Source organism: Ictidomys tridecemlineatus, chromosome 9 (genome assembly GCF_052094955.1).
Source record: "Ictidomys tridecemlineatus isolate mIctTri1 chromosome 9, mIctTri1.hap1, whole genome shotgun sequence".
Taxonomy (NCBI): Eukaryota; Metazoa; Chordata; class Mammalia; order Rodentia; family Sciuridae; genus Ictidomys; species Ictidomys tridecemlineatus.
In genome coordinates, this window is record NC_135485.1 from 3,100,288 (window position 1) to 3,165,850 (window position 65,563).

At 64.4% G+C, this 65,563-nt stretch overlaps 2 protein-coding genes across 13 annotated transcripts in view; both read right to left on the reverse strand.

Annotated features, from left to right (window-relative positions):
- Positions 1-538: 538 nt before the first annotated feature.
- On the reverse strand, positions 539-27,822 carry Htra3 (HtrA serine peptidase 3). 2 transcript variants are annotated; one of them, XM_078020939.1, is made up of 9 exons: positions 27,325-27,820; positions 16,777-16,876; positions 13,992-14,214; positions 11,329-11,523; positions 10,606-10,638; positions 9,699-9,813; positions 3,309-3,357; positions 1,923-2,018; positions 539-1,597 (listed from the first exon to the last, which is right to left on the reverse strand). In XM_078020939.1, exons 1-9 carry the CDS (start codon positions 27,707-27,709, stop codon positions 1,432-1,434), a joined length of 1,362 nt encoding a protein of 453 aa, XP_077877065.1. In that variant the 5' UTR covers positions 27,710-27,820; the 3' UTR covers positions 539-1,431. The 2 variants fall into 2 exon arrangements, with proteins under 2 accessions (XP_077877065.1, XP_077877066.1); XM_078020940.1 differs by lacking the exons at positions 539-1,597; positions 1,923-2,018; positions 3,309-3,357 and adding an exon at positions 7,704-8,412 and having other exon boundaries at positions 27,325-27,822.
- A 14,404-nt stretch (positions 27,823-42,226) lies between these two features.
- Positions 42,227-65,563, reverse strand: part of Sh3tc1 (SH3 domain and tetratricopeptide repeats 1) — a 42,301-nt gene continuing 18,964 nt past the window's right edge. For 7 of the 11 annotated variants that reach the window (XM_078020943.1, XM_078020941.1, XM_078020947.1 and 4 more), the window contains exons 3-17: positions 64,398-64,525; positions 63,508-63,613; positions 62,363-62,509; positions 61,506-61,713; positions 60,455-60,531; positions 59,465-59,720; positions 57,513-57,646; positions 55,779-55,820; positions 52,666-54,354; positions 50,693-50,873; positions 49,481-49,631; positions 46,917-47,039; positions 46,167-46,317; positions 45,207-45,403; positions 42,227-42,587 (exon numbers count right to left, since the gene is read on the reverse strand). In XM_078020943.1, coding sequence (XP_077877069.1) covers positions 42,330-42,587; positions 45,207-45,403; positions 46,167-46,317; positions 46,917-47,039; positions 49,481-49,631; positions 50,693-50,873; positions 52,666-54,354; positions 55,779-55,820; positions 57,513-57,646; positions 59,465-59,720; positions 60,455-60,531; positions 61,506-61,713; positions 62,363-62,509; positions 63,508-63,613; positions 64,398-64,525 — 3,848 coding nt within the window. In that variant the 3' untranslated portion in view covers positions 42,227-42,329. Of the gene's footprint in view, positions 42,588-45,206; positions 45,404-46,166; positions 46,318-46,916; positions 47,040-49,480; positions 49,632-49,958; positions 50,222-50,692; positions 50,874-52,553; positions 54,355-55,778; positions 55,821-57,512; positions 57,647-59,464; positions 59,721-60,454; positions 60,532-61,505; positions 61,714-62,362; positions 62,510-63,507; positions 63,614-64,397; positions 64,526-65,563 lie in introns of those variants that run through there. The other 4 variants (XM_078020942.1, XM_078020949.1, XR_013425649.1 and 1 more) reach the window with 4 other exon arrangements.

A 65,563-nucleotide genomic window follows, 5' to 3' on the forward strand; every position in this document is an offset into this window, starting at 1 on the left:
GAGCTCTGCCTCCCACCCCACAGCACTGCTTGGTCTCGGGAGGGAGGCCTGGAGGCTGGGTGGCCCCCAGCAGTGTGCCTGGTGGGCATGGGAGGAGACACTGCCCTCCGCCAGCTCGCTGCCCTCACCCACATGGCTGGGTGTCAGTGTCTGCCCCCTCGGGGGACAGTCTGAGGAGGGGCTCCTCCACACGGAAGGTACCGATGCAGGGCACCGGCAGGACCCCCGGCCGGCCCTGGTTCTGGAAACTGCTAGAGGCCAAGGCTGGGTGAGAGCTTTTCTTGCCCAAGTTCTGAGGCTGGAAGTCAGTGGAGGAGCTGGGCTTTGTACCTGTGGCCTGACTTGAGACCCTTGGCAAAACCAGAGGTCCTGGGGACAGGTATGTCCCGATCCTTAGCTGTTGTAGAAACCTGTCCTTATCACAGAGGCCACCGCCTCGGTCTAGGCTCCTACACCTAGCAAGGTGTGCCACACGGCGCCCCCAGGAAAGCGCCAACTGCTCGGCGTGGGCTGCCCCAACACCCCTCAGACGGACAGCTCTGTGCTTGTAAACTTTAATTTCCGTACAGTAGAGAAACACACAGGGGGCGGGCAGCTGTGCAGCGAAGCTCAAGACACACCCGGAGGGACACACGGGAGGAGGTGTCCACCAGAGCCCGCTGCTTCCAGCAGGCTCTGTGGGCAAGGCGGGGCCGGCTCAGTCCTGCACTCGGGCGGGCGGCTCTCCCCTGGGCCACCTGGGGCTGAACTTCTCCAGGCAGCAGCTGAGTGTGTGCATCACGCTCTGCTCCCTGCTGCTCCCTGTGCTCCTGGGAGGGTGCACCTCGTGGCCAGTGCAGGGCTCGGCTCAGCAGAGGGTTGTTCACTGGCACCTGCTCCAGGCCAGTCCCTGTTGGACCCTGACCCTGCCAGGGGTCATGGGCACAGCCTGCCCTTTGGGGAGTGGCAGGGCGGGCAGCCCCTGTCATACCATGGGGGGGCACTGCAGCAGAAGGAAACTGGACAACAGGGTGAGGGAGGTGCTCACGAGGGAGGAGCAGACGTGGGAGCTGGGACCTGAAGTGGGTGGTGAGTGGGACAAGGGGGACATTGCAGACAGAGGGATGGACAGGTGCAGAGGCAGGAAGCCGAGGAAGAGGGTAGACTTCAGGAACTGCAGGAGTTTTATAGGTTCCAGAGAACTTGGAAGGTGACCTTCAAGAGCAGGTGCACCAGGGGAGCATGGGACTTCCCATGTGGTGCTGGGATTTGGGATCAAGGCTGAGATCTGGTCCTCCAGCCAGGCCCAGCCTGGGACTCTGCCTCGGGACGCCGGGAGGCTGTGGCGTCCTCCCTGCTGAGGACCACAGGTCCTCCGTCCGGGTCCTGGAGAGGCTTTCTCCCTGTCATCTGCAGGGTCTGACCTGGCGCTTGATGCTGGAGGGTGGCCCCTCACACGACCACCTCGGGCACAATGCTGAACAGGAGGTCATCGTTGCCCCGCTGCACCTCCAGCAGGAGCGGAGACTCTTTCATGATGGCCTCCTGCAGCTCACTCGAGTCCACCAGCGGGCGCCCGTTGACCTTGACGATGATGTCGCCATCTTGGATTCCCCCTCTGCCAAAGGGAGAGACACAGGGGCACTCTTCTCAGGGGCCTGGGCTCAGCCAGGACACGGTGGAGTTCAACGGCAGCAGTTGAACAAAAACCATGTCAGTGAGAAAGAGCAGCAAGCAGACCACGAAGGCCCTTCCCCAGAAGGGAACCAGTGGGTGCGGAATAGCATTCTCCATGTGCCCCACCCCAGGCCATGTGGGCCATCTTTGCCAGGAAGCTCACAGCCACCTGAAGTCAGTGCAGGAGACCAGGCGCAGGCTCCACCCCCCACCAGGGCCTGCCGCCCGCCTCCCAGGCGGCCTCCCCGCCTCTTGGCGGAGCCTACCTCTGAGAAGGCGAATTTGGAACCACCTCCTGCACATAAATCCCACTGCTGACCGACGGGAAGTCGGGGTCGCCAGCCTTGAGTTCCTCCACCAAACTGAAAGGACAGCTCCCTGTGAAGCCTCTTCCGAGCCCTGGAACCAGCTCCTCGGCATGCAGCTGCCCCACCCTCTGCCCAGGCCAGACAAGGAGCCTCCTGGGGGCCACCACACTGCCCCGTCCTGCCACCTGAGCACTCCGTGTCCCCCACGAAAATCTCAATGCAAGGCCCCGTTAGAAATGTAGAGGGCAGAGCTGGAGGGGAGGAGGGAGGGTGCACAGGAGGAAGGAGGCGGAGGGAGGAGGGGACGATAGGTGATGGAAGGAGGAAGGTTAGTGGGGAGCAGAAAGGAAAGATGGACAGACACTCGGCACGTCCATTACAGAAGGCTCAGAGGAGACTGGAGAGATGGTAGGACGGGCAGGGGACAGAGGAACAGGAAGGACACATGAGCAGGCCCACCAGTGTGGTGGTCTCCATTACAGAGAGCCTCCAAATTGCACCACTGGAGTAACCCCCCAAAACAGGGAGAGTGTCCTCTGGGGACCGTGTGGTGGGGAGGGTATCCCAGTTCTTCCCAGAGCGCCTCGATGCCGGCACAGCCTCCGGCTTCAAACCCTCGGACCTGATTGGTGGACCCTGTCTCCCTCCTCTGCCCACTTCTCCATCCAGCCTGGGTATTTCTGGCGCTGATCACGTAGGCCTGCCATTAGGGGCAGAGTAGAGTGGGTGGAACACAGTCCTTGGCCCCAGGGGCTCATGGCCAAGGAGGTGGGGAGGGGTCCCCGAACAGCAGGAGGAAGGCAGAGCTGGGGCTCTGCAAGGAGGGGTGGCCTGTGAGGAGGCAGAAGCGCATCCCCCAAATCCATGCACTCCCAGGACCTCAGGGTGCGACCTTGTTGGCACAGGGTCTTTGCAGATGGGCTCAGTTAAGGATCCTGAGATGAGGTCATCCTGATGCAGGGTGAGTCCTAAGTCCAGGGACTGGGGGTTTTGTAAGAGAAACAGGGGGAGATTGGGACACAGACACACAGAGGAGGCCACATGGACACAGAGGAGGGATTGGCATGAGGTGGCCACAAGCCAAGGACACCCGGAGCCACCAGGAGTGGAAGAAGCGGGAAGTTACTCCCTGAGCCCCTCAGAGGGGCCCCACGGGCACCCTGACAGCAGACTTCGGGTCCCCAGACTGTGAGCTGCCACATTCGGCTGTGCTCAGCCACCCACTTTGTGGTGCCTTGTGTGGCAGCCCCAGGGAGGATCCAGAGCAGCACAGGAGGAGTCCGAGCCTTGGCCAGGCCAGGACCGGGGCAGCCCGAGCAGGGGCACGCAGGGGGCACCCCTCACCTGGGAGTGATGGTCCGCATCCGAATGCCGATGAACCGCTTCTTCCAGCCTGGAAATGAGTAGAGCAGGACTGGGTTACAGCTGCTGAAGAGCCACCACCCTCCCTGAAAGGACCAGCAGGGGACAGGAGGTGCCCCGTGGGACCAGGAAGCAGCAGGAGCCACCCTGCCTGAGGCAGCCGGCCCCATGTGGCCAGGCTCCTGCAGCTGTCCTCTCAAATACTCCCCAGAGCTAGGAGATGCCCAGCTGCAGTCCCCCATACCACTGCCTTCACGTCCACTCCATCTCTGTTCCACCCATCAGCTCCAACACCCGCTGCCCTTGCTGAGCTCCACACCCAACCCCAAGGGCCCTCCCGTGCCCCACACTGCCAGTCCCCAGTGTCCTTACTTGGAACTGAACCTACCTGCCCATACACAGTGACACCTGAAACGCCTGGTGAACACTAGCCAAGCCCACTGAGATGGCCCCACCACCCCACTGCTCCAGCCAGCGATTTAGCAGGCGTCACAGACCCAGAGACTACAGTGACAAGTTGTGGACTATTAAACAAGACGCAATTCATTTCACATTTTCAATTCAGAAAAGCTTTCTGACCACAATGGACTGAACTAGAAATCAATAATAGAAATAAACCCAGAAAGTTCTCAGCTAGTTTCAAAGGAGAAATCAAAAGGGAAATGAGAAAGTACTTTCAATTGCATAAAAGTGAAAATCTAACCCATGAAGCTTTGTGGGAATAAGGCAGCTCTTAGAGGGAACCAGCTTACTTAAGTGTGTGTGTCACAAAAGGGTGGCCTCAAGTCAGGGCCCAGATTCCACCCGAAAAACACGGAACGGAGGCCGACGAGACCTCAAGTGAGCACATGGAAAGAAATAGAGTCTGAATCAATGAAATAGAAACCACGGAGAAGATAGACGAAACCCAAATCTCAGTCTTTGCCACCAAAACCCTGATGGACCTTTAGCAGCATGACTGGGGGAAAGAAGAGACACCATTGTCACCGGGAGAGCTGGAGAGGCCACATGGCACAGACCCAGAGACAGCACCAGGGTGTCACCAACCACCCGAGGCCAATACGCCTGGAAACGCGCTGTCCTCCCCCAGGACGGGAACTGGACGACAGGGGACTGGACCAGGATGTCCACTCTCACCACTTCCCTTGAATATTTTACTAGAAATTCTTCCCGGGTAAGAAAAAGAGAGAAAGGACATTCAGACTGGACATGAAGAGGTCTGACTGTGACATTCGGGCTGTAAGGCCATCTTTGTAAATAATCTAGTAGACTCTACAAAAAGTGACAGTGAGCACCAGTGTCACGGCTGGACCCGACGCTCCCAGCGGCTCCTGGGTTGAAGGCGTGGTCCCCGGCAGCACTGTCCAGGGGCGGGGCTCCTGGGAAGGCGCACTCAGGGCTCTGACCTCAGTGGACTAACCCTCTGGTGCAGTCACCTGAATGGACTCTCAGAGGTGGTGGGAACGGCAGGGGCTGTGTCTGTCCCTGTGCCCTCCTCTCGCTCTGCTCCATGAGGAGGGCAGCTCTGCTTCCCCGTGAGCCCCCTGACCGTGCTCTGCCTCACCTCAGGCCCCGAAATGATGGCGCCAACTGACCACGGACTGACTCCTCCGGAGCCGACGCACAGTAAGCCTCTCCTCCTCTGGCTGATTTTCTCAGGCCCTCGACTCCGTGGCGGGAAGGTGACTGGCCATCAGGGAGGCAGCGGTCTCAGGACCAACACGCCAACAGCGTTTTATTTGTATATTCTTGTTACAGACCATCAGCGACTGACCTGGACACTGCGAACCATGGCCACTGCTGAGAAGGGCCAAAGAGGACCCAATCGACGGGGAGAGACTGGGATGGCAGGTCCGAAGACCCAACAATGAGGACAGCAAGCCAGTTCTCCCCAGCTCATCTCTAGGTCCAATGCAAGCCCGACCCAGACCCCAGCAGGGCACCAGAGTGAAAAGCTAACCCTGAAGGTTTGGGAGTGAGAGACTAGAAGAGCCAAAACAGCTGGAGGAAGAGCAAAGAGCAAGGGTCCGGGGGACAGGGGGCTCCACACCCAACCCGAAGCCTCTCTCTCTACTTTGCACCATATAAAAATTTATTTTGAAATGTGTTTTAGCCCCAAGTCTGAAACCTCAAAAAGCAGGACTTCTGGGGGAGAATCGTGGTCTTGGGCTGCAGAGATCCCTTAGCTACAACACTAGATGCGTGACCTAGTCCCCAAGAAGCTGGATTCATCCAATTGTACCAGTTTCTGCTCTTTAAAGACACTGTTAAGAGAAGGAAAAGGCCAGTCAGGCCAGCAGAGAGCCCCTGCAGCTCACGTGTCAGGCCCCTGTGCCGACCAGAGGGAACCTGCAGCCCCTCCAGGAGCACAAGCAACCTGGAGATTTTTTTTTTTTTTAAACGGGCAAAATATTTAAACAGACGCTTCACCCAAGATGGACGACTTTACAAGCCACGTGGTGGCTGGTGTCTGCAGGCTCTGGTTTTCAACTGGCTCACGGCACAGGGTCTGGGGTCAGCAGGGAGACAGTAAGGGCTCTGGTGGCCAGAGGCCAGGTGTGGGTAGTCCTGCAGGTAGGCCCCGAGGACTTGCTGGTGGAAGGGGCGAGGGCTGGAGGCTGGAGGGATAGGGCTGCCCTTCACTGAGGGGCAGCTGGGGGCTGGTGGGCAGGAGTCTCCTCCTACAGCTGGGGAGAAGTCCGTGGGGAGGTGAGTCTGTGGACTCAAGTCTAAGCCCAGGAGGCTGGACGGGGACGGGCCAAGCCCGAGTCTGAACACCTGGGCCACCCTAGCGGCTCCCTCCTGGCCACTGGCTGCAGGTCAGCGTGGTTCACAGCGCGAGGCCATGCGGAAAGAGGTAAGGTGCAGCCTCCCGCACACACGTGGGGACAGGGCCTGGTCCCTTGCAGGTGTAGGGTGCCTTCCCAGCAGAAGCCCAGCTTGGGATCACCTGGGAGGCCAGGGACAGTCACTGGGTAGGAGGACCCCTTGCTGCCCCTCCAGCAGGGCCAGCAGCCCAGGCACGGAGGCAGCTCTCTAGGGACACGGGGCCAGGGGCAGGGGTGTGCTCGTGACCCCAGGTTCCCGCAGCCTTTGCTGAGTGTTGTGACCAAGGGTGTCAGCCACTGGCCGGAGGAGCTGGGCGCCTGGCTGCGCTCCTTCCTCAGCCCATGGCTCTGCCGCCCCAGGGTGCCCTTCAGAGGGAGCCCAGAGCACCGGGAGGCCGCCGAATGGCAAGGAGATGGAGCCTGAAGGGGCCCCTGACCTGGGCACAGGAGCTTTAGAAGCAGCATGCGGTAAAGCCGCTGAGCGGGAGGGAATGTCACGGCCACAACCCAAAACACGTAGGGCGCACTCCACAGGAGGGCTCCGTGCACAGAGGCTGCTCCCCGGCTCCCTCCTGCCCGGCTCCCTCCTGTGGGGCTCTGCCCCAGCCCCTCCTGCTCCCACCCACATCCCACCTTTCTAGAAACCCTGCTGGCTCCACCTTCAAGCAGACCCCCCCGCCATCAGGTCTCCTGACTGCTGCCCCCCGGGCAGGGCACTGAGAGCGCCTGCTGTTCCGTGGCTCGCCTGGCCCCCCAGCCAGGGGAGCCCCTGCCGTTACCCCCACTCTCTCCTGGCCCCAGCTCCTGGGCACAGCCCTCAGCCCAGGGGCCCACCACTGCCAGGGTCTCCTCTCCAGCCCCCACGCTGGCCCACCCCAGGATGTCACACGTCCTGCTCATGGCCAGACAGGGCCTCCCCCATCTCTTGAGCAGGTGCCCCTCTGCCAGATGCCACCTCCCAGGGGTCTCCTGCTCCCTGTCCTCTGCAGCCTCCCACCTGCCTTCCTCCTGGTCTCTGAGACACCAGGTCACCTGTTGGCCCTTGGGGCATGCTCTTTGAGGGCTTGGCCCAGCCTGCAGGAGGGCCAGGCAGGGAGAGGCAGCTGACACCTGCCCTGGCTGCCCCCGCCTTGTGTGTGACCAAGCCAGAGTTCAGCTGGACCTTGTCCAGAGCTCAGGAGAGGCTGGCCTGGGCTCAGCTGCCCCCTCTCCCTGGAGAAGGAATGAGAGGCACAAGACCCCCTGCCCAGCCCTGGCCTCGGCTCTGCCCTGCCCTGCCCTCCTGCTCCAGCCCTGCTTCTGTGGGTGGGGGCTGCGTCTCCCACTCCCCGGTCTGCTTGGGAAGGACCTCCCCAAGTTCTGCCTGTCCCCCGCCCACTCCTGACCCTGCAGCTTTCCTGAGCTCTCACAGCCAAGGAGGCCCTGCCCCCCACAGTGCAGTGGTCACGTGACCTGAAACCCCCAGGGCATCTGCAACCTTGGACAAGAACAAGAGTGCACTTAGCATCCTGATTTAATAAAAAGATTGATCATTTTAAAGAACTTTAACTGGGTTTGGATCATTTCATACTTTTATTTAGAAAAAGAAAAAAAAACAAACTCTAACTTTGGAAGAATTTTAAAACAACAGATTCGCTTCTCAGCTAAGATATCTGAGGGGTCTTTGTGGGAGGGGGTGGTCTGCACTGTCCTTGGGTGAGGGATGAAGGTTTCTCAGGGGCCAGGTGAGGTCAGTGCTGACCAGGACAGTCCCCGTGACACAGAGAAGCAAAGCCAGGTGCTGGCGGGTCCTTTTCCAAGAAAGGAGAGAAAGAGGCCAGAAGAGAGAGACCACCACCCCACTCCAGCAAGACAGGCAGCCCACACCTCACCCACAGGCACAGCTACTGACCCCCGGGGTGGCCCAGTCCAGGGGACCCAGAGAGCTAGGACAGCTAAACTGGAAAGGCTCAGAGAAGGAAGACCCAGCTACCAAGGTACCAAGGTGCAGCCTGGTCTAGCTCTGAGGCTCCTGGCAGCCAAGAAGAAGAGGCCTGGGCTTAGATGGTGCCCACTGCCCAAGAGGAGGAGGCTGGGCTTCGTGGGAAAGAGCCCTGCCCAGCCCCAGACTGTCTTCACCTAAGGGCACTTAGGAACGAACGCAGGGTCCGGTGGCCATTCTTCCTTTGACCAGTCCTCAGGCTGTGCTGGGGTCCTTGTGCTTGGCGGGCAGGATGGTGGAGGAGGGGTGAGCAGAGAGGGCCCTGCTCAGTGGAGTGCTGGTGAGGGGTGGGGGAGACAGGGAGCAAGGTGAGGGTGAGGGTGCCGGGTGCCCAGGCCTGGGTGTCGGCCAGGAGGTGAGCGCAAGATGGAGAAGCTCAACTGGGCCACCAGGAAAGGGCCCAGGTCAGGAGTGTGCCTCCCCTGGAAGGTGGCACCACCACCAACCAAAGGTGACTGGGGTGATCTCACTGGGACAGCCACCTTGTGCCGTGGCAAGACCTTTCCCAGAGGGGTGCTCATGGCCACGTAGGAGTGGACAGGGTGGAGTGGGCAGCCCTGTTGGGACGGGGATGAGGAGAAGGAAGTTGGCCAGAGATGACTTCCAAGGACAAGGGTCATGTGCTCCCCTGGAACAGAGGGCACCCCACCAAGAGGTCTCCATGGCCCACAGATGGAAGAAATAGTTAGCAACGGGTGGAGGTATGGGTGAGGAAGGGAGGGGAGGAGGGACAGGTGAATGGGAAAATGGATGGGCACATGGACATGAGGATGGATAGACTAGGTAGTGGGTGGATGGTGAGTGAGTGGGGTGGGTGGATGAGTGGATGGATGGAAGCGCGGAAGGAAGGGAGAGATAGATGGATGGATAGATGAATAGAATCATAGCAGGTAAACGGCTGGAAGAAGGAAGGAAGGAAGGATGGGTTGGGGGGCAGGTGGGTGGGCAGGTGGATGGATGAGTGAGCTGGTGGGTGGAGGGGTGAATGTATGGATGGATGGGTGGCGGAGCAGGTGGGTGGGCAGGTGGATGAATGGATGGGTGGATGGGTGAATGGATGGATGGGTGGGTGGGCAGGTGGATGGATGAGTGAGCTGGTGGGTGGATGGGTAAATGGATGGGTGGGTGGGCTGATGACAAATAGGTGGGTGGAAAGGTGGGAGGATAAATGGACAGATGCATGGACAGGTCCACGGGAGAGTGGGTAGGTGAGTGGGCAGGTGGACTGGTGGATGGGTGGGTAATAGGAAGAAACCATCAAACTGTAAAAACGAATGAACAGCCCAGTCAAGAGGAACCAGAAGGTCTAAGCTGATGAAGAGAACTGAGGCCAGAGCTCCGGAGCCACCGGACGTATCTGGACGGCAGCAAGTGAGGAGGGGCAGGGAGGCCCCCGAGAGGCCACAGAGGAGCTGTCCTGGCGTCCCCTGGCTCTGGGAGGGTGAAGGGACTTGGTCTAGTGGTGAGCACTGCTCACAGCGCACCTGCTCCCACGCTGGCCCCAGAGCCGGGAGGCAGGGCCTGGCCCTGGGGGTGCCCCCGCCCCCCCCCAGGAGGCCGTACCTTTGATGTGCTTGTCCTGGAACTCTGACAGGAAGCGCGTGATGCGGTCCGAGGGGATGGCAAAGGAGATGCCAGCTGCCACCTTGAGCGTGTTGATGCCAATGACCTCACCATCCTGGCAGGGCCGTCAAAGCAGGGTGGTCACACGAGGGAGCCCAGGCAAACTGCTGCCCACGAGGCACGGTGCCCACAGCCTCCTCTCCAGGGGGGCCTCGATGCCCCCACCGGGACAGTCCTGGAGTAGCCCCAACTGGCCTGAGGGGTGGCTCCTGGGTCGTCCCCCTTCTGCTATCTCCAGAGAGACCTTCTCCGTCCCGGGAGCTCGAAGCCGAGGCCTGCCCCCTGCCCCACCCTCTGCCCTGGGCGGCAGTGCCCCTGGACCCAGGATGTCGAGAGAGAGGGAGGGCTGTGCCAGGGCGCTGTCTTCGTGTCCAGGAAGCAGGGGGCAGGGAGTGGGGCCAGGGCAGCCCCACCGCGTCCCTCTGTCCCTGAGCCCCCCCCCCCCGCCTCTTCCCCAGCCACCAGGACCTCACTCTTGAGAAGGACCTCACTCCCCTCAGCCTGGGCAGCACCCTGGCCTGCGCCCTGGCCAGGGGTGGGATGTACCTTGAATATAAACCCGAGGGCGGGAGGCCCAGGGTGACGATGGCCCAGACTGCCTCCTGCCCAACGCACTCAGGGCGCTGCTCTCGGGCAGTTCACTCTGGGGGCTGCCACGGCCCTTGAGGGCATGGGGCAGCGTGGCCTCAGGGCTCAGTCCCCTCCTGGGCCTCCGGCCCAGCCGTGCTCCTGTGGTTAGGTGTGCGGGTTCTGGGCCTCACTGTGGGTCCTGTCCCTGCCTTGAGGCTGTGCCCCCCTGTGAGCAAAGCCCTGGAAACCGGAGACGCTGGACCTAGGAGACACTCACCAGGTTCACCAGGGGTCCCCCGGAGTTCCCGTACTGCGGGGGAGGAAACAGGTGTTAGCTCTGCCTGAGCCCCAAGCGCCCCCTGCCCGGCCCTGGCTCAGGCGGTGGAGACACAACAGCGCTCCCCCCGCAGCCTGGGCTCAGCCCTGCCTCACCCACAGGAGAGCTGAGGCCACGGAGGCCACCCACAGCCCCTCTGAGGCCTACTCTGTCCACCAGCGCTCTCCGCACAGGCCCCCTGCTTTGGTGTCTGCACCACTGGCGGGCGGGGGCACCCAGCGGGCATGCAGTGCAGGGCACCTTCTCCGTCTGCTGACCTGGCCCGGGGTCCCTATAGAGACTAACGGTTCCAGCCCTGGGAGTCGCGCAGGCACAGCGGGCGTGTGCCACACTGTCTGGGCAGAGCCCTGAGAATGTAGGGGGAGGCACCACAGGGAGGCAGAGGGCCCAGCTGGGCACAGCCGGGCATGACCCAGCCTGGCAGAATGCAACGCTGCCTGGGGGACAAGGCATCTGGGTCATGGCCAGGCCTCCCCATTGCTGAAGGACCATTAGGGTCTGAACCCCCAGGGTGGCCGGTAGGCCTGGGCACAAGGCCCGGGTCAGCACTGCTTCTGGCAGCAGTCAGGAGCTGGAACCTGCTCCGGGGACAGGAGCAAGCCAGGTCTTGGGTGTGAACAGGGTGTGCCAGGGCCTGGCGGCCTCCCCTGCTCTGGGACTCACGTTGATGATGGCGTCTGTCTGGACGTAGTCCATGTCTGAGTCCCGGAGGCCCAGCTCCCTGCCGTCCCGCTGGGCAGTGCTGACGATGCCCGTCGTCACAGTGTTCTGTAGGGCGAAGGGACTGCCAATGGCCACCACAAACTCGCCAGGCCGCAGGTCTGCCGAGTGACCCAGCAGCAACACAGGGAGCTTTTTCTGGGGGGACGGGGAGAAGAGAGGGAGGCTCAGGTGGTCCCAGGGAAGCCGGGGACAGCTGTACAGGGAGGGCCCCATGAGGCCGAGCCAGGCCCCCGCATGGACCAGGGCCAGGACAGCGCCAGACCCAAGCTGGAGCCACGGAACAGAGACTCAGTGGGGCTGGCCACGTGGCCCACCACAGGGAGGCACAGAGGGCCCAGCTGGGCACAGCCTCTGAGCTCCTGAGCCTCCAGGCTTAATGGCCACAGGACCCTCTGGAAATCTGGAGGTGCCTGGGGTGGACAGCTCTGCAGGTGCCAGAGCCAGCTGAGGACCCCTCGACACCCCATCTCCTGACAGACGCACAGGGCACCCGAGTCCCGGGGTGAACTGACGTGGCCACCCACGCCAGCCCCAGTGCCCCTCTTAGCTTCACGTGGGGCTCAGAGCCTCTGTCTGACCCGTGACTGGGCTGGGAGCCGGCGGAGGGGCCAAGTCCAACTTGCTCTGCACTCAGGAGCTGCAGGGAGGCTCCGAGGGGTGCCCTCGAGTGCCCATGAGCAAGTGCCAAGGTGCACACACAGGGCAGGTGACTGGCAAGAGCCAGGCAGCCCTTCAGTGGCGTCCACGTCAATTCCAGGGTCTGGTCTGCCCGAGTAGCCTGAGACGTCACCGCTGGGGAGGCTGGGGAGGGCCACCTGGGACTGCCTGCCCACGGCCAGACCACATGGGCCTAGCTCTGGAGGGAGCAGGACGGCTTCTCACCTCTGGCCCTCTCCTCCTGGCCTCTGTCCTCCCCTTGCCCTTCTAGCCCTGTTGGGGGCCTCCATGTCGAGTGAGACACCTTCCTGGGGGGCAGTTTTCATAACAGCTGTCCGTGGAGAAGAGGGGGCATCCACAGAAGGAAGCCACGCGGAGAGACCCTGGTGGGCACGGGCACCGACCCCTGTGCTCTGGTACTGGCCATGAAGCTTCCATCCATGGCATGTAGGGACTCAGGAGGAGGAGCCAGGCCACCCACCCGAAGGCAGGGACCCAGAGAGCAGACCTCTGAGAGGCCAGAGGGCCAGGGTGGCTTGTGTGCAGGGAGGCCTGAGACCGGAGCTGGCCAGCTGGGAGGCAGAGCCTCCGCTGGGTTGGCGCCACGAGGCTGCCAGGCTCAAGGGGGCTTCCCCTGGGGACATGGCAGGAAGTGCTGGCCAGGGGTTCAGTGCTGGGTTTCACTGGCTCGGGCAGCACCTATGGGCACAGGTGTCCACCAGAGCATCTGCTCTGCCCACCTGGCGTCCACGCTGGCTGGTCCCTCAGGACAGTGCCATGAAACCAGGCGGAGAGACCCAGTGGGCACTGTCTGGCTCTCCCCTCCCCGCCTGGGCCTGGGGGCAGGGCCAGCTGTGGTCCTCAGGCCACGCCCCCTCTGCCTGCGCTCACTGCTGGGCACAGTGACCTCACCCTGGCCTGGCCGACGGCCCCTCTGGACATCAGCAAGTCGCCCAAGGGTGACAGAGACCACGGGCCCCAGCCCACAGCATGGCCACCAGGCGCGTCACAGGATGGGCCGGCTTCTGTCCTTGAGCCTGCTCCTGCCAGGACTCAGGCTCCCTGACTTTAAAGGGAGGTGATGCCCCAGACTCAGCAGCTGGGGGTGAGCAGGCTCAGGCGCAGGAACTGTCTGCACCGCTGCTCCAGCCTGCCTTGGCAGGGCCACAGGAGGTCTTGCCAGAGCCCTGTCACTACAAGTGCTGTCCACCTGTGTCCAGGGGAGGGGTCAGACCCCAACTCAGCACCAGGGAAGCCCCACGTGCAGGTGCCCACCAGAGGCTTAGTGACTGCGTGACAGTCGCGGAGGCGGCCATGGGAATCCCAAGGCGTCCTAACAACCACACTGGGCACCACGAACAAGCCCAGGGGAGGCCCAGCGTCTCAGCTCAGCAGGCTGACTCTGCCACACTTGGCCACGGTCCTGGGAGTTACCTGCCCTCCCCCAGCCTCAGTTTCCCCGTCTGAGATTCCAGGCAGGGACAACCTGAGTAAGCACGGCTTGTGCCCAGCACCAGAAACAGAGTCCCTGTGCCGGGGCAGCTGTGCTGGGCAGCCAGAGGCAGGGGCAGATGCTGTGGAGGGCAGGGTGGGTGTCTCCAAGGCTCTGGCCTCATTGGCCACAGGGACAGCTGCATCTGCAGGAGCAGGCCCCAGGTGCACCCATGGAGCCCCGTCCTGGGGAGTGACGGGGACCTGGTCCCGCTGCTCGCCACACACTCCCTGGCCAGTCACGCAGTCTTGCTCGGTCCTGCACCTGGGGCCGGGAAGGGCAGGGCTCCAAAGACCCAGGCTCCAGCTCTGACTTGGCCAGTGACCCTGGGAGGATTGCTGGTGGCCCTCAGGACTCAGTTCCCCAGCTGTCCTGGGGACGTTGGGCCGGGCATCCAGAGGCCTGGGGTCAGGAAGAGGCTGCCTCACGGTGCCCCTGCCGTCCCTGAGCTCACCTTGGGGTGGATCTTGATGGTGGCGATGTCAGACTTCTTGTCGATGTCCTTGATGGTGGCCTCGTAGGAGTCTCCGTTCTGCAGCTGCACCTTGAGCTGCTGCCGGCCTGAGGCCGAGTTGCTGCTGGACACCACGTGGGCGTTGGTGACGATCAGACCCGCCTCCGACATGATGAAGCCCGAACCGCTGGACAGGGGCACGTTGCGGCCAAACAGAGGGTGTCTGCAGAGCGCAGGCACAGGGGCTGCTCAGGCAGGCCTCCTCGGCCGGGGCAGGGGCAGGCAGCCGGGAGCGGAGCCCACGTGGGTGAGAGAGCACGGGCCTGGAGTCCCCGGGCTGCGCAGACGGTGGCTGTGTCACCTACAGGCCATGCCCTGGCCATGAAGCTGGGCCCGCCTCACAGCCATAAAGAAGGGACAGTCACCCCCAGCCTGCAATTTGCTGCCATGAGCACCATGCCCCTGGAGGCCTGCGAGGCCCACAGAGGCACTGTCTGCCCACACAGGGCCCTGGAGCCAGACAGACTGGACCCTGATGGCCAGGCCCGCTGATTAGCCGCAGCCCTCAGGCAGGTGTCTAAGCCTCGGGCCTCAGTCGCCCCATCTGGAAACAGCTGTCTGCGTCGGGGCCACACCCACCCAGAAGTGGGGGAGGGGCAGCAGAGGCAGCTGGGGGCAGGTGGGGCGTCCCGGGTCCCAGCACAGGGCTGGTGCAGGGCAGTGCACAGTCCCTGGGGCTGCTAAGTGGACGGGGGCAGGGGGACCAGGCCCTTGGGGTCTGGACCAGTCAGGAGAGGAAACACCAGGAGGAAGGCCTGGCACATCTCAGGGGCACAAGGGCTTCTGCAAGGTGCAGAAACTGCCCCTCAGACAACAGCAAGGCCACCGGGCGGCTCCAAGGTGGGCCAGGCCCGCACACTCGTGGCTGGGGTAGGCATGGGCACAAGCGTTAGTCCAGCACCTCATGCAAACAGGGTCTTTGCTGCTGTCATGAAGTTAAGATGAGGTCACGCTAGAGCAGGGCGGCCCCAAACATAGGAACCATCAGATGCAGGGACACAGGGGCACGGGCCAGTGGGTGGACTGGACAACACAGCACAGCCCAGGATGCCAAGGGCTGCTGCCCACCAGCAAGGAGAGAGGCCTGGAGCAGGCTCTCCCGAGGCCCAAGAGGGATGAGACGGACACAGCCTGATGTTGGGCTTCTGGCCTCCAGAGCGGTGACCAGCCCTTCTGTGGCCAGGCCACGTGGTCTTGATCCTTCTATCGGAAGCCAGGAAAACAACGCAGCTCTTGCCCAGGGAAGCCCAGCCCTGCCCGGGTCAGGCCCACGGCGACGGGCAGAGTGCGAGTTTGTGTCCAGCAGCTCAACCACCCTGCGCTCTGAGCCTGGCACTGTCCACTCCCGGCTGTGACAGCCCTGTCCTGCCCAGCTGCGTCACCTCCAGAAGCCCTGCACAGCCTCCGTGCCCAGCACGTGGGGTTTGCAGACAGGGCCCGAGGGGGTCCTGTGGTCTCTTCCCCGTGCCCACACCTGGGCCAGGGGTCACCATCCACTCAGATCACTGCCTCCAAGGCCAAGGAGGGACTGGCACTGCCACCCGCCCAGGCCACCTGCAGTCAGTGATCAGTGGCGTGGGGCTGGTGCCCCCGGCTCTGCAGAGAGCTGGTGTGGCTGTCCAGACACAGAGGGACAGCGAAGTGCCACTTAGTGCACCTGGTTGTAATTTCCTCAATGACTTGTCTCAGGGCCCCCAGGGAAGGGCAGCCGGGGGTCAGCCTCTGCACAGAGACCAGTTCCACCCTGGGGTCAGGAGCCCGGGTCAGCCGCAACGGGGCCTCCAGCTTCGAGGCAATCTCAGGCCTGGGCTTCGGCCTCCTGGAATGGGGACAGCAGAGGCCCCTCCTGGGGCTCATGGGGAGATGCCTTGGGGCCCCGTGGGCCTGGGACTGTCCACCAACGCAGGGCACTCTGCAGGCCGCTGGTCGCGTGGGCCACGGTCACATGTGCACTGAGTCCCGTGAGTGCCCATCTCCCTCCTGTAGGAGGTGGACACCCCCAGGGCTGCGCTGAGAAACTTGGGCCAAGCCTGGGCGCCGCGGGGAGCCTGAGAAGACCTGGCTCTGCCCCAGGACAGCCAGGGACAGCGGGTGTGGAGCCCGGCACCTGCACTCACTCCAGGCCAAACAGACGGCTCCAGAGGCCCCTCTCCTCCCATCCCTATGAGGACGAGGACGACGGGCTCCGCCAGACTCCTGGCCTCACCCAGGCCTCAGCCAGGGCCTCACCCAGGGCCCAGAGTTAAGCAGCGAGCGCTCTGAGCTCGAGAGACGTCGTGTGGGACCGCCTCCTCTTCCCCAGGGCTGCACTGGACGCAGTGGCCAGCGTGCTCTGAGGGCAGGGCTGGGGACCAGCTCTGAAGGCCCTGTAATGCTGGGGCGGGGAGGCTGGGGCGGGAGGCTCTGGCAGGGCCCCAGGGGACACCTGTGCTCCCTGACCCTCCCTCCTGCACCCCACCCTTCCCTCCCACTCATTCCTGCCCCTGCCACACTGGCCGGCCACCTTGGTTGGGGCCAGGCTGTCCTAGGCAAAGCCACTCTGCCAACCCCCTTGGGGACCCTGCTCGTAGCCTTGGTGTGGCCTCCGGGGCCCCAGGCAGCCCACCACCCTGATGCCCTGCTGCTTCACCCTGGCCACTGAATCCAGTCGAGTTTGGGCCCCAGCAGGCAGAAGGGACCCAGGGGACATCAGGAAGCCCCCCGGGTGCAGCAGGGCCCCACGCACCTCAGGAAGAGCTCGATGTGGACCACGGCTGGCGCGATCTTCTCCACCACGTCGGCGATGAAGTTGAACTTGTACCGCGGGCTGGTCAGCGGGTGGAGACCTGCACTGACAGAGGCAGCCCGTGGTCAGGAGCCCTGCGGCTCCCAGCAGCCCTGAGTGTCCCGGGGAGGAGGAGGCCCACCTGAGACCCCCTGTCGGGGCCAGCCTCTGCATGTGCAGAGCCTGGGGTACCTCACTGTATGATGTCCAGACACTTGGGACAGGTAAAGAAAGCTTCTGCAAGCTGAGCACCCTCAGATCGCCTCCCTGGACATTGCTGAGCTAGCCAGGAGGCCCAGAGAGGCTAAGACACTTGCCCGGGGTGACACAGCATTGATACTGGGGCCAGCCCTGGGCTCAGTACCCTGTGCCCTTCCTCTCTGATATGACAGCTGTGTGCTTGCAGGAAATGACCATTGCACCTCCTCGTGGGCTCTGCAGGTCCTCTAGCCTGGGAGCTGGTGAGGTACAGTGGGTGGGGAAGCTGCCCCCCAGCCCCAGTTTGGCCTTGCTGGAAGACGGTGACCGATTCCTGAGTGAACAGGGCCACACCTTCATCTCCCTTGGCCACAGCCCTGTCCTGCTGGCTGGGCAGCTGGTGAACTTCCCTGACCCTTCACCAGCTCGGGTCTCTGCTGCCCTTCACCATGGGCTGCTGCCCGCCAGGCCCACGCTGCAGGCAGGTGGGGCAGGGCACAGGCCACGGCTCTGGTCTCCTGCACTGGCCTTGCTGACAGCCCCAGGTCCTGGCCCCTGTGCTTCTAGGCAGGGCCCCTGCTCTGGCCTGGTCCTGGCTTGGCTGGGCAGGCCACTCCCAGCTCTGTGGCTTCAGGGCTTCCTTACACACCTGGCCTGAAGGTGCCCCTGGGCCTGCAGGGACAGGTGGGAGGGTGACTCGCAGACTGTGACCCTCCCTGCCAGGGGCCACCACCCCATGGCCATCCAGCCACCTCAGCTAAGGCCCAGCCCAGAAAGCACGGTGTGTAGCTGAGACCCAGGTCTCTGGAGGTGGGGACCACAGACAGAGGACACCTGGCCCACCTGGCCAGCCCGAACAGAAGGCCACCTGTCAGGGGTGGCCAGGGGAGACGCCAACCCCCCGGGCTCTCACAGATCAAGCTGGTCGGCGCGGTGGCCCTGGGCCCTGGACTGTCCTCCTGGGAGCTGCTCTGCATGGTCCCTGGTTCCCAGACCCCTTCACCCCTGCCTGGGTTGGGGCTGCCCAGGCACAGTACCCAGGGGACCCCTGGCCCTCCACACAGTGGGTGGCCAGGCCCACAGCTCCTCCTTATGCCCCCGGCTCTGGGCAGGGCAGGGACAGCGAGGAATCTGCTCTCCCGCAAGATGCCCACAGCAAGGAGGCCCTGACCGGGCTCTTGGGCACTGCGAGGGGTGCCCAAGCATCTGGCAGGGAGGGCCCCCTGTGGCCCCCGGCGTCTGGGCCTGTGCGTAGCAGGCTGTCTCGGGGACAGGCCCTCGTCACCCCGACACTGAGGCCGATGTCACCGCTCCCCAGGGCGTCCTGTCACCTCGCCCTGCAGCACCACCCCCACTTCTCCTGCCTCCCCAGGGACCCCCAGCCTTCTCCTGGTCGAGGCTCCCCCCAGGCCCCTGGCCACAGCCCCGGCCCCGGGGCTCCCTCCGCCCACCTGGCTCCACTTCCCCAAGCACCTGAGGACCAGGGCAGACCCGCCAGGGGAGGACCCGCCAGGGGAGGGCCCGCCAAAGACAGCGCAGTGTGACGGGAAGCTCAAGGGCGAGGCCCGGGAGGGTGGGCACAGCACACGCACCATCTGTGCCTGTGCCTGAAGACAGCCCTGGACGTGGGCTCTGGCAGCTGGGACGGCCCGTGAGACAGCACAGGGTGGGGCCGTCTGTCCACCTCGCAGGGGCGATCAGACGCTCAGGACCAGCGGCCTCCCCGCTGACTTTATCCTGGACGGCGGAGGAGCTGACCCGGGTCACAAGCCTCTGCAGGCCGCCCCGGCCCCTGGCTGACCCTGCAGGATCCCCACAGGAGCAGGGTGGGAGAGCGGGGCAGGGCCCGCTGGCTCTGCTCCGACTCAGCAGAGGCCTGGACGGCGTGGACAGTGGCCCTGCTCCTCCGTGCCTGGGGACCAGCACCTCTGCACCAGGCCACGGACGCAGGCCGACGGGGCTTCACCCAGCACGTTGCCCCCCAGCCCAGCCGTCCGCAGTGGGCCAGGGAGGGGCAGGGCGGACACAGAGCCCGTTTCCCGCTCGCCCCTTCTGCGCCCGGCGTGGACTCTCCAGAGAAGCCCTCGTCCACCTGGCCCCCCACATGAGCCCCTGGGGACAGAGACGGGTCTGGGTCACCTCACACCCCAGCAGTGACCAGCACAGGGCAAGGCAGCCCCCAAAATGCGCAGAAAGAGGGAAGGAGGACGGGGTGCTCTGCCTGGGGCTCCTCCAGGACAGGGAGACCACCCACCACACCAGGGAGGCCCAGCCGTGCCCCGGGAGCGCAGCCGGCCCACGTCATGGCCCAGGGCGGAGGCTGGGAGGCTGGGAGCACTGCGGCGCTGGCCAGCCCGAGACCCCGGCCGCCAGGCTGGCCCTTTAAGCCAGCCCCACACAGATGAGTCAGGATGAGTCAGTGGGAGGGAGGCAGCGCTGGGAAGAGGCTCTGTTTATTTGGGGTTTTGACAACCCCACCCCCACGCCCGCCTAGAGCCCGGGCCTCGCTGGTTCAGCTGCTGCTGCTTTTATTTTCAAAAATAAACTGAACTGGAATCTAGGGAAGGCCTGGAGGTTTGGTCGGGAGGAACTGGACAGAGTGAAGCCCAAGCCAGGTGTCTGTCTGGGCCTCTGGAGAGGAAGGGGCACAGCCAGGACCACAGGAGACTGGGAAAAGAGCCGCCAGGGACAGAAGCCCCGTCTCAGGGCTCCACCTCGACTATTCCTTCCTGGCAGGCTTCCAGGAGCACTGAGGGACAGTGGCAGCACCTGAACTGAAGATTTTGTGCTGGTTCAGGGCAATCAAAACTGCCAGAAACAGACGGGGAAACTAAGGCCCCGAGTGGGAAAGTGAACGAGCAAGACGCCCTACAGGACCACTTTGCCCTGCTGCACAGGTTCTGCACTGCACAATTCTGGAGCCATTAACAAAGATCATGTGGCCTGCTTCCCTGGGAGCTGTGCAGTGCAGAGCTGTGTGCATTAGCCCTCTAGCTCCTAAGGGACACGCCAGGACACAGACCCTGTGTCTGGCTGCCGAGGGGTGAGTCCCAGGGTTGCTGCTCCCCATGGCAAGACCCCAGAGTCTCCCGAGCCCCTCACACTCTATTCCTCATCTGTGAAGGGGATAACGGGCACCCTCCTTTCCTGGGTCGCTGGACATCCGCTAGCAGGCCCAACACCCGCCAGGGGGTTCCTTAGGTAGAGGGCGTGTGCTAGCACCTGGGAGGTTCCTGGTGAGGCGCGGCCCAGGGCCCGGGGAGCTAAGGCGGGAAGGCGGCAGGTTCAAGGTCGGCCTCCAACTCTGCAAGACCCAGAGTCAAACCAAACAGGAAAGGGCAGCCTGGGGGCGGGGAGGGAGCAGAGGAGGCGTCTGTGTGGGCACCCTGCGGTCCCTCCAGGGAGTTCCACTGACCCCTTTAGCCCCCAGGGTGGAGGCACTGGAGCCCAGAGGGTCATGACTGGACCCACCGGAGGCCGGAGGGCTTCCTGTAAGGGGAGGGCCCGGGGTGCTTGGCCTGAGTGGCCTGGGCCGTCCAGCACCCCGACTGGGCATGGAGGGGCCTGGCTCCATCTTGACACAGTGCAGGTCAGTGGGTAGGGCCCCATCCTCTGCAGGGGCAGCTCAGCATGGAAGTCCGCAGTCAGGAGTCGGGACGGCCCAAGCCAAGGCAGGCCAGGGTTGGACTCTCCTGGAGGCTGGACGCCATCTCATGAGCCAGGGACCACAGAGTGGAGGGTCAGGAGTTGAGGGGCCGGGCTGTGTGCCTTGGGTGGGTCCCCTGACTTCTCTGGTGGTTCCTTGTCTGTGAGATGGACTAGCGATTCCCGCCTCGAATCAGCAAGATCACCCGCCCCAGGAGCCTGCCTGGCGCCCGGGCCCCGCCGGGGCCGTCACAGTGGCTGTAGGAGATGCAGCCCTGGCCCTGGGTCTGGGCTGCAGCCCTCCCTGCCCTGTGTCCCCCGCTCTGGGGGAGCAGGCTGGACCCGAGGTTCTGGGGGTGGGGCAGGCGGGACAGAAGCACAGAGCCCCAGGGGGCTTCGAGGGGCTTCAAAGTCAGCCCCAGGGAGGGGGGCGGTGGCCCCCAGGGCGCTGGGACGCTGGCTGCTCCAGAGCACTCCCTCCCTCCCTGCTCACGGCTCTGGGCCAGCCCAGGGTGCAGGCCAGGCCTCAGAGACAGCTTTGGTGCTGGGCCCGAGGGCACAGTGGACACAGGCCTGTGAGGCTGAGCCCTGAGGAGGCACTGCTGGCCAGGTCTGGGGACGAAGGCTAGGTCACTCCTGGTGCAGGACACTGAACAGGCCTGGAGCTTACCACCCACAGACAGGGGCAGCTGGAGGGTGGACACCTGGTCCCTCAGTGCCCTGTGGAGAAGTTGCCACCGTGCACAGGCTGGGTGGGCGCTGGGCAGAGCGGGCAGAGCCTGGCACGGGCACGTCCTCTGGCTTCCTGCTGCACCAAGGACGAGGGTTAAGGTCTGATTCTGCTTCTCGCAGGAGGTCACTTCCTGGGGTGCTGGGGGCCAGCACCAGACGGCCAGGCGGGGGCCGAGGCTCGGGCAGATCTGCCCCTCCACAGAGGGGCGGCTCAGTGGGCTCCCGGGCCTTCCCCGAAACGGGCCGTGACGCCGGGCGCCCGTGTCCCCAGCACTCTGAGGTGGAGACGGGAGGACCACAAGTTTGAGGCCAGCCTCGGCCACTCAGTGAGTCCGGCCTCACGGAGGGCTGGGCTGCAGCCCGTGGGGGAGACCGGGGGTGCCCAGGACCAACACAGACAAACGAATGCACGCTCCCCACAAAGACGCCCCAGAGGTGCGTTTAGGGCTTCTCAAGCCGGTGCACAGTCCCTGCGTCACCCCGTCCCTCCCAAGCCCCAGTGGCCGGCTCCTCCAGTGGGAGCCTGCAGGAGGTCTTCCGCCTGGCAGAGGGACCAGCCATCTCCCGCTGCAGCTGGCATAGACCTCGGGCCCCGAAGCCAACACAGGCCTGACCTCACTGCCCACAGGGGCCCAGCAGCAGGCCACCAGCACCTTGCTCAGGTCCCTTAGAGTGGACTTGAAGGACGGCACCTGGGCAGGTGAGGGGGCTCCTGGGCAGGTGAGGGGGCTCCTGGTCTTGCAGTGAGCTCTCCCCACCCGCTGGCCGCCCTGCCCTCCAGGACACTACCATTGACACCCACGGCCACTGCACCGGGTCACCCGCCCTCCACAGGCTCCAGACGTGTGTCCCCTGGGCTCTTCCACCGCCACTCCAGGCCCCACCACCCGCCACCCTCCTGTCACCCCAGGGCCTCTGGAGCCCCCTCCCCCAGTTGTCACCCCTGCAGGGGGCCCATCCACTGTCCTGGCCACGCTGGCCACCGTGAATGGGCTGTCAGCCTCGTGGCCATTCTGTCTGCAAGGACCCAGCCTCCTGGGGCCTACCTGCCTCCCGGGCCTCCCTCGGGCCCCCTGTGCTGGCCTCTCCATGGCTGTTTCCATGCTGCCTCCTCCAGGAAGCACTCCCTGATCTCTCCCTCTCCCCGACCCCATCTGGCACATCACCAATTGTCACTAACAGCACAGGACTAGAGACTTCACAGGGGCAGGGTGATGGTGGGCAAAGAGCCGAGGCCAGATCACACAGGGCCTGCAAGCCGCCTCCGGGGTCTGTTTGGTGGGTGGAGCCATGGTCTGGTAGAGGGCGGGGGAAGACCCAGGGCAGGAACTCCTGACGCCCCCGACCCCAGGCTGGTGCAGGAGCAGCAGGGGCAGGGGGTTCCCGGGCCCCGTGCTCCTCCCTGGCTGGCTCCTGGCACCCGGACGCTGTGGCAGAGGCTCTCGGCTCTCCGTGGCCTGTGCAGCTCTGAGCCAGCCAGGCCCTGAGGCGGGGGCACCAGCTGCGGCAGCTCCTCTGCGGCCCCAGGAGGGAGGCGCACAGGAAGCAGGGGCTTCACCTCCTGAAGGGTCCCGCATGCGGGACTCCAAGGTCTGCAGCCCCGAAGCCGCAAAGAGGATCCAACTCCAAAGCCACCGGACGGGACGCGCTCCCACAGACACCCCCGGAGACGCTCGGCCCTCTGGGGCAGAGTGCCGCTGGCCCTGACACCGCGCCAAGCCACGGGACTCTGAGTCTGAACTCAGGGTGACCCAGCAGGTGTGTGTGGTCTGAGGAGGTGAGGAGGGGCCTCCCGCAGAGCCCTGGTCACACGTCACTCCGCTGACAGGTGTCCCCAGTATGGGAAAAACACCTTAGCAGGGAGAGGGAGGGTGCTCCCAGAGCAGGTGAGCCTCCGCACGGCGCTGTGGGGTGGACATCTCCTGGGGACCCTCTCGTTTCACGTCACCTACTGCAGGTGGCAGGGACCAGAGCTGGCCCTGCACTGTGAGGCTCAGAGTCCGCAGAGGAAGCAGAGGGTCAGTGCAGTCCCAACGCAGGTGATTCTGTGGCGCTAAGGGCGTGGTGGCAAGAGGGTGGCCCAGGGCCACGGACACCAGGCCACAGCAGGAAGAGGGACCAGCCACCTGCTGTCAGGGAGGGGAGCTTGGCACTGGGTACAGCAGGTACAAAGGTCCTGTGGCCCTGCAGAGGAAAGCCCAGGGCCCAGAGCACAGTCCTCATGCTAGGCAGACCCAGGCCAGGCCCAGCCCCTTCCTGGCCGCCACATCCCCCTTCCCAGCCTCCGTGGCACATCCGGGTGTCTGGCCCCAGCACCCTCCATACGGAAGGGCCTCTGTACGTGCAGCTCTGCTGAATCCTGAGGTCCGTGCCCTGGGAGACAGCAGCCGGCCACACACAGTCCCCCCGGAACAGTGGCCCTGGGGTGGGACCACAGCCCTGACAGCCACCAAAGCTGGGTGACACGCTGGTGTCAGTTTCAAGGTCCCAAGCAGCCCTGCCCCTCTGGCCCCAGCTCCCTGGGCTCCCTGGGCTCCCTGGACGGTGGGCTCTGGGGCAGCATGTGCTCCTGGGCCCCAGGCCCTCCTGTCCCTTCCAGGGAGCTGCCACTCATGCGCTGCTCAGCTCAGGAGCCCCCTCGGGGAGCCCTCCCGAACCCCCAGATGGAACAATGCCAGCAGCAGGAGGGCACAGGACAGAACACCTCCGTCCAGCAGTCGCGCGGAGCTGTGGGAGGCGCTGCCCACGGGGGCACAGCTGGCGCACGCCGGGCTCAGGACGCCGTCTCTGTGGGTTCCTCTGCAGGAGTGGTGACAGTCCACCCACAGGTGAGGACTGCAGGGTGAATAAGGGAGGTGACTCGGGGGAGAGGCGCTGGGGACCAGCGGTCAGCCCAGACCCCACATCCATAGCCTCCTGCCTCCCCGAGCAGCCTGCCCGGGTCCCCGATGGTCTGTGCCATGTCCTTGTCACCAGCCCGGGGCCAGGCAGCAGTAGGAGTGTTCCCAGCAGCAGGCACGTCTCTCCTCCTGCCCTCCCTGGCCCTGAGCCTCATCCTGATGGCGACTGCCCAGGCGCAGGCTGGAGGTGGCCCCGCCACACACGAGCTGCAGTGGGCAGACGTCGGGTCCCCGGGACCTCTGCCCCTCAGAGCGAGGTTCTGGAAGGACCAGTGCCAAGCCCCTGGGTGGGTGGCCCGCGAGGCGCAGGGGACCTTCCCAGGTGCACGTCCATCGCTGAGCTATGGCAGTGCTGCGCCCTATGCTCCGCGCCCCGGGCAGTCTACACACAGCCTGGCCATCACCTCTCCTGCCGGTGTGAAGAGTCTGCTCCAAGCCCAGGCCTGAACCCCACGGCCAGCGCGAGGCACGCGAGGGGCCTTGAGCGCCCAGGTCACGAGGGCCCCGCACCATGGTCTCCAGGCCCCGAGGGAAGAGGCACTGCACTCAACCCACTCCCCACTGGGCCAGCCGGCCCCCTGCCTGGGCCGCGTGGACCCAGGCTCTCCTGCCCTGCAGGGATCACGGCCCCCCCAGAACCCAGCCTGCCCATGCTCCGTGTTGGACTTCCAGCCCCCAGAAGCGTGAGAGGTTCTGTCCCCTGTAGGTAACCCAGCCTCGGGGACCTCACTGAACCACCACAAAACAGACCAGGCCCAACCTCACCCTGAGTGTTCCCCCACAGCATGTCCCAAGTCCCACCTGCTGCCCAAACCGTCTGCCCAGACCTGCAGCTGCAGGAGGAGGCCGGCCTGCATGAGGGCCCCTGTCAGCACCCCTGTGGGAGGACCCACCAGCACCCTGTGGGAGGACCCACCAGCACTCCTGTGGGAGGACCCACCAGCACCCCTGTGGGAGGACCCACCAGCACCCCTGTGGGAGGACCCACCTGCGCCCTGTGGGAGGACCCACCAGCACTCCTGTGGGAGGACCCACCAGCACCCCTGTGGGAGGACCCACCTGCGCCCTGTGGGGGGACCCACCTGCACCCCTGTGGGGGGACCCACCAGTATCCCTGTGGGGGCCCCTGTCAGCACCCCTGTGGGAGGACCCACCAGCACCCCTGTGGGAGGACCCACCAGCACCCCTGCGGGGGGACCCACCAGCACCCCTGCGGGAGGACCCACCTGCACCCCTGCGGGGGGACCCACCTGCACCCCTGCGGGGGGACCCACCAGCACCCCTGCGGGAGGACCCACCAGCACCCCTGTGGGGGGACCCACCTGCACCCCTGTGGGAGGACCCACCAGCACCCCTGTGGGAGGACCCACCAGCACCCCTGTGGGGGGACCCACCAGCACCCCTGTGGGAGGACCACCAGCACCCCTGTGGGGGGACCCACCAGCACCCCTGCGGGAGGACCCACCTGCACCCCTGCGGGGGGACCCACCAGCACCCCTGCGGGGGGACCCACCAGCACCCCTGTGGGGGGACCCACCTGCACCCCTGTGGGGGGACCCACCAGCACCCCTGTGGGAGGACCCACCAGCACCCCTGTGGGAGGACCACCAGCACCCCTGTGGGAGGACCCACCAGCACCCCTGTGGGGGGACCCACCTGCACCCCTGTGGGAGGACCCACCTGCACCCCTGTGGGGGGACCCACCAGCACCCCTGTGGGGGGACCCACCAGCACCCCTGTGGGAGGACCCACCAGCACCCCTGTGGGAGGACCCACCAGCACCCCTGTGGGGGGACCCACCTGCACCCCTGTGGGAGGACCCAGCAGCACCCCTGTGGGAGGGCCCATCACATCCCTGTGGGAGGACCCAGCAGCATCCCTGTGGGGGGACCCACCAGCACCCTGTGGGGGCCCCTGTCAGCACCCCTGTGGAGGGCCCACCAGCACCCCGTGGGAGGCCTGGGGTTACCCCAATGCAGCTCTCCTCAGGTTCTGCTCGACGCTGACGGACCCAAGCCTGGGGTGTTGTTTCCCAACCCCCCCGACCTACAGCACCCTAATTTCTAGAGTGCTGGACACAACTTGGGGAGCTCTGGCCTACAGGATGAAGACTCAGAACAGTGGCATGAGCCTAAGGGCCACTTGCCTCCTGCCCAGTCTCCAGTGTCACCCGCTAGTCCGCGGCTCCGTGCTATCTGCACCTTCCCGTGGGGCTCACGGTGCTGGCTCGGCAGAGCCCAGAGTGTCCCAAAGGTCTCTCCTGCCAGAGTGCCTCCCCAACGTGACCGCGAAGATCTGGCCCACAGGGCCCTCTGCAGGCTCCCTGAGCTCCGGGGGCCCCAGGCCATGCCCCAGCTGCACCCAGTGTCTGCCTGGCTGGCTGCGGGGCCCAGGGTCCCGCCCATTGCCACCTGCCCAGGCTCTGGCACGGGGCTTCAGCAAGCACCCCCCAAGCACGATCCCAGCCTGACGGCAGGGCTTTCTAGCTCTTCCTCATGCCCACAGCCATCTGGGGGGAAAGAAGCACTAGAGCCACTTGCAAGTCAGAAGGGGCTGTCTTGAGGACTCAGGGGACACCCCAGGTCCCCAGACAGCCAGCTAGAGAAATGCCTGGAGCCACCAACAGAAAGAAAGAAGTGCTGGTGTCACCCTCCAGGACACAGCCACCAGAGACTGAGGACCAGGAAGGCTGCGACAGCCAGCTCTCTGACAGCCAGACAGGAGGAGCAGGGGAGGTCAGTGTGCCAGGCCAAAACCTGGAGGAGCCCAACCCAGGGGCTGGGGACCAGGGGGTCTGGAGCACCCGGTTTCACTTTGGTGCATTGTGTGTGGCCTTGAGCACGCTGTGGCATCCTGGGCCTCAGCGTCTCCTCCTTTCTTCTGGAAGGCCAGGGGCTAGCTGACCGCTTCTAAAGGGCAGCCCCTCATGCGCAGGGAGTGGGGTCCTGCGGCTGGGCGGTCCTCTGCGCCTCGGTCCCGGCCGTCCACCCCATCCACCCGTCCACCCCATCCACCCGTCCACCCGCAGGCTTACCCGATGGGCAGGCGCCCTTCTGCAGCTGGCGCACCGGCGTCCCCGAGAGTTGCAGCGCGCGGCGGCTGGCCGCCAGCAGTGCGCACACGTTGGCGTAGGTGTGCCCGTCGGTGCCACACACGGCGTGCGACCCTCTGCAGCGGCACACGCTGCGCAAGCACTCCAGGCCCTCCCCGCACGGCGCGTCCAGGGGCCGCCCGCAGGGCTCGCCCTCGCTGGCCGCGCACACCAGGCAGCAGTTGCAGAGGTCGGGCACGTAGCCGCCTGGGCAGCGCGGGCTCGGGCAGCGCGACACGTCGCAGCGCGCGGGACACGGCGCCGCGGGGGGCTCCCGGGCCAGCGCCAGCGTGGCCAGCGAGGCCAGGAGCAGCGCGCGCGTCTGCATGGCGGGTCTGTGGCGACGGCGGGGACACCGAGGGCGGCGGCTCAGGCGGGCGCGTGCCCGGGGCGCTGGGCCGCTCCCTCGCGAGTCTGCCGGCCGCGGGCGCCTCCGCACTTAAGGCGGCCGCCCGACCCGCCCTCGCTGGACGGCCGCCCGCGCCCGCCGGCCCCGCCCCGCGACAGGCCCCGCCGGCCTGGGACTCTGCCTGCCTGTTCCGGAAACTCCTAGTGACAAACCCATGCGTGAGGACCTGGGGAGGGAACCCGCTGGGAGCACTCCAGGCCCAACCGCAGGCTACCCCCCAAAAGGGGCGAACAGGTCAAGATGTTCCCCGCCCCTCCCGGCCCTCCTTGGCCAGCACCACCAGGTCTGGGCAGACTGCTCTCCTGGCTCCCGCCGCCCCTGGGGACAAACACTGGGTCAGAGCTGCCGAAGCTTCCCCAGGTGTCCTGGACCGTGGTTTCCCTCCAGGCTTCCTGGTCTGTGTGTCAGTCTGCTCATTGGGAGGGGTGCCCGTCTCTGTCCCCGGCCACTCTGGAATGGCCTGGCAGCCCCAGGCCTCAGTTTCCCCTCTGTGAGGAGGATCTAGGAGCACTTCCCGCGTGGCAGAGGCGTTGAAGTCCCTGCTGACATTGCTGGCACTCAGTGCCGGGGTCTGGAAGCTGGCTCCTTTCTCACTGTCCCTCATGCATTCTCCAAAGGCCACCTCAGACCCAGGGCCTGCCACAGGGGCTCACTCTGGTGACCGGGACATCAGGCTACCCTTTTGAGGCTGCAGGAATCAGAGAGAGCACCCCCTCTGAGCTGAACCTTGGGTGTGCAGGGTGCAGGCCCAGATGGCCGCTGCCCACCACCTGGGCAAGGGAAAGCAAACAGGCAGTGCCTCCCGCAGCAGGAGACCATGGTCCTGTGCCTCACGGACCCGCAGCTCCAGGGCCTCACCTCTGGCCACCTGGAGAGGCTGCAGAGCCCTTCAGCGTGTTCTCAAATCCCCAGACAAATGGTGGGTGGCCTGGAGCAGTTCCTCTAGGGCAGTTTCAGACTTCGCAGAGCAGCACCTCGCAGCCAGTGACCCTGCCGCCTACCTCACCGCCGCCTCGGGTGCCCATGGGCTTTCCAGGCAGCACTGACTGAGCCAGCAGTGTGCACGGAGACCCCGTCCCCCAGGCGGAGGAGTCCCAGGGACGGCAGGGGCTTGGCTGCCTCACCACCAGGGAACGCTGGTCTTCATTGGGAGTTGGCGAAAATGAGGATTTTTTCCATCCAAGTTTATGGACACCCAGGTCAGGGGTGCAGGGGCACTGCTAGGAGGGGTGGGCCAGACTCCTGGGGCCTCCTGTCCCTGCAGGCTTGGCTCTGCTGGCATTCAGGCAGGGGAGTGGCCCGTCAGACAGCTGTGAGCCCCAGGAGCCCCAGGGTGGCAGGGGTCTGGAATGAGGGGCGCCAGGGCCTCCCCTTCCCAAAGGGCCTTCCGCAAAGGAACACAGCTGCATTGCTGTCTCTGAAAACCCGAGGCTCGTGCTGCTCTGAAGCTGTGGCCGGTTCTGGTCCTGGGTGGGGGCCTCAGGGCTGGTCTGGGCTGGGCGACCCTTGACCCTGACCCAGGCTCCTGCACCCCGTCTCTACAGGGTGACTCGGGCCCGAGGGACAGAGGGTCAGGATGCCAGGCTCCGAGTGTGCCTGTGGGCATGGGACCCAGAGCAGGCTGTTTGGGGGCCCTCGGCGTCCTACGGATGCCCAACCCAGAAGGTGGACACTGTTCCCTGCCAGGATTCTCCAGGACACAGAAAATCAGGCCTTGGAAGCACCGGAGCTCCTTAATTCAGCCTTTTCACGCGCAGGTGGGGAGACGGTCCCCGGTTCTGGGCCTGCTCTGCAGACAGGAGTTCACACGCCCTCTGCAGTGTCCAGGGGGCGGGCTGCACACTCTTGGCCCCAGGTCCTCCAGGGTCCCCAGGTGGATTATCCACCTCAGTGCTATACCTGCCCTGAGAGGTGGGCACCGGAAAGACTGGCAGGAGGGGGCCAGAGTTCTGCAGCTGGTTCCCGTCCAGGCCTGTCTCAGGTCAAGTGCGTGCTCTCTCCTCTCGACCACACCACCCCCCCCCACCTGAATTACAGCCACTCTGCAAAGGGAACGTTGAGTCCCCTTGTGCAGAGACCGCGGCTGGAGTGCAGGGACACAGTCTGGTTTCCTTTCCCACTGAGCAGGCTGCAGGGACTTGCTTTGTTCTTTGCTGAAGGGGCCCCGCCCTGTGGGCTCCTAAGGGGAGCCCAGGGTGGACTGTAGGGGCAGTGGCGCCCCCTGCTGCTCCTGCCCTTTGCTGCCTCTGACCCTCCCAGAGCCCTGGCCTCCTGGGCAGGACTGTCCTGAGGGCCCGGCGTCTTCAGGGGATTTTCCTGGTCGGGGCTCCTCTTACTCCCAGGACATAAGGGGACACAGGCATGGAACAGCCTCTGCTGCAGTCAGCATACCCAGGCCCTGGCAGGCCCCTGCCTGATGTCAGCCCTGTCCCCCGGGCCATGGTGGGGACCTTGTGATGCACGCAGACCCGTCACACGTGTGTGCCTGCTCCCCGCCCCCCCCCCAAGAGAGACATCCTTCAAAACAAGACCCGGGAAGCCACAGGAGCCCACTGCCCCTCCAGCCTGGCCAGTCTGCTCCCTCCAGGGGCCACCGTCCCTCAGGCGGGCCCAGGCAGGACAGCAGGGCCCTGTCGGGGCCTCGGCTGCTGTCTCCAGCCTCCTCCATGTGGCCCCTCCCGAGCCCAGACCCCACAGTGGGTGAAGTCATGGCTTACGTCACTTTGGGGACCTCAAAGACCGTCCCTGGCCACACCTCAGCCTGTGATAAGATGTCTCCATCTGCGCTAGTGGGTGACTCAGAGGGTGGCCCTGCTCAGGGCTGGGGTGGAGAAGCTGTGACGAGGACACAGACTGACACCCCCTCCCTGGACTCCTCTGAGAGGACACCCCAAGCCCTCCTTCCCGGGTGTGTCCAGGCCTCCTGCCAACAGTCCCTGCAACCCTCTCCGTGCCCACCATGCTGTCCCTCCGTGATGGCCGCGGCTGTAGCTCCTCACTGCCCCAGGAGCCCTGTAAAGTAGCTAATACAAGGCTCTGGGTTTTGCAGGTGAGGCAGCTCTGGCACAGAAAGGTGGAGTAACCTGCTCAAGGCTGCACAGCGTGGTTCCACAAGGGCAGACGCAGGATTTGGATCCAGATGCCTGGCTCCAAACGCCTGCCCTAGGCTGGCCTGTGGTCCATCTGGCTGCTGTCCCATTACCCATGCACAGTGGACACTGCGGTGGAAGGGAGCAGGGACTGAGCAGGGACTGCAGGGGGCTCCTGGAGTGGGCAGCACTCGGGAGGGGCCCAGGGCAGGCGTCCAGGGAGGGTGCTGGGCCCAGGCCTGCCTCCTCTCTGAGAGTCTTGCAGAGCTTGGGGCTGGGTGTAGGGGGCAGAGCGGGCAAGAGTGGAGGTCAAGGAGGACAAGCCAGGATACAGGTGAGAGCTGTCCCCCGGGGAGCCCTCGGGGCAGAGCAGCACAGTGTGGCCATCCGCTGGGTCCCGTGCTCTGGCAGGGAGAAGAAATGACCAGCCGGCAGGGGGCCGCCGGGGGCTGGGTTGGCACCTGCTGCAGGTCCCATACATGCCTCAGCCCCCCGCCCCCCGTGACAAGCACAGCTCAAGCTGGCTTAGCAGAGGGCTGTCAGGCCTCTTCCTGATGGGCCCCAGCTCTGCATCAGGCGCGGCCTGATCCAGGCCCTCGGTGTCCTCCAGCCCCTCTGGACTCTGCTCCCATGGTGCTGGTCGCATTCTCAGGCTCCAGTGGTCACAGGTGGCTGCCATTGGCCCAGACCCTTGCCCTCTGAGGGGCCTTGCCCCCGGTCCCAGCAAGAGCCGTGAGCCACCTTGACCCTGGTGCTCAGTCCATCCCTGACAACCACAGGGTACAACCTCCGGTCCAGCTCCTGTGGAGCCCCTGAGGCCCTCCTCCTGGGACTCCACAGACAGAAGCTGTGTGGGTCTGGGAACAGGAAAGGCAGGTGGACCTACGGCCTCCTGAGGGCCGGCCTCTGCTCTCTCCCCATCAAGACTGGCCCTCGAGTGGTGAGGGGGCTGTGCCTTCTGCAGAACCACATTCTGCTCCTGCCTCCCGCCTCTGGAGGTGGCCGGGCCCTGGGGGCACGGGCCTGCTGCCCTCTTCTGCTGGGGGACCCTGCAGACCTCAGCCTGCCCCGAGTTGTTGCTTGTCTGTCTGCTCTGAGTGGCCGTTGACCCTCAGTTTCCCATCTATCTGGAAAATGAGAACTGAATTTCTTCCAGGGGTCCTTAAGTGCCAAAGGGGGCGGTGGGCAAGATACCAAGAGACCCCTGTCCCACCCTGTGTGCACAGCCACCACAGCCTCTTCCTTGGAGTGTGGGTGGGCCTGACCTCATCAGACGAGCCCCATCAGGCATCTGTAATTCTAGCAGCTCAGGAGGCTGAGGCAGGAGGATTAAAATTCCAAACCAGCTTCAGCAACTTAGTAGAGCCTCTCTCAAAATTAAAAAAACCAGAAGGGCTGCTGCAGTCTGGCTACACAATTCAGGAGCCACTTGTCCAGCAGAAACGAACTTTATTTTTAGAACACAGACCCTGCACCACAGGAGCTCTTCAGGAATTCCCTCAGAGCCCAAGTGCCACCACCTGCTTCCAAGGAGCCTCTCAACCCCCACTCGTCCTCTCTTGAGGCTGATTGGCTGGGTTGCATGGACGGAGCCAAAAGAGTCCCCCAATGAGCAGCTCCGTGGTCTGAAAGGGCGGGGAAACAGCCCAATGAGCATCACCGCAGAGGAGCCAATCAGCTGGCAGCTGGAAGTTTGCTGGGGCCACAGTGAGCCAATCAGCTGGAAGTTTGCTGGGGCCTCTTCGGCTGTGGCTCTCAACAAAGGGCTGGGGATTTGAGAAGAGGCCCTGGGTTCAATCCCTGGTATAAATAAATAAAAAGAGGCTGAGCCCTGCAAGGGGAGAGGTTCACGGCATGAGAGGCTGGAGGCAGGAGGTGTGGCAGGGACCACAGGCAGGGCCCAGGGGCCTCAGTGTCCACTCTTACAAGAGGACTGCAGGTCCCGTCCCCAGCCCCGCCTTCCTCCCGCTCCCTGTCCAGGCCAAGGGGCTGACCGACCCTGAGCTGCTGTCTTCTCCCCATCCTGCCTGGCTGGAGTCACCCTGGGGCCACCGAGTGAGTGTCAGCCCCCAGCCTCGGGGCTGTGTTGTCCCCTGTCCCTCTGGATTTGGCAGAAGCTCCTGGGTCCTCACCCTCCGCAGCCCCCACTTCTGCCCGAGCTCAGCCAGGGACCTGGTCTCGCTCCTTGGCCCTTGTGCAGAGGGACCCACTGTCCCTGGGCTCCCCAGAGCAGCCCCTGGTGAAATTCCCATCGTGCTGTGGGTCGGCGGCGTCACTTCTGGTGAGCACCCGGGACTCGGCCTGGCGTCTGGGTGGGACTGTGCAAGGTGACGGACACATGAAGCTCATGACCCTGTCACACACTCGCTGTTCTCTTGGGGGTGACACACTGGAAGTTTGATTTTCATCACTGTGAAGCGCAGAGGTCGCTGACCATGGCCACCTGCTGTCCCCTGAATCTCCAAGGCTGCTGGGTGAGGAGCCCCTCCCTCCCCGCCTGGCCACTCCTGCTCCTGCGTCCAGGGGGATCAGCGCCTTGCCTTGCACCAGAAGGTCACGGGCCAGGGGCCTCCTGCACCTGGCCCTTTCCTCTCAGTGGACGGCGTTCCTGGCTTGTCCCCTTTCTGAGGCTGAGTGGAGGGAGCTGTGCTGTGGTCCCACACGGTGCTGTGGCCCTCATGTGGCCCGTCCTGGCTGCTGTGAACCGGCGGCATGGTGCAGGGCAGGGACCTGGGACCCGGGTGGCTACCATGGTGGAGAGTTATGGAGCCCTCCTGGTCCCAGGTGCTGGTGGACTCTAGCTGCCCAGTGGGGTGCAGGGGGTCTGAGTGACAGGCAGGCAGAGGCCGGGTAGCATGTGGCCCTCAGCATGAGTCCCTGGGAAGGCCCCTGGAGGCACAGGTGGGCAGGCGCGTGGGAGGACCGGCAGCAGTGCTCCAGGGGCAGCACCAGGCTCTGGGGCTTGTGCAGACACAGCAGGGCAGGGTGGCCCAGCCGTGTGGGGTAGGCCCTGGGCAGGGGCACAGGGCTTTCCCACCGCTGCAGCTCCCACGGCTCTGGGCCACTGCTTCCCCGCCACCCCAGGTTCCAGGGTGACATTGTCCTCTCGGGCCCCGTCCCTTCTCCACCGTCCTCTTGTGGGCTCCCTGTCCTGTGCCCTGCCCCCGGGTGTCCTCTCCATTCTTCTTTCAATATCTGGTTTGGCATCATCTTCCCAAGGCTGGGACGGCCATGGCCCCTGGACCCACTGTCCCTGGGCTTCCCCCGAGCAGCCCCCTGGACAAGGGTTCTCACCCCTGGTCTGCCCAGGACCCAGGTACATGGCCAGTGCTCATGCCCATCTCCAACATGACCTCTCTCCTGGCCATCTGGGAGGCCCCCGGAGCTCTGGGGAGGTCTAGGGGACCTGTAGGACGTGCTGTCTGGTGGAGTGCCCAGGGCCACCTGGCTGTCAGGGGGAAGCCCAGGGTGGTGAGGCCTTCTGTGTCTGCTCGGTGCCTGACGGACATGGCCTGGGCTTGGGCAGCAAGCGTGGGGGCTGCTGGGATGGGAGTGGGGTGCAGCCCAGGGATCAGGAGGGTGCAGGTGGGCCAGCACCTCTCGATGCCCAAGAGCCACGTGGAGGGTGTCCACTGCCTCCCTGCAGCTCCGAGTCTGCTGAGGAGGCCCGTGTTCCTGGGAGGGGGGCACCCAACAGGGGCACAGGGGTCCCTCCCGATCGCCTGCCCCCGCTGTCCAGGCCCGGGCTCTGCCTTGCTCAGAAGGAGCTGGACGGCCAGTTCCCCCTGGGGCCGACCCAGGGGCATGGCAGCTACCTCCAGCCACAGCGGAAGGCACCCTGTCACCAAGGGAGGGAGCAGGGCACAAACCTGTGGGGCCACGTGACGCCATTCTGTGGTGTCCCTGTACGTGCCCAGGTGAGGCCACTGCAGGCTCCGGGGATCCTGCTCTCAGGGACGGCCTCTTCCTGTACGGTCATGTGGGAGCCACATGCGTGTCATGTGTTTGTGACGTGTGTCTGCACTGTGTGTGGACATGTGTGGTGCACACGCGTGTGCGTGGTTTGTGTGGTGTGTAGCTTCGGGGGAGACTGCAGTGTCTGCGTGTCTGTCACCGTCCAGCCCACAGTCCTGCCCCCCAGGCATGTCCAGGCCAGGATGGATGTCCTTCCACCCTTGCCACCCTGGGAGTCTTCCTGGAGGCAAGATGGAGCAGGGAAAGGCCACTCCAGCTGTTGGGGGGCCTGGGCTGCTGGGGCCTGGGCTGCTGGACCCGGGCCTGACCTCCACTCCCAGGAGGGCAGCCGCCATGACCTGGGCAGGAGCACTTCCTTTACTGTTCACCAGTGCAGCCCAGGGGCACCGAGGCAGGGATGGCCCAGGAGGCACTGAGGCAGGGACGGCCCAGGGGGCACCGAGGCAGGGATAAGCTGAACGTGAGCTCTGCCTGGGCGAGGGGCTGCCCACGTGGAGGTCACCAGCGGGCCATGAGCCCAGGAGGGACCTGCACAGCGCGACCAGACAGCGCCCCCCACAGCGGCCCCGGCCTTCCATTACTTATCACCCATCCCTGTCCCTGTCACCTCAGAGCCACTGGCACCTCCGCCCTGCCCCCACTGGCTCAGAAAGTCCTGTGGATGTGTCACCCCTACACCACGGCACAGGGCTCACTGAGTGTCAGCCCCCAGTGTGGGGCAGGTGGGGGCGACCCGGCCCCAGGAGGGCCCTGGCCCACGACGTCACAGCCAGTTGTCACTTGTCAACCATCTGTGCCTTTCTGTTTCTACACTGGGAAGAACTCGTTTCACAAGTTACTCATCAGTAGTGTCACTGCTGACGCTTGTGGTGACGGACCTGCACATTCTCCTTGGGGACCATCAGGGAGCAGCAGGGGTCACAGAGACTCTCAGGTCACCTGGGTAGCAGGCGGCACAGTGGCCCGAGAAGACAGGCCCAGCCCACCCTGCCAGGGGACCTTGTGAGGAACCCGGGCGTCCTCGGGGCCATCCGGGGCCTGGGTCTGACCGCGAGGCTCTTGTGAGGGGCGCAGGAGGGTGGTGGGCAGAGGAGGGGCTGCAGAGGGCCTGGTGCCCGGAGCAGGTGCAGGCAGGGGGTCCTCGGGGCCCTGCAGGCCCGAGAAGGGACCCTGGCTCCCTGGGCCAGCCTGACGGGGCTTCCTGGGACCCCTGAGCTGCCTGGATTGACTGTGGAGCGTGAGCCTGAACGAGGGGCGCCTGAGCATGAGCTGTGGCGGGTGAGCCTTCAGCCCGCGCCCCGCGGCCCTGCGCTCTGCGGAGCGACTCAGGGCAGCACACAGCCTGCAGAGCCGAGCTCGAGGACAGGAGGCCGGCCGAGGGGACAAGAGCAGGCGCAGTCAGGCCGGCCGGCGGTGCTTTCCGGGCTCTGCCTGTCTCAGAAGGAGCTGGACGGCCGGTTCCCCATGGGGCCGACCCAGGGGCATGGCAGCTACCCCAGCCACAGCGGGTCTCCTTGGGTTTGCACACGGTCAGAACCCTCCCGGGAGAGGGGGAGGGTCTGGCGGCTTCTTAAGAAGCCACCCATACAAGTCAGAGCCAGCGGGGCACCTGGGGGCTCACAGCAGGGAGATGGAGGCCATATCCCCCCCAGAGACCAATGTGACCCCACAGCAGCTGCGTTGGCCTCAACCCAGATGGGCGATAGGGGCGTGTGCAGGATGGACCCCAAGCAAGCTGTGGTGTGGCCACTCCACCCCGTGCAGGCCAGGGCCACTGCCCAGCCCCGAGAGGGAGCGCCTTCTGATCCCTGTGGGCCCAAGTGACACCTGCATGTCACCCATCACAGGCTTCCCCCAGCGTCACCTTGAACCAGCGGCCCACAGGGGTGAGGGGCCGAGGTGGGGGTGGGGATGAGGTGGCTCCGCGGGGCAGTGCAGAGTTGTCCTCGTGCAGGGGATGGTTCTGCGTCTGGGTTGCAGTGCTGGTCACACAATCCACTGTGACACAGGACGTGGAACCCTGCGAGGTCAGCGCTCGGCTGGAGGAGCACTCCTTCCAGGAGATGGGATCCCTAGGAGGGACCAGGGGGAGGACCGGGACCTGGGCAGTGTCTCTGCACCTTCTTCTAAATGCGGAGTCAGCAAAGACAATCCCGGGGGGCGGGAACAGGAGAGGACATGGCTCAGGGTACTGGACAGACGGGACGGAAGGACAGGACGCAGCTGAGCCGGGAGCTGGGCCGCCCGCAGGGCTGCAGGGACGGGGCAGGTGGGATTGCTGGAGCCCGGGGCGTGTCCCTAGAGCTGGGGTCCTGGAGAGGCTGGAGAGCGCCTGGTCTGTCCCCTCCCCTCCCACCTGGGCAGTGCGTCCATCCGCCCAGGCAGGTGCAGGAAGGAGGAGCCACAGGACCCAGGGGGAGCCCGTGTGCCTCCTGGAAGCTTCATGGCTTGGCTGTCCCTCCAGTCTGGGGCCCACCCGGTTCACCTTGCTGTCCCCCAGGATTAGCTTTGAAAGGACGTCTGTCTTGTTACCTGGCTGCCACTGGCTAGTGGTGCTAGGTGGGCTTCTGAGCCTGAGGCAGCAGAGCCCTGGGAGGGGAGCTGGGACCAAGGCCTGGAGCAGGCTGCTTCTCGTCAGTGTGATGCTTGCCGGGCCTGGCCGGCAGCCACACGTACGCAAAGCCCTCTCATCTGGCAGCCTGCTTGATCGACCCCTCCCTGCAGCCCACACCCTACAACTCATTGTCCTGAGAACCTCACCCTTCCTTGGTCGGCCTTGCTCTGCCCGGAATAGCCTCCCTCAATGACTTTCCCCATGCCTCGAGTGAGCGAGGGTGTCCTGGGGGCCTCGTGGCCTCCAGAGCTTGGGTCTGTGAGGGAAGCCCCTGGAGGTGTCTCCTGGTGGCTTGGGAGTGGAGGACCTGGCCTTGGACGGTCCCAGGGGGGAAGGCAGCGCCACCCGATGCTCAGGGCAGCACGGTTCACACAGCGAGCGCTGGAAGGAAGCATTTCGCCAAACACCAGTTAACAAAAGTGGACGAGGCCGCAGTGGACAGACGGGCTGCCCTCGAGGTGGCCATGTTGAGACCAGCCCCAGCTGTGGGTAGGAGTGGGCTCTGGGCCCACAGCAGGCATGGGGCCAGCACACATCGAGGTCTCTGCTGGGAGCCAGGGGGCCTCAGAACTGCTGGGCACCGGCCGCCAGGCGCCAGTGCTGAGGCGACGCTTCTCATAGCAGCTCGGGGACACCGAGGGGCACGGGGGGGGGGGACCCTCAGGGACACCGAGGGGCACGGGGGGATCCTCGGGAACACGGAGGGCCGGGGGGGGCGCTGGCCAGGCAGCAGTCGCAGAGGGCAGCCCACGATGGCAGGAGGGCGCCAGGCGGCGGGCGGGGGCTGGGACCTCACACACCTTGGTGCCAAGGTGCCACCGGTTGGTTATGAGTCTCCTATTTGAGACGCTTTTCCAGAACCGAAGCTGCCTCAGGACGCTGGCATCTCAAATAGGAGACTGGTGTTTGGCGAAACGCTTCCTTCCAGCCTGACCTCCAGCAGCACTCCACGCACACTCCCCGGAACTCTGCCGAACGCCACCCACGCGGCCCCCAGCAACACCACACCCCCACGGGAACCCCCCCGGAACTCCCCCGGACACCCCTGGGCTGCGCGCACTCACTCTCTGAACCCCGCAAGAACTCAACCGCCCTTCCTCTCCCCCAGCCCCCGCCTTGGGCTGCCCTGCCCGCCCTGTGCCCGCCCCGTGCCCGCCCCGTGCCCGCTCGCTCAGACCGTGAGGCCGGAGCACGGGCACTGACCACGGCCGGCAGCCCCGGAGCCTGAGCCAGGACGAGCCTCTCTTCGCAGGTGGCTTGGGGCAGGCCTGGGTCACAGGGAGGATGGCCGCTGACAGGACAGGCCCCCTGCCCCCTGTGGGAGCTGGAGTATGGACGCCCGGCCCTTCCGTCTCCCACGCGACCCAGGATCCGGTTCTGAAGCGGACGCAGGCCGGGGACCCTGTGGGAGGAGCCGCGGGGCTCTGCTGCCGTGGGCCAGTAGGTGAGCTGAGGTCTCCGACGGCCTCGTCTCCAGTCCAGCTCTGTGGTGGGGCCACGGCCGGCCTCCCTGCGCGCCTGCAGGAGCCGGGCTCTCTCCCCGCGCCTGGCCTTGCGCCTGAGACGGGGACTCTCTGGGGTCACCTCTGAAGGTGCCCACTTGTGTTTCTTCCCCTCTGTCCTGCTGTTCCCAGGCGTGGGGGGACCCTGAGCCCTCTGTGTCCTTCTGCCTTTGTGTCCTTTCGGGGTCTGCCTGGGTTTGTGCACAGCCTTGACTCACACGGAGAGCCCACCAGGGGTCCCGTCCACAGCCAGGGCTCTTCCTGCCCAGGGAGGGCTGTCCCCAGAGGGGCAGAGGCCTAAGTCTCTGCGGCCAGGCGGGGACCCTGGGTAAGGCAGGGCCAGCCGGCCGCGTTGGCCCGCGTCCAGGCCGTGGCGGGAATGGGTGCGTCTGCAGCTCCTCCCGGTGCTGATGACCCACCCAGTGGGCCTCCCGCCCGCCGCTGCCCTGGAGGGGGCTGTCCAGTGTGAGGGGCTTTGGACGGCCTTCTCCAGCACCTGCCGGGGGGTGGGGGGATGCCGGGCGGCCCGGGCAGCGGCTGGGAGGGCAGGGGAGGCCCTGCTGGCCTCGGGCTGAGTTCTAGGGACGGGCGGGGCACTGGGACTGTCTCTCCCCGACACACCTCCCCCCGGCCCCAGGGAGGGCGCCTCACTCTGCAGCCAGTACTTACCGCCCCCTGCTGTCCCCATGGCCCTGATGCCTGGCCACATGGCCCGGCCCTGGAGTCCCTCCTTTCATAAAGGAGACCAGCCCAGGCCGCGGATCACGAGCCTGGAGGCCAGGCTGTGGTCTGTGTGGGTGGTCAGAGGTCCAGGCTCAGGGTCAGGGGACGTGTCACCTGGGCTGCGACTTCTCCCGGCTCAGGCCCTTCCAGGCCCCGTGGCTGTGGCGGAGCTCAGCCTGTGCAGATGGGCCCCTGTCCTTGTGGGCAGTTGAAGGGGACTGCTGGGCTCCTGGGGGAACCCCCAGCTGACTTCCCCGTCACCTGCTCCACAGGCATGAGGCCAGGCCCTGGACGCCCGAGGACGTGCCAGTGGACAGCCACTAGAACACAAAGCTGAGGTCCCAGATGGTGCAGGCAAGAGCCCGAGGGCACCCCAAGCCCCAGCAGGGACACCTGGACACTCTGCATTTGCAGACGGGGACCCCAGGGCCTGCGTGAAGCCCCCTGAGGACTGGGAAGTCCCTCCAGGTGCCCTCTCCCCCCTGCCCTGGGGAGAGCCCGCTGCCTTGCTGGGCAGCACCACCTTCCTAACACCTGTGCCTGGTCAGGGCCGCCGGCCACTGTGGTGGACGCAGATGACAGCAGACGTGCTGGGGGCTCCCACCCTCCCTGGACCTCAGAGTCCCCTCCAGAGCAAGAGCCCAGCCTGGACGTGTGCCTGGTGGACTGCGGGGCAGCTGGCCACGCGGGACGGAGCTGGGCTCTGTGGCCCTGGCACACGGCTGCTCTTCTCTGTCCAGAGGACAATCCCAGGGAGCCCTAGAAGGAGTGGGGACTCATCCCCAGCCCTGGGGCCCTGGGCGTGGCTCGGCTGCTCCTGGCCTGTACCGGCCCACGGAGCGGTCAGTGGGCGGTGAGCGCACGGGAGGCACGGGGCCTGCACAGGCAGTCTGTGCTGCAGAGGCCCTGGCACAGGCCCCTGGGTGGCCTCACGTCCACTCTGCTGGAAGGGGGCATGCACTGCCTGGGCCTGGCCTTGAAGGGCAGAGCAGGGCTGAAGTCCAGCGGGCCTGTGCCCAAGCCAGCTGAGCTCTGTCCCTCAGCCACAGAGGAGGCCGCGGCCCGAGCTGCACGCAGGCTCAGCTCTCACTATTCATGCTTTCTCCCTTCTTCCCGGGACCTTAGGAAGGGTTTCCCTTTGGTACTGATGAAGAGACAGAAGGTCTGAGGGGTTAAGCAAGTTGACCACAGTTACTCAGCCTCTGGTTTAGTGTTCTGTGGAGGCTGGAGTCGGTCTTGCGGTCATCGCAGCAGCAGTGGCCAGGCTGGGCAGCGCTGGCTCAGGCTCTCTGCACCCCACATGTTGCCTTCATCTCCTGGTAACTGGGCTGAGGCCCAGAGGTACCAGCTCTCTGAGGCCCTGTGCTCCCAGGCAGGTGGCAGAGGACAGCTGGGCCTGTGGACCCAGCCCATGTGCAGAGGTGGACGCTGTCCAGGGGCGGTGACTTCAGAGACCTGGTCCTCAGGGTGGCTGTGACAGCACTTCTGGCCCAAGTGGCACAGGTTGCCGGTCCCCCTCCTCCTGGTCCCACAGAACAGGGCAGCAGGAGCCCCCCCCCCCAGCCAAGGCCCCCTGAGGGGCTGGGTGCGCTCTCTGCTGCCCCCTGGTGGGCGAGGCTGGGAGCCGCGTGGGCTGAGCAGGCTGGGCCTCCCGGCTGGGCTCCCCCTGGGCTGGTGGAGACCAGTCAGCAGCCCCTCCAGTTCCACCCCAGGCTCTGCCCACGGCCCCTCCCTCTCCAGGCCCGTTCCATCCTAGGAGGCTGGGGAGGCAGTGAGGTTTCTTCTAGAGGCTCTGGGCACAGGGAGGGCTGGCTGACCTCACAATGGCCCAGTCTGCTCCAAACCCACCTCACTTGAAATCATGTTTGCAAGAGGGGCTCAGGCAGCACAGTGGGGAGGGGCAGGCCCTCCCCGGCCCTGCGCCTCCGAGCCTCGGCCTCCCTGCCTGGGGTTGGTGAAGACACCACCTGGACCCTTCCCAGGGGCCTGGATGCCCATGGCACCCAGAGTTCCTGGGGACAGGGCTGAGGCTGGTGGCCAGAAGGGAGAGGTGGGGAGCCTTTTACCAACTGCCCACTTCTTGCAGGGCTGAGGAGGCTGGGGTTGCCCGGCCATGCTCAGCCCAGCAAGGTCCTGGGCCACAGGACTCAGTGGACAGCACTTAGGCCTGTCTGCCCTAGCCTGTGACCCCTGAGAAGTGAGAAGGTCCAGGAGCCACCAGCAAGGCCAAAAGGCAGGCTGGTAGGGTGGTGTGGTAGTTACTGCCCAGGGCTCAGGGGCTCAGCCCCTACCTGCTGTGTGACAGTGGGTAACACACTCAACCTCTCTGTGCCTCCGTTTCTTTAACTGGGGTAATAACAGTCCCAACTCCTCACATACTGGGCATTTTGAGGACAGGGCAGCTCCAGACGCTGGGAGGGAGGACAGGGCTGACAAAGGATCCTGCCTGGCTCCCGCCACCTCTTCATCATTTGACAGGCCGGGAGGCGGAGGCTGAAAAGGAGACTCACAGGCCACACCGGGAGAGGCCAGCGGTCGTTGGAGAGATTTATTGCTATTTCCCCGTGTCCAGCCTGCCAGGAGCCTCCAGAGCCCCAGGCAGGCAGAGGCCCTTCCACAGGGCCTGTCCCTCGGCGTCAGGGAAGGTGGCCGGGGGCCAGCCAGGGGGCCCTGCTGCAGAAGCGCTGGGGCACCAGGTTGGTCCTGCGGGCGTTGAGCTCGGAGGCGAAGGTCCTGGCCTTCTGGTAGAAGAAGAGGGACATCTCGCGGTCCATGAGGAAGTGGTGATAGATGGTGGCCAGGCGCGAGTAGATCTTCAGCTGGGCCTTCTTGTGGCCCAGGTCCACGGCCGCGGCCAACGCGAGCTGGTAGTAGCCCGCGGCGTCGAAGGGGTCCTGAGGCGGGGAGGCCGCGTGAGCAGGCGGCTTCCCACTCGGAGCCCAGCCCCAGGTCCCCGCCCCGGGCCCGCGGCTCCTCCACCCGCTGGCCTGCCCACAGCCCACCTCCGCGGCACCCCAGGGCTCCGTGTCTGCTGGCCACAGGGCCACGGCTGGCCACGGCCGAGCCTGCAGACGGGGGCTCTGAGCTCTGCCCCGTGGGCACCCAACTCCCGGGTCCTCGTGACCGACGCGCTTCCTGGAGGCTCCCCCAGGAGGACCCGCAGCTCCCATGGCGGGGTGGGGCCAAGCGCCCCCAGTGTGACCCAGAGTCGGGCCTGGAGCAGCGTCCCCCGCTGCCTGGTGTCGGAGGACGGCTGCTCTGCGAGCTCCTCTCCCCCCACCCTGTCCCCCACTGGTCTCCCCCTCGGGCCTCTCCCTCCCAGGCTGGGCTGGGTCCCCTGGGCTGCAGGGTCTGTCCCCTCTCTGGCGGCCCCCAGGCCATGTGCTGCGGGCGGCAGACAAGTGACCCGGGCCAGGCCACCTCCCGGATGTCATCTTCCCCAGGCCCTCCTGGGTGCACCCCTGACACCCCCCCACCTCCTGCCTCCTGCCCCTCACCCAGCACCTGTGAGGACCCTGCCCGCCCACCCTTGGCCATCTCCACCTCTGCCCCCGAGGTTTTCCTCCCCCGCTGCCCCAGAGGCCTCCTAGGACCTGGGCTGGCCTGTCCCTCTCCTCCTTGGCTCTCACTGTGGCTCCCAGGGCCAGGGACAAGACACACAGTCCTTTCTCCTCTCTGTCTCCTGCTGCCCCCTGGAGCAGGGACCCGAGGACAAAACCACAGATGGTGTGGCAGTGAGTAGGTGCTTCCTGCTGCCTGGGGCTCCCAGGCCGGGGACCTGGAGGAAGCTACAGGGAGGCCCCCAACTCCACCTGGGCTGGGGCGGGAGGGCTTCCTGGAAGAGGAGGCATCCCAACTGAACAGGAAGGAGCCAGCCATTGTGGGAGCCTGTGTGTGTGCCCATGTGTGAGCCCATGTGTGAGCCCGTGTGCAAGCCCGTGTGCATGTCTGTGTGCGAGCCCGTGTGCATGCCCATGTTCTATGTGCGAGCCCATGTGCGAGCCCGTGTCCTGTGTGTGAGCCTGTGTGCGTGCCCATGTGTGTCCCTTTGTGCAAGCCCGTGTCCTGTGTGTGAGCCTGTGTGTGTGCCCGTGTCCTGTGTGCGAGCCCGTGTGCGAGCCTGTGTGCGTGCCCATGTGTGTCCCTGTGTGCGAGCCCCTGTATGTGCCTGTTGCATGGACCATGTGCGAGCCTGTGTGCGTGCCCATGTGTGTCCCTGTGTGCAAGCCCGTGGGTGTTCCTGTGTGCAACCCCATGTGCGAGCCTGTGGGTGTGCCCGTGGGGGCAGCTCAGGATTCGCCCGGGCCCTCCGTCCTGGCTGAGCCTGGCCCCTCTGGCTGTGAGGACCCCCGGGTAGACGGGGCTAGGGACAGCTGCCAGGGGCACCCTCTCTCTCCGCTTCCTGCTGTCCCCTTCCCAGGGCACCACAGGCTAAGTGCTGCGCACTGGAGGGACCAGCTGCCCTGAGCCCCTGGACACAGGGCTCCCCGAGGGAGTGGGAGGCTGGCCGTGAGGTCGAGGTGAGGCCCTGGTGACAGCCGGGCGAGAGGTGCAGGAAGGAAACAGGGACTTCTCTGTCCTTGACCCCACCACGCCCGGCCCGACCTTGGCCTCTGGCTGCCACTGGCCCTTCCTTCCTCCCATGGGCGGGGCAGATGGCAGGTGTACCCAGGAGGAGGTAAAGGCCCCTTCCCAGAGACCCTGGCCCCAGAATCACAGGTGGGCACGTGAGTGTCCCTCGGGGCTGCCAGATGCAGCCTGAGTTCATGGGGACCCGGCCACAGCAGGAGGCTGCAGGGACCACGTCTGGCCACCAGGTGCCGCCAGCGCACAGCAGGGCCCACAGGAGCCCAGGCAGGGGTGGGCGTTCGGGGTGGGTGGGCAGGCGCCCCAGCTCCCCGATTCCTGTCAGGGCCCCGAGAGCTCAGCCCATGAACTGGGGCTCCCTCGCCCGCAGCGGGAGGAGGCCCTGTGCTGTGGTGTGACGTGTGGCCTGGGCTGGGAGACCTGCAGGGAGCTCTGAGGGCAGGGGCAGGAAAGAGGCCCGGCTCAGGGCCTGGAAGGGCAGCCGGCTGCGGGGGTCTCTGCACCCCTCCCTGAGCCTGTTGCCTCTCTGGGAAGTGCAGCCTGGGTGCCTTGAAGGTCACCTTCCCCCCGGGCCCTGGGAGGGATCCTGAGAGGCGGCTGGCACCTGGGCAGGCCTGGAGCGGGGGCCAGGGTGGGCCGGATCTTGCAGTCCCCCCAGCAGTCCACCCCCTCTGCCCTTTCTTGCTAACTCCTACTTGACCATCAAGACTGGCCTGGCGTCACCTCTAGGAGACCCCTGACTACACCCGCTACTGAGTGTCCTGTACCCCATGAGTTCCTGGCTGACCTGGCCACCCTAGGGGCTGGACAGCATCTGCCTTTCTAGAAGCTCCTTACAGCCAGGCCTGGGGCTCCAGGGAGACCACTCGGCGCTGCTGGGGGGCTGGTCCCAGGCCCCAGGCCCCCCACGGAGCGCGGCCCCCCACCTTCAGGTCGTGGAAGATGATGTCGCCGAGCGCCAGGTACACCTTCACGTAGTACAGCGTCTCCTCCTCGAACTCCAGCGGCGAGCTGCAGAGCGACAGGGCCTTGAGGTAGAAGTGCTCGGCCAGCTCGCCGTGGCCCAGCCGGTGGTGCAGGGCGGCCAGCCGGTGGTAGGCCACTCGCTCGTTCAGCCGGTCACCTGGGGACAGGCGTAGGGGTGGGTGTGACGCAGGGCGATCTGGACCAAGGGCAGACCCTGCCTCTCAGCACTGGGCAGCTCCAGCTGGTCGCTTCCCCCAGGCCTTGCTTTTCCTCTCTGTAACGTGGGTGGACAACGCCTGCTTCTCCTGGACCTCAGGAGTGGGCCAAGGGTGGATTTGGACACCCTGCTCCAGGCCGCACAGAGCTCCCTGGATTGTAACCAGGAACCCCTGATGGCCGTGCGGTCCTGTGCTCCTGGGCACTAGGGCTCAGGCCACCTGCAGACCTGCTGCGGCCTCTTCCTGAGTGTGTCACCAGCAGAGCCTCCTGCCTTGGGGACTCTCTGTCCAGTGGAGCCCCAGGCCTTCCCCTGCAAACAGGCAGGCCAGCCTGGGTGGTCCCCAGCGTCCTCCCCCTTCGGGGCCAGCGCTTGGAGCCTGTGGGCAGTGCACGACGCTCTGCTGTGGGCTCCCTGCGTCTGCAGGGAGACGGAAGGCCTGGCTCAGCACGGTGAGGTGCTGGGCAGAGGGACACCTAGAGTTAAGGGAGGGGCTTCTGGGAAGGGGACAGGGATTTCCCCAGCCAGAGAACAGTAGTGGCTGACCAGGGCAGGGAGGACCAAGGCCGTGGAGGCCCAGAGCCAGGAGTGCCCCAGGTGCCCATTGGCCTGCACCCGGTTGGCAGGGAAGAGGCAGAGGAGCCCAGAGGGCTTTGCCCTTTGCGGGACACTGACTGGCCCTGGGCAGTGGACAGGGGCTCACCCAGGGTGATGCTGAGAGCCAGGGCCTCGTGGGCGAACTCCAGGCCCTCCTGCGGGGCCTCCAGCGCGGCCAGCAGGGCCACCAGCTTGTTGCACAGCCGCAGCTCCGCCTCCCGGTTCCCCACGGTGACCGCCAGGGGCAGCGCCCGGTCCTGTCACAGGGGGAGGTGGCTCAGGCCTCTGCAGCGCCCAGGTGCAAAGTGCCCCTCAGCCCACGGGGCCGGAGCTTCCCACGCCCCCTCCCGCTCTAGGGTCTTCCCACAGCCGAGTCCTGGGATGAGGACGGGTCAGGGTCCCGCAGCTACACTGGGCGCTGGGGGCCATCTGGACTCGCCCCCTCCCAGTCTTGGACCAGCGCCTCCCGCCCCCAGCCACCAGGGCCTGAGGGGGAGGCTCCAGCACCCTCCACTTGAAACACACACTGACGTGGACGGGGCCCAGCTGCACCCCAGGAGCCTTGGGGACGGGGAGGGAGGAGGCCAGGTCTCATGTGCATGTCCCTGGACACCTCCCCTTGCCCCCAGCCTGTTTCCTCATCCGTAAGAGGCAGACAAGACCTTCCCACCCAGGGTTGCTTCAGACCATTGGGTACAAGCGAGAGACCAAGGCTGGGCCTCTGCCCTGCCCTGGTGGGCTTGCCAGGTCATTCCAGGAAGCCAAGCAGGTGCCCAGGGCAGCCCGGCCTCCAGGAGGGCTGACCCAGCCAAGCCTACGCCTGGCCCATCAAGGGCAGACGGGTGGCGCTGCTCACCCGATAGAAGGACACAGCCTTCTCCCGCTCCCAGCTGCCATTGAAGAAGATGTCTCCGGCCGCCTCGAACAGCTCCAGCCCCAGGTTGGGGTCCCCCGTGTACAGGGCCGCGTTCTGCGCCACCTGCAAGATGGAGCTCTGGAGGCCACACCCGACAGGCACCCAGGGTGCTCAGCCCGGCAGCCTCCCACCCGCACAGACGCAGCCTGCTTCCTCTCGCTGTGCTCTTGGGACCCGGGGGCCACAGCCCTGAGCCCTGAGAGCCGAGAGGGGCCTGCCCAGCCAAAGCCCCAGGGCCCTGGTCAGTGCAGGCATTGGCAGTGGGCAGGACAGAGCCCAGCGGGCCTCCAGTCCCACCCACCCTACCCCACGTCACCTGGGCTCCCGCCACTTGCTGCCCCTCTGTCTCCACTTCTTCTCCAGGTCCTTAGCCCCGCTGACCTGACCATGTCCACCTTCTCTCCCACCAGCTCCACGGGAAGGGGGACTGAGGCCGCACTGTGCCCACCACTTAGTGCACAGTAGGTGCTCAGTGAGTCCAGCCCACCCTACTGCTTGTAGCCCCAGAACGTGCCAGGTCCCCTGGCACCTCTGGGCCTCTGGACCACGGGTCCTGCTGCCTGGAGCACCCTCCACCAGGCGGCTCCAGCCCCCTTGCCCACAGCCAGCTGGAGCCCCCTCCCGGTGCCCAAAGCAGGACTGGTTCTCCTCTCAGTCAGACCTCCTCATCCTGAGTCCTCAGGCCTGGCTCAGGGCAGGTACACAGTGGTGCTCAAAAACAAAAGCCTCAGGGCCCCCCACTGTGTCCTGTGGTGTTTGGGAAGCCCCCAGAAACAGCTTATATGACAATGTCGTTTCAGAGGAAATGTGCCTTGGGCTGCTAAAGCAAGACCTTCTGGGCGTCAACTGAGGGGACACATGGATTGTACATGGACTAAGCACTTCCTGGGCACCAACACAGAGGGGCCATCATGCTGCCCCCAGGGAGCTCAGATCATTGTTGGAGATGCTGGGCACTAGGGGAGACTATCAGGGAACCAGGAGGGCAGAGAGGGAGAGACAAGGGCTCCTGGCATACAGCAGGTGCTCAACATTGGCTCTGGAATGGATGGACAATGGTGGGTGGGTGGATAGATGGTGGATGAGGGAGTGGATGGATGTGTGGATGGATGGGTGGGTGAGTGGGTGGTGGGTGAATGGATAGGTGGATGGGTGGATGGGTGGGTGGATGGGTAGGTAGGTGGACAGATGGGTGGATGGATGGGTGGATAGGTGGATGGGTGGATGGATAAGCAGGTGGGTGAGTGGATTGGTGGATAGATTGTGGATGAGTGAATGGATGGATGTGTGGATGGATGGGTGGGTGAGTGGGTGGGTGTGTGAGAGGATAGGTGGATGGGTGGATGGGTAGGTGGATGGGTAGGTGAGTGGATAGATGGGTGGATGGATAAGCAGGTGGATGAGTGGATTGGTGGATAGATTGTAGATGAGTGAATGGATGGATGTGTGGATGGATGGGTGGGTGGTGGGTGAGTGGATAGGTGGATGAGTGGATGGGTGGGAGATGGGTAGATAGGTGGATAGATGGGTAGATGGGTGGATGATAAACAGGTGGGTGAGTGGATTGATGGATAGATGGTAGATGAGTGGGTGGGTGGATTGGCAGGTGGGTGGGTGGATGGATAGGCAGGTGGGTGAGTGGATTGGTGGATAGATGGTGGATGAGTGAGTGGGTGAATGGATGGGTAGGTGGGTGGGTAGATGGATGGTGGATGAGTGAGTGGGTGAATGGATGGGTAGGTGGGTGGGTGGATGGTAAGCAGGTGGGTGGATGGATAGGCAGGTGGGTGAGTGGATTGGTGGATAGATGGTAGGTGAGTGTGTGTGGGTGGGTGGGCAGGTGGGTGCATAGATGTGTGGATGGATGGGTGGGTGGATAGGCAGGTGGGTGGATGGATAGGCAGGTGGGTGAGTGGATTGGTGGGTAGATGGTGGATGAGTGGGTGGGTGGGTGGGTAGGCAGGCAGGTGGGTGAGTGGATTGGTGGACAGATGGTAGATGAGTGGGTGGGCAGGTGAGTGGATTGGTAGATAGATGGTGGATGAGTGGGTGGGTGGGTGGGCAGGTGAGTGGATGGACAGGCAGGTAGGTGAGTGGATTGGTGGATGGATGGTAGATGAGTGGGTGGGTGGGTGGGTAGGCAGGCAGGTGGGTGAGTGGATTGGTGGATGGATGGTGGATGAGTGGGTGGGTGGGTGGGCAGGTGAGTGGATGGACAGGCAGGTGGATGAGTGGATTGGTGGATAGATGGTAGATGAGTGGGTGGGCAGGTGAGTGGATGGACAGGCAGGTGGGTGAGTGGATTGGTGGATAGATGGTAGATGAGTGGGTGGGCAGGTGAGTGGATGGACAGGCAGGTGGGTGAGTGGATTGGTGGATGGATGGTAAGTGAGAGCGTGGGTGGGTGGATAGGCAGGTGGGTGGTTAGATGGATGGGTACATGGGTGAGTGGAGTGGACGTGTGGCGGGTGAGCGCGGGCAGGTTGCCCGTCTGCACCACCCACCTGGATGTACAGATCCACCAGCTCGTTCTGACGCAGGATGTAGTAGATCTTCCCCGCCTGCAGCCAGGCATAGGCCTCCTTCTCCTTCTTCTGCAGGTCGATGAATATCCCCAGGCTCCGCTTGGTGTAGTCCAGAGCGGATTTGTAGGCCCTGGAGTCAGACGCAGATGTCAGGCAAGAGCCCTGGGACCCGCCTGAGCTCCTCCAGGGTGGGTCTGCAGGTGGGTGGGCCTTGCCGTGTGCAGCACCCGCCCCTCCAGGGCTGCTGGGAGATGGTCATCAGGTACAGAAAAGGCAAACTGTTCAGAGGGAAGCGGCGTTGGGCCAGACACCCGGCAGGAGCAGCCTGCTTCCCGTGGCTCCCCGGTTTCTCTCCCATCTCTTCCCGTCCCTGCCCACACAGCTTCGTCTCTGGGCACACCAGGAACCCTCAGCACAGGGCAGAGATTCAAAGACGGCCTAGACGGGTGGTTCTCACCCTTGCGCCTGCCCCAGAGCGCAGAGGGCTGTTCACAGGCAGATCGCTGGGCCCTGCTCCAGGCTCTGCCCCCAGCTGGAGCCAAGGCTGAGCCCCTCCAGCGGCCTCCAGGGCGGTGCAGCTCTGCCTGCCCAGGTCCACGCTTGGAGAGCAGCATTCTAGAGCACTGGCCCATTTCTTCTGCTGTGAACTCAACGCCTGGACAGGAGCCCGTCCCCCAAGTCCTCGTGGACATCTGGCTCCTGCCCAGCTATCAGCGAGTCCTACGTGAACGGTGGGGTTCACTGCAGTGACCTCACGGGGCTGTGGGCTGTAAGCCCCACAGGGATGTGTCCCAAGACACTGTCCCAGGGAAGCAGGTGGAACGATCGGCTCTGCTTCTCTAGGTGCAAAGCCTTGGGAACACATGGCCACTGTCATGTCTGGGGGACAAGGAGGCCCGGCCACCCTGTGACTGAAGACTCGGGGCAGGCAAAGTTCAGCTCACAAAAGCCACCATGGCAGGAAGGGTGACCTAGCGATGGCTGCCCTGCATCTGTGGGGCAAGGCTTGTCTGGGGGTGAGAGCAGAGGGGAGGGTGCCCAAGCTGGGACTCGCAGTCATGAGTATTGGACAGAGTGACCCCAGGCCCATCAGCTGATGCCAGGAACCCCACGGTCACCAAAGGGAGGTTGCCCAGGAATGGGGCATGGTCTCCATGCTGGCCCCACCCCACACTGGGGTGCGACCCTTACCGCTCGGTGCCCAGTGACAGGTACAGATGACTGATGGCCTCTAGGAGCTGTCCCTCCAACGCCTTGTCGGCTCTCCTGCGGGCCAGTGTGAGCTGGAACTCATGGTAGATGACGCTCTGTGCCTCATTGGGCATGACACTGCTATAGAAGTGGCACAGCTGCTGGACGGCTTGCAGTTGGCCTGAGGGGAACAAAAGGAAGATGTCACTCTTGTGACTCCACAGTGGCCATAGGCAGGGGTCAAAGGCCCCTTGCTGAATGTCCACCTCTTCCACACCTCTATAAGCCAGGTCCTTCAGATGGGGAAACTGAGCCAGGATAGTCCAAGTGGCCATCTCAGGGGCATAGCATGGACAGCCCAGGAACAGCAGGCTGTGGAGGCTCCAGAGACAGCACTGACCATCTTGATGACCCTCAGAGCCAGAGTCCTGTCCCATCAGGCCTCCTGTTTCTGCCTCACCACGCTCCTAGCCAGAACGGGGGCTGCCTCCCTCCTGACCTGATGGCCAGGTGGCACCATCACCTCCCCTTACAGATGGACACACAGAGTCCAGAGTGTTTGCCTGGAGTTTACTGGAATCTTAGAATGGAATGGGACTCCGCTGTGGCCCGGCACCACAAGGCCTGCACTCTGTCCAGGAGCAGGCTCCAAACCACAGGCCTGCGGGCCTCTCCTCAAACCAGGGGCTGGGAGTTATGGAGAGCTTCCAACTGTCAAAAGTAATCCAGAGGAAAACAAGGAAGTGGAAATTACCCACACCATAAACCAGCTAGACCTCATAGGTACTCACAAAACACTCCACCCAACACTAGCAGAGTTCAGTTTCAGTGTCATAGAACATCCTCCAAGATGGTCCACATGCCAGGCCACAAAGCGAGCCTTAGTAAGTGTAAAAGGGTTGAAGTTTTGAGAACTATGTTCTTCAGTTACCTTGAAATGTAGTTAGAAATCAGTCACAGAAGGAAGTTTGGAAATTCCAAAATATGTGAAAGTTAAAATACACATTCCTAAATAACAAGTGGGTGAAAGAAGAGCTCACAAGGGAAACTAAAACCACTCCGATATGAACAGAAACAGAAGCACAATATACCAGGACTTAGGGGGTGCAGCTAAAGCAAGAGTGTAGAGGGAAATTCATAGCCCTGAATGCCTTTGTTAAGAAAAGAAAAATTTCAAAGCCCAAATTTCAAAGCTAAATTTCCTCTGTAAGAAACTAGAAAAAGAAGAGTTAAATAATTCTAAAACAAGCAAAGAGGAAGAACATAATGAAGAATAGAGTGGAAATAACAAAATAATATAGAAGAGAAACCAACTAACCCAAAATCTGTTTTTTTTTTTTTTTTTTTTTTTTTGCTTTTGTTTGTTTGGCGTTTTGCCTACTAGGGATTGCGCTCAGGAGCACTTGACCTGAGCCTCGTCCCCAGCCCTGCTTTGAGACAGGGTCTCGATAAGTTGCCCATACTAGTCTTGAACTTGTGATCCTCCTGCCTCAGCCTCCTGAGTAGCTGGGATCACAGGTGTGTGCCACCAATGTCCACTCAAAAGTTGATCGAAGAAGATGGAAATTACTAAAATCGGAATTGAAGAGGGGATGTGGCAGCCAACCTCCTGCCCACCTCCAAGAGAGGAAGGCTGTAAGGAGCGCTGTGCCAGCAAGTCAGGTGACCGTGGGAGGCGCTGGCTCCAGGAAGGACACCTCCGACCCCCACTTGGCTCAAACATGGCCCGAGTATGCACCTGGCAGCCCTGGGTGCCACCCCGCCCGCCTTCTTGGACGTTTGGTCCGGCCCAGAGTGGGAACCCGCGGTGTCTGCACTCAGCATTCTCTGGGTGGGACCAGCCCCCCAGCCTCGGACTCACGCCCAGGCGCTGAACAGAGATGGAAAGATTTCTTTCCAGGACGCCAGCTTGCTGAAGCACGCCGGGGAGGCATGGAGGAGGGACGCGGGTGGCACTTGCGGTCACCACTTACTCTCCAGGTGGCCCGTCTCCACAGCGACCAGAAAGGCCCACTGGTAGTAACACTTGCCCTGCTGGGCGAGGGCCCGGCGGGTGCACAGGTGGCCCGTCCACAGGAGCACCTGGGTGAAGTCCTGACCACACTCCCCGACGGGCAGCTGGGAGAAGAGTCTGATGGCCTCCAGGAGGTAGTGCTGGGCCAGCCCGACGGCACTGGCCTGCAGACACAGCGCCCCGAAGTTGGCCAGGACCACTGCCTGGTTCCGCAGCTGGCCCAGGCCCCGAGCCAGGCGCAGGGCGCGGTAGTAGCCCTCGGCCGCCTGCCGGGTCCTGCCCGTCCTCTTCAGGGCGATGGCCGCCATGTTGACAATCACACCCTCCTGGTCCTCGCTGGCCACATCGGCATCCAGGATGGACTGCAGGATGTCCAGGGCCACCAGGCTCTGCCCGTGGAGCAGGTGCAACCAGGCCAGCACCACCAGGCGGTCCACCACGGGGCGCGCACCGGCCGTGGCGTCGGCCTCCACCGCCCGCGTCATGAAGGCGATGGCCTGCCCGTGCTGCTCATGGTGGCTGTGCAGCTGGGCCAGGCTGGCATACAGCAGGCCGCGAAGGGCGCGCCCTGTGCCCGCGGCCGAGGAGGCCAGCGCCTGCCTGAGGTAGTGGGCGGCCTGGGCAGGGAGGCTGTGAGCCGCCGTCCTCTGGCCATGCAGCTGGGGGGCGTTCCAGAGGACCAGGTCCACGCTCCTCAGGGAGCTGGCCAGCGAGCCTGGGGTCCGCAGCGAGGCCACCCTGATGCAGCTCAGAGCCAGGTGGGGCAGGCACTTCCTGCTGTAGGTGTCGGCCAGGAGCAGGTAGCAGCTCAGAGGCCAGGCGGCGGATGGGGCCCCCAGGCCCCTGTGCAGCAGCAGCAGCCTCTCCAGGTAGGGCAGGGCCTCCTCCGGCTGCTTGAGGTGGGTGTGGTGCCTGGCCAGCAGGAAGCAGGCCCGGGCCTCGGCCTGCGGGCTCCCGCCGCTGATGGCCCTCCGCAGCGCGAACCGCAGGAGCTCCGCCTCTGCCTCGGTGCTGCAGATGTGGCTGGGCGTGCCCAGGAGCAGGGCCGCAGCTTTGGGCACCACCTGGGCACACTTCTCCCTGGATTTCTGCTTCAGGTAGATGGTCGCCAGGTTTGCATACACGGCCACCACCAGGAAGAGGTCCTCAAAGCAGCCCCCGCGGGCCCTCAGGGCTTCCTCAAAGTACACGCGGGCCTGGGAGAGCTTGAGCTTCCGGGCACACAGCCGTCCCAGGAGGAAGCAGAGTCTGGCCAGTGCCATGCCCAGGCCAGCCTTCTTGGCCATCTCCCGGGCCCGTGCCAGGAGCCCGGCCAGCTCCTCCTCATCAGCAAAGCTGCGGAACACGGTGCCCGGCCACGGCAGGCAGGCGTCGTACAGGCCACGGAAGCAGGCCTGGTACCCAGGGGCGTTCAGGGCCTGCAGCAGCGAGCCCAGGGCCTCCGGGTCCACCCCACCGTCCTCGGGAAGCAGGCAGAAGGGGGGCTCGGCGGTGTCGGGGGAGCTCACACTGCCAGAAGCCTCCTGGAGACCCCTGGCCTCGGGCTCCTCCTCAGGGCAGCCTGGGATGGTCTTGCATTGTTCTAGAACATCCTTCACTGTCCGCAGGGTCTCCTGGGGCTCGGGGTTGAGGCCGGGTAGAGGCATCTCTGCAAGTCACAGAAAGGCCCAGTGGATTAGTGTCCAGTGTGAAGGCCACTGGCCTGCACAGTTCTCCCCTCCCCCGCCGGCCCTGGAGCAGCACCACCCAGGTGACCCTCCCCCCAGGCTGCTCCAGGGACAGCAGGGTCTGGTGGCTCCATGTTCCTTCCCCGTGACCCTCTTCCCTCCATCTCCGCCCTCTTGAGAGCACCATCGTGGGAGATCTGTGCTTCAGAGCTCAGCGGTGGCTGGCGGGTCCCTTTCCCTTCAGAAAGAATCGAAGCCACATAAGGAGTCCTGTCCACCCTCTGGGCTAGCCCCCAAGGTGTGATTTGCTCAGCCTGCTGGGCTCGCCCATCCAGGAAGCCCGACTGCCAGTCAGAACTGCTGATCTGCCCACTGAAGTCCTCATGCAGAACAGGCAGAACGGCCGGCCGGGTGCAGCCCCGCGGGGGAGGCAGGCCGGCTCCATCCCCAGGAGCCAGCCAGCTGGAGAGGAGGGCTGGCCATCTGCCCTTCCCCGCCACAGAAAGGGACCATCTCTGGCAAGAGGGATCGGGAATGGCTCCCAGAGCAAACTCTTTGTCAGTTGGCAAAGACTTAGAACAAGAAAAAATTAAACTCAGTTTAGGGCAGAGGTCCTGCCAACCCGACTGCCCTGGATTATCTAGGAATCTGCCCCCCACAGAGCCCCCGCGGTTGGCCTCCACTCAGGCATGGTGGTCTGCCCCAGCGCAGGCAGCTAAGGGGCCCACGGGGCCTTTGCTCAGGAGCCAGGAGGGTCTGCAGAGGCTCCAGGTGGGAAGGAGGCAGGCCCATCTCAGGGCCTCCCTGTCTGCACCCCAGGGCAGCCGTTGTGAGTTGGTGCTTGGTTCTCCCAGGGATTTCCAAATGCCCCCGCCCTGCCATTCAGACCCCTGGGGAGGGGTGCAGGGAGCCAGCTGAGCTGCAGACGGCGAAAAGAGGGTGTCCCTGAACCAGAAGGCCCTCGGGAAGGACCTGCAGGGACCTCATTGGGGGAGGGCTTCCCCTCCAGAGCAATGTTCCAGCTCCACCCTCCTTGTCCCCGCTCCCTGCAGGCAGTGTGACCTGGCCGCCTGGCACAGAGCAGGACAGGCCTCAGCTGCTCTGAGTCACCCAGAGGAGGCCGTAGCCGAGAGTGGGCTCAGGCCGTGGGCGGGACGTCTGCCCTGTGGGGCCCAGTGGGGCTGACACATCCGCCAGAGGAAGTGTGGGGCCCAGCGCCTCGAGGTGCAAGGGGGTTCAGGCCCACCCCATAAACCTCCCACACCTGCCTGCACCCTCACAGCAGAGGAGTGGCACTCCCACCCAGTACCTGGTGCCCAGCACTGCCACCTCTGCCCTGCACTCCTGCCATGGAGCCCGCCTCTTACCACAAGACCCCGGGCCCCAAGCTGTGGGCAGCACCCACCTCGCTCCTCAGGCTGCACACCCTCTGCTTCTGCCAGGCGGTCTGGGAGGGAGGAAGAGAGGTCATCAGGACTCCAGACAGTGCCCTGTGGTCCCAGGCCATGTCCAGGCAGGGACCCTCTGGCCACCAGCACCCATGAGGGAGAGGTGAGGCTCAGGAGCCAGGAGTCCACGTCCCCCAGGACCTACAGACAGGGACAGAGCATGGTGGTCTGCCCCTGCCCTCCCCTGCCCACGCAGAACTCCAGCCTGCCCTCTGGACAGGGACCGTGGCCAAGGAGGGGTGCCCTGGCCCTGTGAGCTCCACTGGGGAGCAGGGTGGATGGAGCCACAGCAGCCCTAAGTCCCACAGGCTGGGGCGGAGCCACCCACTGTGGGCACGTCCCTGCTCAGACTGGGGCAGGCACCTCCTGGCCTCAGCTGCCACCTCCTTAGAAGGGGCTGACGCCCCCTGGCAGGAACCACAGCGGGCAGGGATGAAGACAGCTGTGACCACGGGCACGTGAGGGTGCCTGGACCTGACACGGCAGGCACCTGCTCCTGGGTGCCCAGCAGGGAGGGCACAGAGGTCACTGCGGTACCCCAGCCCAGAGCGTCTGCTCCCCGAGAAAGACAGCTCATGTTGGGGGCTGGAGCCCGGAGAGGCCAGGGTCAAGGGGCAGTCTGTTCAGGAGGACGTTCTTCTGCAGGCCTAGAAAGCTTCAACCTGATGTGGGCGGGAAGGTGTTTCGATGCCTATCATTGAGCAGGAAGAAAAATATGTGTAGAAACGTCTGTGTGCGTGTGCACATGCTACACACGAGTACGTGTGGGTGTACGTGCATGAGTGTGTTTATGTGTGCATACATGTGAGTGTGTACACGTGTGGTTGTGTGTGCACGGGGTGTGTGTGTGTATGTGAGTGTGAGTGTGTGCGTGGGTGTGCATGCCTCTGCTGGGCTCGGGCATCAGGGCCCACCAGTGGGCGTGCACGTGTCCCTGGCTCAGCCTCGCTCTCTTGGTGTGGACGGCTGGCTTCCTCCGCTGCACTGCACCTTGGGCCTCAGGGAGACGCTTTCCCACGCAGAGGTCTGTGGGGAGGTGGGGAGTGGCACTGCTCCATAGGTGGGCACCCCGGGTCCTGCCTGCCTCCCCAGCAGCCAGGCTGGGTAGCCCTCCACAGAGCTCCAGCTCCTTCTCCACAGGGGGTTGGCAAGGCTGGGCAGAGGCCGCCAGGGTGGGACCCCCTGGAGCTTGTCCCCCTAGAGCCCAGCCAAGCTCCGTGTCCCAGCCAAGGCCAAGGGTGCCCGTGCCTTGGGCTGGGGCCTGAGACCAGTGGGGAAAGGCTTCCTCATGACCTTGGCCACGGGGCCCCAGCATCTCCTGCGTCCTCAGCTCGTCACGCCTCTCTCTCTGTGCCTACCCCACATGCCCAGAGGCAGTGGCCGTCTGCTCACCTTTGGGCACCCAGGGCTTGGCCTTCTCTGCCCACATAAAGGCATGAGGAGTGGGCAGCTGGGGGCTGCTGGGAAAGGAGGGGGGAGCAGAAACACCTGCCCCCAAGGACTCACTGGGAGACCTACAAACCCAGTGCCAATAGGGTGGGGGACGGTGGCCTCAGCACTGGCCGGATGCCACCCGGTTCACCCAGTCCCAAGCCTTTCTCCACCGTGGGCACAGTCACCGTCCTTCCAGGAATCCACCCAGCACTCTCCCAAGTCCCCTGCAGGGACAGTCAGCCAGGCCCCACACCTACCCAGACTGTGCACGGAGCAGACCTCGGTGCCCGCCATCCTGCTCAGCAAGCGCTGGGCGGTGTCCTCCGAAAGGTGCCCCTCGCTGCTGAAGAACACCCTCTCTCCCTCGTCCAGGAAGACCACGCTCTCCAACCTGGGAGCCATGACGCAGGTGTCAATCAAACAGGAGGCCGCTGACCGGGGCTGCTCTGCAGGGCCCCAAGGACCCCACCAAAGGCCCGGCACAGCGGTTCTGCATCACCACGCTGGGACGGCTCCGCTGGCCTCTGAGGACACCAGCGAGAGAGGGCCATGTCTCAATGGGCCAGTTTTAGGGGCAGGGTGAGGACGAGGCCCCGCTGCCTTACCCCTTACAAAACAGTGACCTGCAGGGACCTGGCGCCAACCGGAAGGCTCTTCCGCTGCAGCGCGGTTCCCTAGTCCTACCTGACAACACCCGCCGCTGTCCCACCCCTGCTGGACTCGGCCACCTGAGGCGTGACTCGTGGACACAGCCAACTGGATCTTCAGCTGAATTGGTTGTGATTATGTCTTTTGACAGTGACATTTCACAGTCAGACCGTTTCTACTCCCTCATTTGAGACAGTCCCCACGCACGGCAGCGAAGACGGGGAGGCCAGCGCCAAACCACTGGGCCTGGGAAGGGGGCTCCCGGCAGCTTTCAAAGCCCCCTCCAATGTCCCCTGCAGCTGCTGTGCCAACCGTGCTCCTCACGCAGCCTCTGCAGGGTCCCACAGTGCTCAGCCAGGGACAGGGCTGGCGGGCGGCCACCAAGTCCCGGAGGGGGACAGGAAGGAGGCAGGAGCGGGGAGGTAGCTGCAGGACTAAACTGTAGGACATGGACCTCTGGGTATAGCTATTGGTCAGTCTCAGAGCCTAGCCCAGGGCCACCAAAAACGTGCCTCACCTGTGGGAGTGGAGGTGAGCCCACAGAGGGGACAGGATGGAAGCGGAGGACACTTTCCTCACACCCACATTCTCCAGGCTCTGAACTGGGCTCTAACAATGAGAGGCCAAGTCCAGGGAAGAGACCACAAGGACAGGCACAGCTGTGCCCACTGACCACTCCCCAAGGACCCTCACTGTTGCCAGGGCTGGGCAGCAGCGACACAGAATTGACCAGCATCTGTCCCTGGGAGTCATTTGGCTGGGGTTGGGGGCTAGGGGACAGGAAGAGTGTCCCCAGGAAAAGCCATGACCGACAAGACTCAGAACCCGCGAGAACCAAGGAACCAGGAGCCAGCCTCCCCACAGCTGGGCTCCGGGGGACTCAAGGCAAGCGGTGGCCCTTGGAATGGGAGGCACCAGGGCTGTGAGGGGCCTCGAAGTCCATGGCTGAAACTTGAAAGGGGTTCATGGAGGGGAGTGACTTGGGGTGCTGAGTTAAGGAGTGACCCTCCAAACTCCAAACTCAAAGGAACCTTGGAAGGTGACGTTTTTGGAAATGAGGTCTTTGCCGATGTAACTGGCTAAGGTGGGACCCACTGGAGCGGGGGTGTAACATGACAGCAAGTGTCCTTCTTAGAGAAGACAGTCACAGACACAGGGGAGGAGGCCTTGTGGACACTGGGCAGGGCTGGAGGGACACAGCCACCAGCCAAGGGGCGCTGCTGGCAGCCGAAGCTTGGAGGACACGAGGGCCCTGAGCTGGGGAGGCAGCCTGGGGCTGCCCGCACCTTGCTCTCTGCCCCTGGCTCCAGGCCTGAGGGCCAGCCGCCTGTGGGACAAGCACCAGGAGGTGTCGGGGCACGTCACCTCTCAGAGGATGCCCTCCTGGCAGCATCTTGGAGAGGTGCTGGGGCAGAGGCAATGGTGACCTGAGCCCCGCAAGGGGGAAGGAGCTGTCCAGGCCAGCATCCAGGTGGTCACCTGGGAAGCTCTGTGGAGGTGGTGGCAGGGTCCCCCAGGAGTGGTGGGGATCAGCCTAGGAAAGGGGGCCTCGTCCACTCACTCAGACACCGGGCCCTGCATGCTGATGTGGCTGGTCCGCACGAAGCCCACCTGGCCTGAGGCCACGTGCCGGCCCACGCACCAGGGCAGGCTGGGCACCTGGGCACCCAGGATCTCAATGAGGTCGCCGGCATGGAAGGACACCTCTTCAGGCCCTGAGCCCTGGAAGTCCGCCACCGCTGAGGCCTGGCCAAGCCCTGGGAAGGAGACCACATGGTCAGATCTGGGGCCGGTGGGCAGAGAGGCCTGGCCAAGCCCTGTGAAGGAGACCACGCGGTCAGAGCTGGTGCCGGTGGGCAGAGGCCGGGACTTCTGGCAGAAAATATGCCTTGCCCCTGGGGGAGGAGAAGGGAAGCTTGGGCCCTGCAGTGCGGCGCTGGACATCTAAGTGGACCCCAGAGAGGGGCGCTTTTATCCCTAAACCAAACATGGGAAACGGCGGCCATGACTCTCGCTCAGCCGGGGGGTCAGCCTCCAGGAGACTGTGACCTGTCCCTCCTGCCCCCAGGGCCTGTGTCCACGTAGCTGGCACAGAAGCCAAGCAAACACCAGCCGCTGGGCGCCAAGCAGAGAGCTCTGGTGCCCCTGAGCCCGGGAGCCGCAGGCAGCTTTTCACAAAGACCCAGGACAGGGCCAGGCTGAGCCTCGGGGTCTCCTTGGCACCCACAGCAGGTTCAGCCAGAGGCTGGCCGCCTCCTCCCAGGTCTTCCAGGGCGTTGAGACCTGGGACAGCTCATTGAGGTGTCTGTGAGCCACCTCCCAGGCTCCTGGGGACGATGACAGATGCCAGCCACCTTCCCAGGGCTGTGAAGTTGGGATCAGCCCTGGGGTTCTCTGAGCCTCAGCCTTCATCTTGCAGAGAGGAGGGCACCACAGCCTTGTCCCTGGGCTTGGGGAGGGTTCAGGGCAAACACAGAAACTTCCAGAATGCTGGTGCCCATGACTCATGGGCTACCTCTCCCCCAGGAAAGAGAGGCCGGTGGAAACTTACCCATCAGTGAGCTGTCAGACGTCACAGGTCCACCCACGGAGTCGTCCACGGGGCCCCAGGGGGCCCTAAGGGCCCACCTAGAGTGGAGAGAGGAGGTCTGTGCCGTGGACCTCAGACTGGGGCAGACGCCTTCTGGGCAGGGGTCCAGCCCAGCAACCTGAGCAGATCCCTCACCTCCTGGTCACAGGTACCTGCTGGGGACGGTGGCACTACCCAGCCCAGGGTATGGGCTGCATCACTGCTTTGGACCCCTGCAGACCACCCCCCATAGGCACCTGCCCCCACTGCTTCCAGGAGCAGCTCAGTGCTGTGGGGCGGCAGGAGCCTGGCCTCCGGCCCTGACCCTACTGTCTGTCACCATGGGCCTGCACAAATGACCCTGTCCAGGCCTCTGCTCCTCAGACAGATGGCAAGAACACTGTAGTGGAGACTGACTGTCCTCCTTCTCCATCTAACCTCTGGAACCTGACCCTGGAGGATGGCCTACAGACATGCTCTGTGTCACCTGCCAGGACCTCACTGGGCACAGCAAACAGGGGAGTTTCTTGGAGAAATTAGGAACTCCTATGGTCTTCATAGGAGACATGAGTGGCCACTGACCGCCACCCCACCATCACTGTCAATCAGGAGGTTGAGTTTCTCTCTTTGCTTTGGCTTCTAGGAAGCTCCCAGCCTAGTCTATGAGCCATTCTGCAAGCCAGCAGGATCTTCTGGGTGACCGTCCTCACTAGCTTTACCTGCACTCAGTTTCTATGTGTGCAGATCTCCATCTTCCTCCTTCCTGTGGGTGCAACTGTCCTGAGCCTCCCTGGCGGGCTTCCGAGTGGGCCTGATGAGGGCTGTGTGCCCTGAGGCCCAGACAGCCCTGCCAGGAAGAGCCCACGGGCCCCCTCGAGGCGCTGCCTGAGGCCCAGAGAGGAAGCAGCAGAAGAGGTGCCCACCTTGCCTGTCCTCCCACCCCACTGGGCAGTCGACCTGCCAGGCCCAGGGACCATCTGTGAGGCCCAGCACCACCCAGCACCACAGGGACGACAGAGAGTCCGGTACCTACTGATGGAATGGAATCAAGGGCTCCGGGGCAGCCGCTGCTGCTGCCGCCCCAGACATGGTGGGAATGGGGCTTGAAGAGTCCGCTTCCAGGGCCACGTCCCCCAGGGAGTGCCCCGAAGCCTTCCTGAGGACCTGGGGGCCCTTCCCCACACTCTGGCTGCCCGTCATCAGTCTCACATGGTGGTCAGGACACAGGACAAAGAAAGGCCCTTTGAAAGGAAAAAGGTGGTCATCCAGGTGGCTGGACCGGGCAGCTGAAACTCTGCCAGCAGGACCACCCACCCCTACAGGACCCACAGTGAAGGCAGCCCGTGGGGAGGCCCCATCAGCTGCTTCAGCCCCAGGAACCAGTGGACTGGCTCTGGAGGCCCAAGGAGCCCAGACAGGAGGCCAGCACCCGGGGTGGGCCCCAGCTCTGCCTCCACTGGCCTCTGAGGCCTGCTCAAACTCAGACTCTCTCTGGGCCTCAGTGTCCTCCCTGTACCACGAAGGCCAGACGGGTGGTCCCCAGCACTTCCTGCTTGGACGGCCACTGGGAGTCCAGCCCTGGCAGCTCAGGCTGAGAGCCGTGGAGAAGGCCGTTTTACCTTCCCTCCTCTAGAATCGGGCCTCGAAGCCCAGCGAGAATCAGGGCTGGAGGTGGGGACACCAGACAGCCTCTTCTGCCACTTCCCAGACACCTCATCTCCCCGGGGGCCAGCCAGGGTCTTTGCTGCCCTGGCCCGCTTACTGCCAGGGTGTGCCAGTGGGCGCCAGGGGGCGCCAGGTAGCCACCACCTGGAGCAGACCTCCTGGCTCCAGAGCTGCCTCCTGCCACAGCCCCAGACCAAGGTCACCGTCGCCACGCACGGCACCCACCTTCCTGGGCCAGCAGGCTCTGGTGGGTCCGCCTCAAGGCGTCCTCCTCCACGTGCACCTGGATGGCCGTCTCCTCCTCCTCGCCTGGCCAGAGCAGCCAGAAGGCCCGGTCCACAAGCAGGTTTTCCAAGCAGTGATGTGTGAAGCCTGCAAGGCCAGGTCTGGTCACCCGCAGGCTCTGGAAGGGGCAGGGAAGGCCCCAGCGTGGGCCACCTGCCCTGGGAGCCTACCTGTGCACGGTCCACTGGTCTGACCATCCTGGCTACCAGTGGCTGTGTCCAGACCCTCACCCCCCACCACCACCATGGTCAAGGTAAGGGCCTCTGTGTGCCTCTGCGTTTGCATTCTTAAGTCAGAGGTTACAGGGCCACGTTGACCATCAATAGGATGGACACACAACAGGCCAAGGAGCCCTGGCCTGGCGCTACTGGCCCATGTTATCTGTTTCCATGGAGACAGTGCTTTGCCATCAGGGTGCTTGTGACACCCCCACGCCTGGCCAGCAGGCAGCGCCAGCCTGGCTCCCCATTAGGGCCACAGCAGATAGCGAGCAAGTCCTTCATTACTCTAGCTGAAGGTGGACATTCGAGGACAGGGCCAGAGGACGCTGCCTTCTGAGCACCACAGTACCCACGGCTGTCCTGCAGGGAGGACTGAGGACAAACTGGCTCCTCTGAGAACCGTCTCCTCCCAGGAGACGGGACAGTGCATCAAGTCCTGCCAAGGGTTCCAACAAGGGTCTCCTCCTCCAGCTTCTCGGCCCTCAAACGGAGGTGGGCTCACAGGCTCCCCTAGCTGGGCCCCACCCCAGGCTGCTGGCCCCTGTCTGGGCTCCTTGGGCCTCCAGAGCCAGTGGGAGCCCAGCTCCCGCCCCGCAGAGGTAAGGACCAAGCCGTAGGGAAGGGACCCGGGAGCTCAGGCACCACAGCCCCCAGCAAGACTGTCCACCTCGGCGTAGCCAGCACAGCCCAGCACAGCGCCTCACCACCCCCAGAACAAGGTGGACTCTGGGCCCTCCCTGATTTTCTGGAGAGGCCGCTGTGAAGCGACCTATTCTCCAGCCCCGATTGGTGCCATGGACACAGGGTGAGTTACGGGTCCTCTGAGGGGGCCCTGGGTCAGCCCTGGGAGGGTGGCCGCTTTACCAAGAGCATGGTAGGTGGAAAACTTCCAGATTTCTTCAAAAGTCTTAAACGTCACCATGATCCGATCCTGGTCACTGTGGATAGACAACAGTCTGGCTGACAATTCCTTGAAGGAAAGAAATAGAATTTAGGGACAGTCCCAGTGGCCTGCAGGGCGGGTTCCTTGCAGCCCCGGCTGATCCTCTCCTGCTCACAAGCCGACCGCAGCCCCGGCACCTGCAGAATACAGCCCAGCTCCTGCCAGACCCCACGCTGCTCTCTCTCCCTCCAAGCCTCCCCCCCCCCCCCCCCCCCCCCCCCCGGCCACTGCCATCAGCAGCTGCCCTCAGCCCGGCCTCAGCGCTGCCTTGGGACCCGCCTTGCCTCACTGCACCTGCAGCTTCCACCGAGGCTCAGTGCACTCCTGCCCCTGTCCTCTGGGGTGACGGTGACTGTGTTGGGAACAATCGCACCATCTGGGAGCTCTTCTGACTAAAGCGGGGGTGGCCAACACCCCTCCATATGACAAAGGAAGCCAGGCCTGATGCTGAGCTCAGACCCTGGGCAGGTGGTGCCGCTGACTGGACCCCAGAGCCCACCACGGCCCTCCTCTGTGGCCCAGATCCCGGGCGGGATCCCATATGTTGAGCAGTCTGAGCCAGTCTCTGTGCCGGGCACTTGGTGAGGTATTCACCTGGTCCCCACCTCTGGGCGTCTCCAGTGTGGCGGACGAAGGTGCCTTCACACAGGCTAGGAGGCCACCGTCAGGGCAGTCTGACCCCAAGTCCGTGCTGCCCCCATCCCAGCCCTGTCTCCTGGACTGTCCTCATTCCGTGACGCCCCCCTCTGTGCCTGTTCTCTTTACTCGAGGGAGCCCCTTCCCCTGCCCCCAGGCTCCAGGGCTGACTCACCCCCAGCACGCGGGCCACCTCCTGGCTCTCGTTCTCCATCAGGCGCAGCCGGCCCCGCAGGGCCTGCTGCAGGCCGGGGTCTGGCTGTCCACTCTTCCTGCGCACGGCCAGCAGCTGCAGAGCCAGGTCTGGAAGGTGCAGATGGAAGTCAGCAGGTCCTGCTGGCCCAGACCTGGGTCTGTGGGGTGCTCCCCCCACCCCTGCTGAGCCTCCAAGTCACAAAAACTGGTGCTGGAGGCTGGGCCAGCACTGTGGCGCCCGAACCCAGAGACCAGCTTGACCTCCAGTCACAGACACCCAGCTCAGCTGCAAAGACCTGCCGGTTCATCCTCAGGCCTGGCCCCTGCGGGGATGGAAAGGTGGACTTTCATTTTACCCTGCAACAGGTCAGCAAGGAGCTGACATTCAGCTAGCGGCCTGGGTCACCATGACCTCCAGCCCTACCTCTCCCCCGGCCCCCATCTCCAGATGTGGCACCCAGCCTCCTGGGACACCCCCCAGGCATCACAGAGGCCTCAATTCTACCCTAGCTTCCTTATCTCCTGGGGGACCCTGTGCCCACTCCATTCCCCCGTCACACATGGCATGGGCCCACCAGCCTGTCCTGCTGGCCCTGTCCTCAGCCCCTGCCCATGGCTCAGGGCAGCAGAGCCGTGGGACAACTGTCTGGCCAGGCCCTGCCCTAGTCGGCCCTCTGGCCCATGCAGAGCCAGAGGCCCCAAGAGAGCACCCCCGACCTGGCCTGGCTCTGGACCCTCTAGGGTAACACTGAACTTCTGCAGATGGACATGGCCTGTCTACTGTTCAGGAAATGGCCAGCAGCGTGGGGGCCGCAGAACTCTGGAGAGCTGGCTGAGCACACGAGGGGCCTGGCTTTCCATCAACCCTGTCCATGTCGGGGAGGTCTTTGGGTGAGGTTGATCCGACTGGGTTTTGATGTGCCTGTGAGCTTGCCTCCGTGGAGCCCGCCCCTCTGCACAGCTCACAGGCACCAACAAGAAAGCAAATCTCCACGCGTGGCCAGGCTTCCTGTGGGAGGGGCAGCGGTAGTCTCCCACCCCAGATAGAATGAAACGCAGGTCCCCTCCCGGGCCCTGCCGGTTCTCTGCTGCCCAAGACTCCAGGCACCCAGGGCCTCCCCACCTCTTCACCCCCCAGGGCCTCCC

What these genes read in the sequence shown, in the direction of transcription:
- Htra3 (XM_078020939.1), bottom strand. Translation starts at nt 27,709, where the DNA reads ATGCAGACGCGCGCGCTGCTCCTGGCCTCGCTGGCCACGCTGGCGCTG. An exon ending in AGACAGACGCCATCATCAAC is followed by an intron (nt 10,639 to 11,328) that starts GTGAGTCCCAGA and finishes CCTCCCCCGCAG; the next exon opens with TACGGGAACTCCGGGGGACC. An exon ending in CCAAATTCGCCTTCTCAGAG is followed by an intron (nt 1,598 to 1,922) that starts GTAGGCTCCGCC and finishes TCCCTTTGGCAG; the next exon opens with AGGGGGAATCCAAGATGGCG.